Source organism: Micromesistius poutassou (genome assembly GCF_964030765.1).
Source record: "Micromesistius poutassou genome assembly, chromosome: 11".
In the NCBI taxonomy this organism is placed as follows: Eukaryota; Metazoa; Chordata; class Actinopteri; order Gadiformes; family Gadidae; genus Micromesistius; species Micromesistius poutassou.
In genome coordinates, this window is record NC_140281.1 from 760,902 (window position 1) to 823,883 (window position 62,982).

The following is a 62,982-nucleotide window of genomic DNA, read 5'->3' on the forward strand; positions in this document are numbered from 1 at the left end:
GTGAAACAATGTAAAAAAAAAAACTGTTGGTATTAACCTTCCAAAGACTTGAGCAGTCCCATCGTAGTCCTCGTCTCGCTCCTGGTGGGTCGTCAGCTTAATCTGTTCACAATACAAACACACATTAAAAGGGTGATGTTACGTTACCAAGTGTGACCAGCTGTTACGTTTTAGTGTCCACCTTGATGTACGCTGGATAAACTATAGTAGTAGCAGCTGATGTGACCTCAATTACTTCAAATTACAGCTTTGGCTAAAATTCACAGAATGAAAAATCTGAAGGAAAAACTAATGAAGACCCTCTACGATCGTTTGAAATAATTAAAAAGAACCTCCAGGTGTCAAGTGTTTGGTTATGGTTACCCTCCGGTCCACAGCCTCCGGTCCAGCCTGGTGCCCCATTCCTGGTCCAGGGGGATCTGGATACCCTCTGGTCCAGCCTGGTGCCCCATTCCTGGTCCAGGGGGATCTGGATACCCTCTGGTCCAGCCTGGTACGCCATTCCTGGTCCAGGGGGATCTGGATACCCTCTGGTCCAGCCTGGTACACCATGCCTGGTCTAGGGGATCTAGTTACCCTACATTATAATTAAGTGCGAGAAAAGCACTAGACACATCCACATAATAATAATAATAATAATAATAATAATAATAATAATAATAATAATAATAATCCACCCTGGTGACCCATACCTGGTCCAGTGGGATCTGGTCACCTGCTGGTCCTCAGCCTCTGGTCCACCCTGGTCCAGGAGATCCTGTGAAGTCAGACAGCATCTTTATAGACCCGTGCACATCACGGTCTCGAATCTAACTACTAACCCCCCCGCAGGAGCCCCTTACCTTGAGCTGGAACGACGATGGAGATCTTGGGGTGCTTTGGTCGTCTTGTTGCAAAATACAGCCAACAGACTTACCTTGAGCAGATCTAGTAGTTTGTTGCTGTTGGTTCATGTACAAATAATTGACTATACATTTCATATCCCCCCCATTTAGCAAATAATTCCCACCCATAAACAAGGCTGACAGCAGTACAAAATAACAAACTGTTCTCATGCCTTTTGTCTACTTCCTTACTACTCTCTAAAACATTGCATGCACATCGCATGAGTGTTGCCTTACTGATCAGGGTGTGATCTGAGTGACCAGAGATGCATGCTGGGATACGGTGCCATCTGACAGCCTACAGTTCTGTAGAGGTTCCCCCTCAGGAGAAACCAAGTTTTCAAAAGGCTGTTGTGACATCAGTTACATGACCTGGAACGTCCGTCAAGACCGTGACAGGGACTCCCCAAGGAGAAACGCTAAAGGGTAGGCTGTGAGGCTCCCCCTCTCGGCGACTAGAATACAACCGCTCTTACAGGAGAGAATCATGGCGCACATTTCAACGTTCCTCTTCATAGACCTTGAAGCCCCAGTGAGGCTTTCTTCACCTCTTCTGAAGAAGAGCACAACTGCAGCTCGACAGGGACGCTAGTTGGGATGTTTCCAAGATGGTTTCCGATTCAGCCCGAGAAATACTTGGATCTCAAGGCAGGAGTACAGGAGATCCAGAGGGCTTGCCAGCAGTCCATCATGTTGAGGTTAGGTAGGGAAGCCACGTTGCAGAATGTGTCATCTTCCATCGTCAGTTAGTTGGTTGGTTTCTCATCCGATTCTGTCCGTTCGGAATGCCGTTAGTCCATCATCCATTGTACCAAGTAGCCATTGTCGCTTCCCATTGTTTGCATGATTCAGTCACACTACAGTCCAAGCTGCATGACACTCAAGTCATCCTGTCCAGTGTGTAGAAGGTCGAATTGAGATCCAGATGCTAGATCGCTCCAGGCTCTTGCTGTATTGAACACCCACTTTGTTATCCTCTTTGATTTAGGCCACAGACTTGAGTCATCAGAAACATCCGACCAAATGACACTCAAGGGTGTTTCAGGAAGAGTAGCATCCTCCTATAGCTGAAAATTAAAATGTTCAGGTAATACAAGCCAAGTAGAAGTAGAAAAATTTCCCCTCACACATGTGGTGCCCAGTACCAGGTTAAAGATTGCCCCTCTCACACTTAGTGCCCCATGCCAGGGCAACGATTGCCCCTCACACACTTAGTGCCACATGCAAGGTTAAAGATCACCCCTCTCACACTTAATGCCCCGTGCAAAGTCAACAATTGCCCCGCTCACACTTAGTGCCCCATGCCAGGGCAACGATTGCCCCTCACATGAAGTAGTGCCCCATGACATGCAAAGATTGACCAGTACCAGGTTAAAGATCACACCTCTTTATTTTCAGTTATTAGATTGTGTATTTACACAAACAATGACAATACTCAAAGGAATACAAAGCCAAACGAGAGGAGAGACCAGTGGAGGGTTTGTAGGTCTTTGAGAGAGGAGACCAGTGGTGGGTTTGTAGGTCTTTGAGAGACGAGACCAGTGGAGGGTTTGACGGAGAGACCAGCGCTGGGTTTGTAGGTCTTTGAGAGACCAGTGGAGGGTTTGACGGAGAGACCAGTGCTGGGTTTGACGGAGAGACCAGTGGAGGTTTTGTAGGTCTTTGAGAGACCAGTGGTGGGTTTTTAGGTCCTTGAGAGAGGAGAGACCAGCAGAGGTTTTGACAGAGACCAGCGCTGGGTTTGTAGGTCTTTGAGACGAGACCAGTGGCGGGATTTACGGAGAGACCAGTGCTGGGTTTGTAGGTCTTTGAGAGACGAGATACCAGTGCTGGGTTTGTAGGTCTTTGCGCCCTGCCCTTCAAAGAAAAGAGAACTCTTCCCGGGGCTCCCGCCAGCTTCTCCGGGGTCGTTTGCGTTACCGCACTGGACGCCTCGCGGTGCCTATCTCCGCCTCTCCAGATTTGGGAATCTGAACCCGACTCCCTTTCGATCGACCGGGGGCGACAGAGGCCATCGCCCCGCAGAGACGAGAGACCAGTGGAGGGTTTGTAGGTCTTTGAGAGGAGAAACCAGTGGTGGGTTTGACGGAGAGACCAGTGGTGGGTTTGTAGGTCTTTGAGAGAAGAGAAACCAGTGGTGGGGTTGTAGGTCTTTAAGAAGAGACCAGTGGTGGGTTTGTAGGTACTTGAGAGCGGAAAGACCAGTGGTGGGTTTGACGGAGAGACCAGCGCTGGGTTTGTAGGTCTTTGAGAGAGGAGAGACCAGTGGAGGGTTTGACGGAGAGACCAGTGGTGGGGGGGCTAGGGCTTCAAAGCGTACGGAGGGAAACATTGGAACGTGCTCCGTGGTTCTCAGGTGCAGGAACCAGGTTGGGTTCTAGTTGCTGAGAGGGCCAGCCCTCACATCTCGCCCCCTGGTGTGTCTCCTTGAGGAGTCCCTGTCTCCATCCTGAAGGACGTTCCAGTTCATGTAACTGACATGACGACGGCCTCTTAAACACTAGGTTCCCCTGAGGGGGAACGTCTACACAATTGAAGGCCTGAAACAGTGCAGAACCCTCGCATGCATCTCTGGTCAGTCAGTCACACACCCTTATCAGTAGGACAACACACATGGGATGTGATGCAATGATGAGGAATGTAGTAGGAAAGTGGACGGATAAAGTATCTTCTAGGGACGAATGAGAGGCATGAGAACGGGGGGGGGGGGGGAAGAGAGGGCCAGAGAGGGGGCGGGGCAGGGCCTACGTGGGGCGGGGCAGGGCCTACGTGGGGCGGGGCAGGGCCTACGTGGGGCGGGGCCTGAGAACCGGTTCAAACTAAACGCTGTCAGCCCACAGCATTAAAAGAAAATGTTGTGACTTACAGTTCAGTTTCTTCTTCTTCGTGGTTCGATCATGATACTCACAGAATCTGTTTCTTCTTCTTGAGCTGTGAAGGAGAGCAACGAGATTAGTTGTACGGTGTGTGTGTGTGTGTGTGTGTGTGTGTCCAATAAATCCAAATAAGTTATTAAAATAAGTTATTTTTCCCATCTAACTACGACGGTAACAGAGTGCGGAGTCATTGTGTGACGTCATGGCCCCGCCCCCCTACGTCTTCCGCCGCCAACTCAGTCATGGAGTCATTGATAAATATCTGCAGCCGCGTCACCCGGCGAAAAATATCAATTAACTCAATTAAAAACAGCTTACGACGACATACATCCAGAACTACTATTATTCAACTTATCAAGTAGGCCTAGAGTAAAAAACAATTAAGATGAATTATAAATAGTGTCCTACTCACAGCAGGTCCGGATGTAGCGGGCCGCTTTACTTCAAAAAGTGTTCGTTAATTAACCCGACGGTCAACCTGGAAAACAAAAGGACCAGACGGATCATTAGTTACTTTTATAACTTCAACCGGACGTTTCTAACCATGTTTCGGTTAAACTACTAAAATAACGTCAATATTAACCGTGTAATGGAGACGGCTCAGCGTCTTTTTCAATCTAACCTGTTTGATGTGGTGGAGCCAACAGCTGACGGAGCGCTCGCAGCAGCAGCACAGTGAGGCTCAATGGAGACGCAGCGCGATCCCGAGACCCGCGAAATAATCAGCGAATAATCAGCGGAACTACATGCAGGTGTGCGCCGCCATAGATGACACGTGTGTGTGTGTGTGTGTGTGTGTGTGTGTGTGTGTGTGTGTGTGTGTGTGTGTGTGTGTGTGTGTGTGTGTGTGTGTGTGTGTGTGTGTGTGTGTGTGTGTGTGTGTGTGTGTGTGTTGAGCGGGGGTGGGAGTGGGTTACAAACTGTGGGTGTGTGTTTGGGTTTGTGTGTTTAAAAGGTGAACGATATGTGGATGAGTGGGAATAAATGGTATATATTATGTGGATGTGTGAGTGTGGTTTAAAACCATATGGAGTAGAGGAATACTGTTACTACCAGGAATTGTATGCTGATTGAAGTATGAAATGACACCGTATGATGGTGTATTTCCTTTTGATGAAAATAATAAAAATAATTTAAAAAAAAAAAATGCCTAATGTGTAACATAACTAATTAACTATAACTGTATTGATACAATTACTATTATAGAACATAAAAAATAGAACACAACGTACTTAACTTAAATATGCAAATTACAACATTTGGGCAAATTATGCAACTATGAAAGTCTTTATAGTTGCGTTTGTTTATTCACAAAATAGAAATGCTATAACGGCATAAAAAATAATAAAATCAATCAGCTCAGATATTTATTGTCAAAGTGATGAAGTTATCAAAACGTACAGAAATCCAAATGACACTAAATGTTTCAAATGACATTAATAAAATAATACATTATATTGTTACTTTAATATTCTTATATTGTATATTTGAACAGTGTTCCAATATATTAGTCAAACATTTACATGTATTAAATCTATATCTGTACATATTTTATACAAACAAAAACAAGGCGATGACATTATGTAGAGAACGCCGGTCATTATCGGGAAAATAAGCCCAGACAGGGCGAACTGGGACACCGACGCGAAGCGGAAGTGGCTTGCTTCGCTTGCTTTCCCTGACAGCGGTCATTAGGTGCTTTTTTTTTGTCTTTTTAAGTGGTGGGTACAAAGTGAATCTTGACGAAAACTGGTGGGTAGGCCTACTCGACCCCAGGGTAAGACGCCTATGGTTCTTAAGCATGCAGTGAAAGTATCAGAGGCTCATTGATTTTTTTTGATTTTTCTATTGGAAAAATAATACATACATTAGATATCTATATATCTTAGGGACTTATAGACTGTATCTCTGTTGCTGCAGCAGCAGAGTTTATTCTGTCTTGACACTTTATATTGATATTTTTATATTACATTCTTCCCTTAAATTATTATGTTTACAGTGATTGTTTTATATGTATTTTTTATGTATGTCGCTTTGGATAAAAGCGTCTGCCAAATACTTGAACATAAATAAACACCTGAAAGTTTTTATATCAGCTAAAACCACCAATCTGTTTCACTGGATTCAGAATAAAACCAAATTCTGTCTTACCCAACAATGTTAGTATTTCAATATTGTTACTTGAACAACTTATTCATGGTTCCAATTATACTTGTCTTATACTTTGCCTAAAATTAGACAAAATAGAACATTTCCTTACAAAGACGAATGGGGCCGGGGAACTAAATTTTAATTTAATATAAATAAAATGCAAATATATCAATAAAAATTGGGAATTATACACAAGTTAACATTCAATTCAATTTTATTTATAGAGAGCCAAGACATTACACGTCTCACGGCGCTTTACAGAGTATTGAACATTCAGAGAGAGCCCATGAGTAACAGGGGCGAAGAAAAACTCCCTAGAACTGGAGATACATATAGGAAGAAACCTCGAGCAGATCCACGACCCGAGGGCCTGACCCATCTGCCTAGGGTCAGTTACAGGGCAGTGAGGTTTGTATACATGATAAATGAATAGGTTAGTTAGGTGTAGAGAAAAGAACATGGTGTTTAGAGCCACCTGGGGTGTATGTTACAAAGAGGTGGGATGGTTACCTAACCAGTATGATAATGCATGAATCCCATTTAGTGTCAGAAAGTTCAAATAGTCTAGTGTAGGGATGAATTGTCATAGGGATTAGGAATTGTCATAGGGCAGTAGTGGATCGCTAGGCAGCGCAGGCCAGGAATCCGGTCAAGGGGACAGCAACAGGAGATGGTACGGCAGTCATAGGGATGGGACTTCAGGTGCGATGAGGGCCAAATACAAGGATGGCTGATGACTGGTAATGGTTTACCTCACAAGTGAGGTAAGGGGGAAGAGAGAGAGATATATATAGAGTGGGTTAGTATTGCTATACGTTTCATGACGGTTAGTATTAATAAGTGTATCAATGGTACTATATAGTGTTACACTATAGCGAGAAAAGGCAAGATATGTTATATATTGATAATATGATTTATCAAGTCTCAGTTCATAGCCGGATGAACACATAGTAGTTCAACAGTAATCCCAAAAATTACCCCATTCCAGTTGTCAGGTAAGTGTGGCAGGACCTTTTCCTGTTTATCACACATTTCACGAAGGTGGGCTACACAAAATTGGGTTGGAAAGCTAGACTAGCTATACTGTATAACCACTGTCCATCTGATTGTCTAGTTAGCTAACATATATTACCCTCCCCCCCCCCCCCCCCCCTACACAATCTGGACTGTGGTCCTAACTTTCACCCCTGTTGGCTTTTACAATCTTTATCTTCATCATTTATTTCAACTTAATCTTATTCAATGTTTCCCACACATAGGCCAATGTGTGGCGCTGCGCCACAGATTGAACAACGAGCGCCACAAATTGATTCCGCTTTTCTTATTTATTTTTACTTGAACGCGATTTTTAAATGTAACTCCGCCAGCCTGTAATCGCGCCCCCGTAATGCTGCCAGTCCGACATGTTCCCATTCCAACAGTCCTGTGCGCGTATGCAAATTAGCCATGTGCGCCAAACAGAAGAAGGGCCCTATCTTGCGACCGGCGCAATTGACTTTCTACACCGACGCATGTGTCGTTGCTAGTTTGCACCCGGCGCAAAGCTGATTTTCCCCCGCAGCAACCAGGCACCACTACACTTGCATGTTAAATATTATGATGTCAAAGATTATTCATACGTGTGAAACTGCATAGAAATAGCGTGTGGATTGTGGAAACATTTTTTTCCCATAGGGCTGCATGAATGAACATGAATGAAGTATAGTAGGCTATGCCATGCGTTAAAATAATAATAATAACAATAATACATTCGAGCAAAGTATATTCCAGGCTTCCAAAACAAAATCTAGTTTTAGGGTAAATGATTGGTTAAATTATTTGGGAAAGAACAGCTGATACAGCGGTAGGTTGTACTTTTAACCCCCCTTTTGACCCAGACATCGTGTACAAGCCCATTACTTTTAGGATTGATGAGTATTTGATCGTGAGAAAACATAGTTTTACCGCGAGTGAGTATTTAATAGAATGAATGAATGCGGGTGATGCTTGGTGCGCGCCCATCTGTCTAGAAGACACACGCAAATTAAACACGTAGGGCCTAAGTGAATGAGAAGGAAATCGAGTCAGTCGACCTGCGATAAGCAGCTGATTCTGAACGAACTCGTCTTCGAGATGGACGTGTTCTAACGCATTTTTAATAAATAAAAAAAATCGAAAATTAAATGGTCAGATATCTATAATATTTCGATTTAATTTTCGAAATTTTAGGTGAAGCCTAGCTTCCCTTGCAGTCGAGAAGTCGCCACTACGAAAGAATGCAATGCAACTAGCGGGATCTAAACAAACTAAGCTCCAGCGAATTACTACAATGCAGAAGTAGTGGAGAATGGCGAAATACAGCAACTCTAGCCTACTCTCAACCACAATAAAACTAATCGCTGCCCGGTGCAGCAGTGTGAACTGCCCGGTTTTTAGAACGTCTCAGCCCGTCTCGTCGCAAGGAGTCGCAAGGAGTTGCGAGTTGCAAGCAGTTGCGTCGCGAATCTTTGGTCTGAACTGGCACATTGAACTGGCACATTGCTACCTGGTCTGTGGGAAACACTGAAGTACGTAATTTTTTCATTTCATTGACAAGCAATTCAATTATGGTCATACTCTTGTTTGCTAGCGGCTACGATTTCAGTACTATTGAAGATCTTTGCTCCTTCTCAACTCTAATATTTTTTTTTCACAAAATACAAGGATGTTTAAAGGATGCATCGAGGCTCCTTTTCTAAACATAAAATAAATATAATAAACGAAAATAAAATAAATGGTTAGGAAATAAAGTTACGCAAGCGGCTCAAATTAAAGAAAAAAGCGAAAAGACGCCGATAAGTAATTGGTAACACTGCCAAAGATGACACATTTTTTTACATCTACTGTTGGGGATACAGACAGGAACAACAACGTCCAAAGCGTTGAACGTGCCGCTACAGCAGCAGCAGCCAGCTGTGAAGTGGCGCTAGGTGAAGACCTGTGAGCAGACGTCAATAAGTAGGACTGTGTCAGAAGCGTGTGATGTGGAGAACAATCTATCTTTTCTCTCTCTCTCTCTCTCTCTCTCTCTCTCTCTCTCTCTCTCTCTCTCTCTCTCTCTCTCTCTCTCTCTTGATCTTTCTCTCTCTTTAAAAAAAAAAAAAATATATATATATATATATATATATATATATATATATATATATATATATATATATATATATATATATATATATATGTTCAATGTCAAGTGCAATGCCAATTGCAACCTCACTCACTCACACATACAAAGTCAATTATTCCTCTTGGCAATATTTGCTAAGTATATGGCTGTTTGTGATGTTTTGCTAAGTATATGACTGTTTGTGGGGGTTTACTCTAACTACTTGTCTTGCTGTTATATTGATATTGATTTGATCTTAAAAATAATAATAAACAGTACTGGTTTTCCTGGCATTTTGGCAAAGACAGGTGTTATCTCAAACCTTATTCTCTGTTGGGTTCCATCGTGACTATTAGTTTATGTAGTGCTACACTTTGTGTGTTCTCTGCTTTCCATCTTCATTTTGAAGTAAAGAAGTGTATGCAGGGTTTAAAGGGGAAGAATTTTTTTCTCATCTCCAACCTTTACTTCTGCGTACATTAGCTTTACCTGCCTATCAAACCATTCAGTCGGTACATTTTTTTCCTCCGTTCTCTTTCGAAGATCAGATGAGCTGGGCCCCATACATATCTTCGTCTTGGGCCCCCAATTTGCTAAATCTGCCACTGCACTTACACACATACACACACACACACACACACAGCCTTTGTGAAAACTGCATCATATTCAAATATACCTCTTTGCATGTTTCTCTGTGAATATGTGTGTGTGAATCTGTGCTCCCTCTCCCAGGGCCTGATGGTGGAGACATGTGAGGAAGTGCTCTGTGAGGACAGGGCTTGTACATCGCGGCAAATCACTGCCACAATGTTTAGAATTTTAAAAGCCATTGAAGTTTATACATGAAATATAATGTATAGAACGTACTATCAGGAAATAAGCCCCTTCAGGGCGAATCAAGACACCTCCGCTTTGGGTCGGTGTCCGGTTCGCCCTGTCGGGGCTCATTTCCCTAATGACCGGCGTTCTATACATTATCCCTTACATATACGTATATCTTTATATATGCACCTGGTTGGAATCCATCACTGCCAAGAGCATGTAAATGCTAGAGAGAGAACAGGAGAGAAGGAGAGAAAGAGAGAGAGAAAGGGAGAAAGATAGAGAGATAGAGATAGAGTGTGTAAGTCCAGCAGTTGTCAGTCCAGCAGATCAGTGCTGCTCTACGTTCTCCACCTGGCAGCGTCTGTTCTGCTGGCGTTCAGCTGGTGCTGGACATGGATTCTCCTGCTCTGAACATTACCCTCCTAGCCTTAAACAACAGCCTTTTGTACTTATGTCCGGAGATGCTCCAAGGCAAAATCTCCTGGGCCTTCTTCAGCATACTGGTGTTTCTTTTGGGCTTCCCATTATCCTTCTGGGTTCTGTGGGACCTGGTCGACAAACACCACAGAGGAGGTCAGCCCTGGACCCCCAACACCGTGTTCACCCTGAATGTCACCCTGATGGACTTGGTGTTCCTGGCCTTCCTGCCAAGCGATGTTCTCAACGTTTTTCTGATTGAGAACGAGATTTTCTTGCATATTCTCTCGATGATTTTCAGTCTCAATTTCACGGGGCGTCCCCTGCTTATGGCTTGTATGTGCCTGGACTGCTACATGGCCGTCTACCACCCCCTCCGCTACCGCTCTCAGACACTCTCCAGCAGGGTGATTATCACCGCTGTTATCTGGCTCGCTTCCTTGGCGAACGGAGCTCCAATCATCATGAACCCAGACGTGCTGGGTGCGCCTGGTATGTGGTGGCCGGTCCTCTCCTCTGCGGTTGTCATCGTGTACTGTGACTGCTGCGTCCTGTGGACACTGAGTAGGTCCAGGACGTCCCGAGGTGAGCCACACCAGCTGAAGAAGAGAGCTCTCGACATCGTTTCCGTCAGCCTGCTTGTCATCGTCGCCAACTACCTCCCTATGATGATCGTAGTCCTCTTCGGAAAATATTTTTTTCTGAGTAAGGAGAAGTACTACTGTCTCATCATCTTCCCGGCCCTGATTCCCTTAATGTTAACGTCTGTCTTCATGCCCACCCTCTATCTGATGAAAGTGGGGAAACTCTGTTGCGTCATGCCGACATTTTGCAACAATATTTAAACCATTATCTAAGGCAATGGAGTTGATCACTACATGTGTATGAAGCAAGCGGTACTCTCTTAAATGACAAAATAATGATTTGCCTTTAAATTGGTTGCTTCATTATCTGAGGAGATAAACTTTTGGTGTCACAGCAGAAAGTTGACTTAGTGCCTTTCACTACAAGTCCCAGGACTACCCAAAATTGTACCAAGAGGAGAAACAAAAAAATAAATATGGAAAAATATCTATTCACACAATAATAGCAAATATAAAGTGTCAATATACTGTATATAAATGTGTTTTAGTTATTTGTGGCTTATTTGGTTTTGATTACAATGTTTTCCTGTATGGATATGGTGGTGGGGATGTTTGTTTATATATACGTGGTTTGCATCTAGTAATATTTTCTGTACAATGCAGGATTGGAAGCCAGGGTAATGTTAGAGATACCTGTGGTTCTGTAGTCTTTTATTTCTACCTGTATTGCTCCCTGAGGTCCTGTTAAACTGGAGGTCAAGTTATGGTCTGCAGCTGTTGGATGATTTTTCCTGTATATAAATAAAATCTTAATTTCAGAGAGAAAGGCCCTTAATAAAGTGATTCTGTGCAGTACCAATTGATCTGACGTGTCTTGACTTCAAACGGTTTAACCTCAGAATGTCACACCCACAGATTTAATGTGAGCAACGTAAAAGTTATTAAGTCAATGAGGTCGCACTCCGGTGTTCATTGTGCTCACCAGTGGTCTTTTACATGCCTATTTTGTGTGATGTGTATGAATGTCATCTCATTGAAGACCCATTTTCTGCTGCTATCAGTGTGTTATTTACACTGACCGTGTGAGGTTTGTGTGTGTGAGATGTATTCTAACTTTATCACATTAGCTATTTGTTGAACTCTTCACTTTATTTGTTTCCCCCCATTTTACATTTTTCAAATGGTGTGCATGGTTACATTGTTTACTACATTAAGACTGTTCAAATCCCTTCATTTCTTTACGACTTAAACAATGTGGCTTTACTAAAACATATATTCAAACTCACTTTGCACTACAGCCCTCACTGCATTATCTGCAGGAAATGCATTTTCTAGTCTGTATTAATATTGGTCATAATTAGAAATAGTCACATGGTTTATGACCATGTGATCATTATCTAGATAAACAGGAAAGCGCCTTCTCTCACACCTGTAGCACTGTAGCACACACAGACACATAAACAGATACACACACACATACACACACAGCTTGTCAAAACCTTCCATACAACAGTTTAGAGATGCCTTTGTGAAAACAGCATCATATTCAAATATACCTCTTTGCATGTTTCTCTGTGAATATGTGTGTGTGAACCTGTGCTCCCTCTCCCAGGGCCTGATGGTGGAGACGTGTGAGGAAGTGCTCTGTGAGGACAGGGTTTGTACATCGCGGCAAATCACTGCTGTTTAGAATTTTAAAAGCCATTGAAGTTTATGCATTAAATATAATGTATAGAACGTACTATCAGGAAATAAGCCCCTTCAGGGTGAATCAAGACACCTCCGCTTTGCGTCGGTGTCCGGTTCGCCCTGTCGGGGCTCATTTCCCTAATGACCGGCGTTCTATACCCCTTACATATACGTATATCTTTATATATGCACCTGGTTGGAATCCATCACTGCCAAGAGCATGTAAATGCTAGAGAGAGAACAGGAGAGAAGGAGAGAAAGAGAGAGAGAAAGGGAGAAGGATAGAGAGATAGAGATAGAGTGTGTAAGTCCAGCAGTTGTCAGTCCAGCAGATCAGTGCTGCTCTACGTTCTCCACCTGGCAGCGTCTGTTCTGCTGGCGTTCAGCTGGTGCTGGACATGGATTCTCCTGCTCTGAACATTACCCTCCTAGCCTTAAACAACAGCCTTTTGTACTTTTGTCCGGAGATGCTCCAAGGCTTCATCTCCTGGGCCTTCTTCAGCATACTGGTGTTTCTTTTGGGCTTCCCATTATCCTTCTGGGTTCTGTGGGACCTGGTCGACAAACACTACAGAGGAGGTCAGCCCTGGACCCCCAACACCGTGTTCACCCTGAATGTCACCCTGATGGACTTGGTGTTCCTGGCCTTCCTGCCAAGCGATGTTCTCAACGTTTTTCTGATTGAGAACGAGATTTTCATGCATATTCTCTTGATGATTTTCAGTCTCAATTTCACGGGGCGTCCCCTGCTTATGGCTTGTATGTGCCTGGACTGCTACATGGCCGTCCACCACCCCCTCCGCTACCGCTCTCAGACACTCTCCAGCAGGGTGATTATCACCGCTGTTATCTGGCTTGCTTCCTTGGCGAACGGAGCTCCAATCATCATGAACCCAGACCTGCTGGGTGCGCCTGGTATGTGGTGGCCGGTCCTCTCCTCTGCGGTTGTCATCATGTACTGTGACTGCTGCGTCCTGTGGACACTGAGTAGGTCCAGGACGTCCCGAGGTGAGCCACACCAGCTGAAGAAGAGAGCTCTCGACATCGTTTCCATCAGCCTGCTTGTCATCGTCGCCAACTACCTCCCAATGATGATCGTAGTCCTCTTCGGAAAATATTTTTTTCTGAGTGAGGAGAAGTACTACTGTCTCATCGTCTTCCCGGCCCTGATTCCCTTAATGTTAACGTCTGTCTTCATGCCCACCCTCTATCTGATGAAAGTGGGGAAACTCTGTTGCGTCATGCCGACATTTTGCAACAATATTTAAACCATTATCTAAGGCAATGGAGTTGATCACTACATGTGTATGAAGCAAGCGGTACTCTCTTAAATGACAAAATAATGATTTGCCTTTAAATTGGTTGCTTCATTATCTGAGGAGATAAACTTTTGGTGTCACAGCAGAAAGTTGACTTAGTGCCTTTCACTACAAGTCCCAGGATACCCAAAATTGTACCAAGAGGAGAAACAAAAAAATAAATATGGAAAAATATCTATTCACACAATAATAGCAAATATAAAGTGTCAATATACTGTATATAAATGTGTTTTAGTTATTTGTGGCTTATTTGGTTTTGATTACAATGTTTTCCTGTATGGATATGGTGGTGGGGATGTTTGTTTATATATACGTGGTTTGCATCTAGTAATATTTTCTGTACAATGCAGGATTGGAAGCCAGGGTAATGTTAGAGATACCTGTGGTTCTGTAGTCTTTTATTTCTACCTGTATTGCTACCTGAGGTCCTGTTAAACTGGAGGTCAAGTTATGGTCTGCAGCTGTTGGATGATTTTTCCTGTATATAAATAAAATCTTAATTTCAGAGAGAAAGGCCCTTAATATAGTGATTCTGTGCAGTACCAATTGATCTGACGTGTCTTGACTTCAAAAGGTTTAACCTCAGAATGTCACACCCACAGATTTAATGTGAGCAACGTAAACGTTATTAAGTCAATGAGGTCGCACTCCGGTGTTCATTGTGCTCACCAGTGGTCTTTTACATGCCTATTTTGTGTGATGTGTATGAATGTCATCTCATTGAAGACCCATTTTCTGCTGCTATCAGTGTGTTATTTACACTGACCGTGTGAGGTTTGTGTGTGTGAGATGTATTCTAACTTTATCACATTAGCTATTTGTTGAACTCTTCACTTTATTTGTTTCCCCCCATTTTACATTTTTCAAATGGTGTGCATGTTTACATTGTTTACTACATTAAGACTGTTCAAATCCCTTCATTTCTTTACGACTTAAACAATGTGGCTTTACTAAAACATATATTCAAACTCACTTTGCACTACAGCCCTCACTGCATTATCTGCAGGAAATGCATTTTCTAGTCTGTATTAATATTGGTCATAATTAGAAATAGTCACATGGTTTATGACCATGTGATCATTATCTAGATCAGGGTTTCTCAACGGGGGCGGCAGCGCCCCCTGGGGGGCGTTCGTAGAACCTAGGGGGGCGCTGGGAACGAACACGGGGGCGTCACAACTTCGCTTGTGTAGTGGTCATTATTTTGAACTTTTTAAACATGGTTTTCAAATATTTTCGGTGCAAAAATAGGATAACTGAAATAAAAAAGCATATCTTCATATGGGTTTCTAACCCTTCTATCATCTCATCTACTTTTTACTTTATGCTCAGTACCGTCATGATCGCCATAGTAACGGCATAAACAAATCCACCTCATCGCAGCAGCGTGGTGCTTTCCGAAACTATTTCGCCCTCCCCTGACTTCCACTGGTTGGTTTGCGGGACATGCAAAGCAAGCGGTGGATGGGGCATTACACTAAGCAACATGAATCTCATCCATATTACATAGTAAGGCAACACAAGACGTGAATAAAGCTAACTCCGCTTAGCATGCTAATTGTAAACAATAGAACGTGCGCACTACATGTAGACCACCGCACCGTCTCTCATTACGTCTGCGAACCGATAAACACTTACTTTCATAAGGTACGCACACCAACCAGCACATACTCATTTAACACTGATGTTACAGGCGCTTAACTTGTATAGTAACAAACTACTATTACTATTTGGCCGCAAACTTAAACGTGCTACTCTCAGAACGAAGCGGATAAAGGCTGCACATGCGCAGCGTTGCTAGGCAACGTGACGTAAACAAAGGGAGTCTTTCGTACACATATTGAACCCAAGTTCGCGGGTTAACAGTTCAATAACCATTAAAAATGTACACAAGCACTGTTACGTACTAAACTTCAATAGCTTAATAATAAAACCTTCTAATAAAACTCTGAATACACATTTTCTTGTCCAGAAGACACCAAAACGGCACAGAAGTTTTTTTATTCAAGCAATGTAGCACGAGTTGGAGTGGAGTTGGTAATGGATATAGCCTACCCACGGGTGTCGCAATTAAAAAAAAAAAAAAAAATTAACAATAATAATGGGGGGGGGGGGGGGGCGCCAGAGGATCAGGGTAAGGTAAGGGGGGCGTTTGCTCAAAAAAGGTTGAGAAACACTGATCTAGATAAACAGGAAAGCGCCTTCTCTCACACCTGTAGCACTGTAGCACACACAGACACATAAACAGATACACACACATACACACACAGCTTGTCAAAATCTTCCATACAACAGTTTAGAGATGCCTTTGTAAAAACAGCATCATATTCAAATATACCTCTTTGCATGTTTCTCTGTGAATATGTGTGTGTGAACCTGTGCTCCCTCTCCCAGGGCCTGATGGTGGAGACGTGTGAGGAAGTGCTCTGTGAGGACAGGGTTTGTACATCGCGGCAAATCACTGCCACAATGTTTAGAATTTTAAAAGCCATTGAAGTTTATACATGAAATATAATGTATAGAACGTACTATCAGGAAATAAGCCCCTTCAGGGCGAATCAAGACACCTCCGCTTTGCGTCGGTGTCCGGTACGCCCTGTCGGGGCTCATTTCCCTAATGACCGGCGTTCTATACCCCTTACATATACGTATATCTTTATATATGCACCTGGTTGGAATCCATCACTGCCAAGAGCATGTAAATGCTAGAGAGAGAACAGGAGAGAAGGAGAGAAAGAGAGAGAGAAAGGGAGAAAGATAGAGAGATAGAGATAGAGTGTGTAAGTCCAGCAGTTGTCAGTCCAGCAGATCAGTGCTGCTCTACGTTCTCCACCTGGCAGCGTCTGTTCTGCTGGCGTTCAGCTGGTGCTGGACATGGATTCTCCTGCTCTGAACGTTACCCTCCTAGCCTTAAACAACAGCCTTTTGTACTGTCCGGAGATGCTCCAAGGCTTCATCTCCTGGGCCTTCTTCAGCATACTGGTGTTTCTTTTGGGCTTCCCATTATCCTTCTGGGTTCTGTGGGACCTGGTCGACAAACACCACAGAGGAGGTCAGCCCTGGACCCCCAACACCGTGTTCACCCTGAATGTCACCCTGATGGACTTGGTGTTCCTGGCCTTCCTGCCGGTCGGTGTTCTCAACTTTCTTTTTATTGCCAACAGGATTCTCATGAAGTTCATCTTCGTGACGTTCAGTCTCAATTTCATGGGGCGTCCCCTGCTTATGGCTTGTATGTGCCTGGACTGTTACATGGCCGTCCACCACCCCCTCCGCTACCGCTCTCAGACACTCTCCAGCAGGGTGATAATCACCGCTGTTATCTGGCTCGCTTCCTTGGTGTACGGAGCTCAAATCATCATGAACCCAGACCTGCTGAGTGCGCCTGGTATGTGGTGGCCGGTCCTCTCCTCTGCGGTTGTCATCATGTACTGTGACTGCTGCGTCCTGTGGACACTGAGTAGGTCCAGGACGTCCCGAGGTGAGCCACACCAGCTGAAGAAGAGAGCTCTCGACATCGTTTCCGTCAGCCTGCTTGTCATCGTCGCCAACTACCTCCCTATGATGATCGTAGTCCTCTTCGGAAAATATTTTTTTCTGAGTGAGGAGAAGTACTACTGTCTCATCAGCTACCTGGCCCTGATTCCCTTAATGTTAATGTCTGTCTTCATGCCCACCCTCTATCTGATGAAAGTGGGGAAACTCTGTTGCGTCATGCCGACATTTTGCAACAATATTTAAACCATTATCTAAGGCAATGGAGTTGATCACTACATGTGTATGAAGGCAAGGCAAGGCAAGGCAACTTTATTTATATAGCACTTTTCATACACAAGGCAGACTCAAAGTGCTTCACATATAAACATTGTCATACAATAAAAGAAAATAATAGATAAGTAAAAAGTAAAATGAAGCAAGCGGTACTCTCTTAAATTACAAAATAATGATTTGCCTTTAAATTGGTTGCTTCATTATCTGAGGAGATAAACTTTTGGTGTCACAGCAGAAAGTTGACTTAGTGCCTTTCACTACAAGTCCCAGGATACCCAAAATTGTACCAAGAGGAGAAACAAAAAAATAAATATGGAAAAATATCTATTCACACAATAATAGCAAATATAAAGTGTCAAAAAAATTATATATATATATGTATGTGTGTGTGTGTGTGTGTGTTAGTTATTTGTGGCTTATTTGGATTTGATTACAATATTTTTTCTGTATGGATGTGGTGGTGGGGATGTTTGTTATATACGTGGTTTGCATCATGTAATGTTTTCTGTACAATATATATGATATGAATAAAATCTTAATTTTAGAGAAAAAAGCCCTTAATAAAATGATTCCATGCAATACCAATTTATCTGATGTGTCTTGACTTCAAAAGGTTCAACCTCAGAATGTCACACTCACAGAGTTAATATGTAATGGATAATGTAAAGAACGCCAATCATTATCGGGAAAATGAAGGGGCTTATTTTCGATAATGACCAGCAACGTTCTATACATTATCCCACTTATTACACGGCTACTTGCCAAAACGCAAAAATAACTTTATTTGTTACCAGCATTCGTAGTGTTGATTAGCAGAGAAATAGTCCACCTCAGCAACTGAATACGCTGGAGTTGATTAGTTACCCGACTACTTGCGGAGTGATACCAAAGACGTGAATCTGAGGCAAAAAATCCACTTTCCTTGACAGCGGCCATTATATGCTTAGCAACGGTCAATTATCGAAAGATAATTCACCGCCGGAAGTTGGGAAGGCCCATGCAAGTGAACGGAGCGTTCCACAGCATTGAGAAGAGCCGTGTAATACGTAAGGGATAATGTATAGAACGCCGGTCATTATCGGGAAATAAGCCCCGACAGGGCGAACCAGACACCGACGCGATGCGGAGGTGTCTTGCTTCACCCTTGCTTCTTCACCCCTTATTTTAGATAATGACTGGCGACGTTCTATACATTATCCCACTTATTACACGGCTCCTTACCAAAACGAAAAAATAACTTCACACGGTGTGTCTTTTTATAATTACCATTCGTAGTGTTGATCAGCAGAGAAATAGTCCGCCAAAGACGTTGACGTCGCTTAGCAACCGAATCCGCTGGGGTTGATAAATTACCGGACTACTTGCGGAGTGATACGAAAGACGTGGAAAAAAATCCACTCTCCTTGACAAAAAGAGCCGTGTAATAAGTATATGTATATATATATATATATATATATATATATATATATATATATATATATATATATATATATATATATATATATATATATATATAAATATATATATATATATATTTAAACTGGATTATACTGGTTTGGCGTTGAATTGGTACCTTTCACTACAAGTCCCAGGATGCACCTCTTTGTGGTCCGGGTTGGGTTGGCACACCTTTCACTCAAACTACCATGATGCACCGCTCCTCCCTTATGTCAATCGGCTCGCCTGTCGAGGAACACAAACTCCTGCATTTGACTTTTAATTCGGATCAATGAATACCGTGTTCCAGATAGCGAATCGGGTTATCCGTTAACCCTGACAGAAGCCGTGTCGCTGTTTGAGGTGTGTAATGACAAAGTTATGTAGCTCGCATGGTGAGTAGTTATCACTGCTAACTAGCAAGTTAACGTAAACAATCATGACGAGAGACATTGAAACGAAGGTAAAAGAAACGAGTTTGGGTGACTTGGATACAGCTTTAAGAGGTTTCCTCTTGTCCTCTGTCTAAACACCGAGGTTAACCCAGTCTCTGCTACTGTCAGACTAAACGGTACAGGTGAGCTTGTTGGTGTTAGCGGACTAACGGTTAGTTATGGTTGGCTTATTGGTTCATATACGGTTCATCTTGTGTTTGACGTTTGGTGATCAAGTGGTTTGTCGTGGCGTATTTATAAATGTGTATCTTTAGCATTACTGCAGGAAGTGTCATGTGACGTGCATTTGATCCTGTACTACTGGGTTGAGGAAGTACATGTTCTGTCTTCTGTACTTCCCTTGAAAATGTCGTTAAAGCAGCAACATTTCCCTCACATGACTGCATTACACAGAGTACACACACACACTGTGTGTGTGTGTGTGTGTGTGTGTGTGTGTGTGTGTGTGTGTGTGTGTGTGTGTGTGTATAATGTTTAGTAGCGAACGGAAAAAACATGTTTTGCACATACGACATACTCAGATAAGACAGATAAGTCCGGTTATTTTAGATGATTACCATCTGTGCAAACGTTTCCCTATAAGAATCTTGTTCACCCATTGTCTCACTGAATGTATCCTTGGTAACTTTGCTGCCTGTACTTTCCCATGATCGTGCTCTAATATTAAATCAAATATTTCGCTGGCCGACGTGTCCCAAAAAGACGCTCTTCATCAAGTGAGTTCTTCATATCTTCCAGTGGGCTGCGGGGGACTGGTATCTCTCATGAGGTGCCATGCTGGCCACACAGACTCCAGACCTGCCCGCAGAAGGCCAGGACATCAGACAGGTAAACACACAACTCTTCAGGCTGAACCACAGCTTAACCACACACAGACTTGTGACACTAGTCGGACAACACACTGTCACACTCCGTGTCTTTGTCTAAGGACAGTGGAGGTTTGTAACAACAGATGACGGGGTGATAGAGAAGCCAGCGATGCCAGCGAGGGAGGCAGTGGCTCAGTGGGTTTGATGAAGGAGTGTCGACCAGGAGGATTTCTGTTTTGCTGTTGTTTAGTCAGAGCAAGCTGTCTGTCATCCCAGGTAATGTTCTCATCGAGGCAGGCATTTGGGCGGGTGGAGGCAGCAGGTCGGTTGGGGGTGGATTTGAGAAATACCTCTGTATCATCAGTTGTGAAAGGAGGTATTGTGGCGACAGATGATATGGCCCAGATGGATGACATATATGAGGAAGAGAACGAGACCCAGGCTTTGAGGGTCACCGCGTATGACCGGAGATGGGCTAGCGGCCGATGCTACATGGCTGGGTTGTGCGTGTGTCATGCTAGTGCTGTCTGCTACTGCTGTATGCTAGTGTAGTGATAGTTGGTAGCACTGTATGCTAGTAGTATGCTAGTGATATATGCCATTGTTGCCAGTTGCCGTATGCTAGTGTAATGGTAGTTGGCAGCGCTAGTTGCTAGTTGCCCTATGCTAATGTAGCATTAGTTGGTATGGCTGTATGCTGCTAGTATGCCTGTGCTATATGCTATAGTTGCTGTGTGCTAATGTGACGGGTGTCTCTGCTGTACAGCTGATCAAGGAGAAGCTAGCCCTGTCCCTCAAGGCGCTGCAGAAGCGCTACGTGGCGTCGGACACGGTGGTGACCAGCGAGGACAGCGATGCTAACCTGCTGTGCTGCGCACTGGAGGCCGTCTTCATCCACCGCCTCAAGAACAAGTATGTCCGCTGTGAGGCGGGGGGGCGGGGACGCAAGGACCACAGGCCCCTCCCCCAACCCTCCTTCTGGAACCTCCTGAAGACCGTCACTCATTGGTGAGTTGGACCTCTATCCTGACCTCTAATTTAACCTAATCTGCAGTAACCCCCCTTAACCTCTAATTTAACCCTGACCTAAACTACCGTAACCCCTCCTAAACTCTAACTTAACTCTAACTTGACCGCACCTTTAACCTGACCTAACCTCGTTAGGGGCAGCATATTCTAGTAGTTGGAGTGTTTGGCTGCCAGGCGAAAGGTACTGGGTTCAATCTCCGGCATCCACAGTCTACTTTTAGGCATCCTACGTTTCCAAAGAAAGGTTCCTTGGATAAAGGAAAATACATGTGTGGCGGCATTAGCTCAGGAGGTAGAGCGGGTTGGCTGGTAACCGCAAGGTTGCTGGTTCGATCCCCGGCTCCTCCTAGCTGAGTGTCGTGGCAGCTCAGAGAGCAAGACGGCCGTCCTGACGAGCCGGCTGTTGCCCTGCGTGGTTGACTCCACCGTGAATGTGTGCATGAATGGGTGAATGTCAGTCAACACTATAAAGCGCTTTGCATAAAAGTGCTACATAATCAGAATCAGAAATGTAAATTAGGACCATTTACCATTTACATGTATTTAAACGTAGCGTAACGGGGTCTTCACATGCCTTCCCCCAGGGATGTCATCACAGAGCTGGAGAAGCTGAGCTTCGTGGGCACCGAGGTGGGCCGTGGCCGGGCGTGGCTCCGCCTGGCGCTGAACCACGGCCTGCTGGAGTGCTACCTGGCCTCGTTGTTCCGGGAGGGCTCAGAGCTTCCGGCCTTCTACCAGCCCAGCGCCCTGCTGCTGCACCCGGAGGACCGGGAGGTGCTGCTCAGCTACATCCAGGGCCTCGCCTCCCTCTCCTTCAGCCTCTCGTACAAGTCGGCCGTCCTCAACCAGTGGACGACCACGCCCCTCGCCCTGGCTGGCCTCTGCCCCGCCTCCCAGGCCGACGCCCTCCTCCTCAACCACAGGCCCCACCCCGCCACGCCCAGGAGCAAGGAATCATGGGATACGGCGTCTCAGTCCTCGGGTTCGTCTGAGGTAGGGGAGCCTCAGAAAGGGATCCAGGAGGTATCTGTAAGAGACCAGGGACCTCAAGGGGACCAGGGACCTCCTCCAGGGGACCAGGGGGGTCCCGGGTTGAAGCAGCCCACCCTACACTCCTCTACGATCAGCCTGGAGACGTGTGGGTCGTCCTCCCAGCTGTCCTCCAGCATCAGCTCTGACAGCCTCCTCCAGGGACAGGAGCTCGACCTGGACCTGACCTACAGCCGGAGGACCCCCAGAGAGTAGGTCTCCATAGCCTATCACCATCACTAGTAGGCCTACAATGTCTATTACAACCACTAGTAGACCTACACTGTCTATCACCATCACTAGTAGGACTACACTGTCTATTACCATCACTAGTAGGCCTACAATGTCTATTACAACCACTAGTAGACCTACACTGTCTATCACCATCACTAGTAGGACTACACTGTCTATTACCATCACTAGTAGGACTACACTGTCTATTACCATCACTAGTAGGACTATACTGTCTATTACAACCACTAGTAGACCTACACTGTCTATTACTATCACTAGTAGGACTATACTGTCTATTACCATCACTAGTAGGACTACACTGTCTACTACCATCACTAGTAGGACTATACTGTCTATTACCATCACTAGTAGGCCTACAATGTCTATTACAACCACTAGTAGACCTACACTGTCTATCACCATCACTAGTAGGACTACACTGTCTATTACCATCACTAGTAGGACTATACTGTCTATTACAACCACTAGTAGACCTACACTGTCTATCACCATCACTAGTAGGACTACACTGTCTATTACCATCACTAGTAGGCCTACAATGTCTATTACAACCACTAGTAGACCTACACTGTCTATCACCATCACTAGTAGGACTACACTGTCTATTACCATCACTAGTAGGACTACACTGTCTATTACCATCACTAGTAGGACTACACTGTCTATTACAACCACTAGTAGACCTACACTGTCTATCACCATCACTAGTAGGACTACACTGTCTATTACCATCACTAGTAGGACTACACTGTCTATTACCATCACTAGTAGGACTACACTGTCTATTACTATCACTAGTAGGACTACACTGTCTATTACCATCACTAGTAGGACTACACTGTCTATTACTATCACTAGTAGGACTATACTGTCTATTACCATCACTAGTAGGACTACACTGTCTATTACCATCACTAGTAGGTCTACACTGTCTATTACAACCACTAGTAGGTCTACACTGTCTGTTACCATCACTAGTAGGTCTCCATAGCCTATTAATATCACTGGTAGGATTACACTTGTCTATTACAAGATAATCATAAGATAATCCTTTATTAGTCCCACAGTGGGGAAATTTGTAACCACTAGTAGGTCTCAATAGTCTGCTAGTATCACTTGTAGGACTACACTGCCTATTAGTACAACTAGTCAGACATCAGAGCCTATTAACGCACTAGGAGGGTTTCAATTAGCCACCAAGAGTATTATATTATCTCTAGTCTAGATCACTAGTAGGATCATCGAGAGTATTATTACCACTTTAGGAAGAAACTTTATACAGTAAATTAAAAAAATTATAAAAAAAAAAAAAAAATTCCAATGAGTTACAATAATAAATATTGTAAATCATTACTCCGTGTGTGTGTGCGTGTGCGTGTGCGTATGCGTGTGCGTGTGTGTGTGTGTGTGTGTGTGCGTGTGCGTGCGCGCGCGCAGTGTCGTGTTGGACCTCCGGGAGGGCGGCGGTCCGGACAGCCAGGACTCCACCAGGGAGGACTCCTTTGTGTCCAGCGCCGGCCGGGACCACTGCTCCGGGACCAGCACCTCGGGGGGGGGTTCCAGTGAGTCCGACGGCGAGACCAGGAGCCCTGGCCCCTCCTCCCAGGGCCACGGAGACCACCCAACCCAGGAGAACCACAAGGACCACAAGCACCACCAGACCCAAACAACCCAGGAGATCCAGAAGCTCCTCAATAACTCCACTCAGAACCTTCCCATCCAGAACCCCCCTTCAGAACAGAACAAGGACAGACCGACAGACCGCAACCAGACCCCGCCGACCCCAGATCATCCGATCCAGGAGGTCCACGACTTGGACTCCTCCCTCACAGCTGGAGCCGAACCGCTCCCAGCTCCACGCATCCCTGCGGCGGTGCCCATCACCGTGAGCAGGCCGGTGGGGTCGGACGCGGACGATTCGACAGGGGGTTCCGTGACGATGCAGAAGGAACAGAAGGGAGAGGCCTATGGGGAGGAGAACCCAAAGCTGCTGACGGACAAAGGTCTCCGCCCCCGCTCGGCTAGCATCCTCAGCAGGAGGCAGTCATCAGACTCTTTGTCGGTACGTTCCTCTGGTCCGACACGGTTCCAACAACCGTCACGTCATGACACGTGATGTGATCACCGTATTTTCTGGGTTTAGTTGTTCCTCTTAAATGCGTCCCTGTGATTCAGATTAATTACTGCGAATAACTAACTTACTTCTTGTTGTTGTGTTCCCTCTTTCATTGCCGTCTAGACATGAAAACCACGAGATAAATAAGTTTGATTTGATAACTAACGCTCTTTGGTGACATCATGAACCGCCAGTGAACTCAGTGGTCAGTGGTCAGAAGACTGCTGTCTAACCAGATCAGCGTGTTTTAATCAATCCCCTCGCAGCATTCCCGCTCCTGGATCTCAGACGACGACATCTACAAGCCCCACCTGGGGGAGGAGTCGGACACGGAGGAGGACCGCGCTTCGGGACCGCCAGCCAATGAGGCTCCGCCCACCGGGGAACCCCCCGCCAGCGTGGTCCACCGCAGGCAGGCCGGTAATCCATCTCCTAGAACCGTTAGGACATGATTTATTACCCCCATCCCATCCCTAATGGGCATGGTTAGGTTAGAGTTTGTTGGTTGGTTAGTTTGAGATGGTTAGGTTAGAGTTTGTTGGTTAGGGTTAAGCCCAAAGTATACTACTCCGTATCCGTAATCCGTAATCCGACTCCGTAACTAACTACGGAGACCCGTCGAGCATTCGCAGTCCTCCGTCGGGATGTCGGATACGCGATGCAATTCGCCGCCCGATCGATCTTATTATGCTGACTAGTAACCATGTAAATAGTGTTGAAATGAATCTTCCAAAGCTTTTCAAATCTTATTTGGTGCTTTATTAGTCCTTAATGTGCAAAGTAAATAAGGTGCAAAGTCAAACCGGGGAAAGGGATTCCGGAAATGATTTTGTTAGAGGACCAATCACAGCCCTTGCCGTCTCCGTCCGTCTCCGTTGCCCCGACGGATAGTTAAAATATATTGGATGTGCACGTAGAGCTTCTCCGTAGCTCTACGTGCACATCCAATATATTTTCGGGTCTCCGACAGGCTCTCCGTCGACGCAGAGGGCTCGCCGTGTCTACGTACAGCACTTTACGGAGTAGTATAAATCCACCTTTAGTCGGAGGTGGTTAGGGTTAGTTTGACATGGTGAGGGTTAGTAGGAAATGGGTTACGGGTAGTTGGACACGGGTTCCTCACATTTCTCACTTTCCCGAACCGTTAGTTGCACGTCTTTCAGCATCGCTCCTAAACCCATCTCCCATGATGCACCAGGGCTGTCCAACCCGTTCCGCGGGCTGCTGAAGCTGGGCCACCTGGAGCGGCGCGGGGGGATGGGCATCTGGAAGGACTACTACTGCGAGCTGTCGCCCTTCGAGTTCCGCCTCTACCTGGACAACGACGAGCGCACCTGCGCCGAGAACTGCTCCCTGCTGCGCTGCGAGGAGGCGCGCCACTCGTCCCCCACGGACGGCCGCTTCCAGCTCTCCTTCCCCCGGAAGCGGCTGTACCTGCGGGCGGCGGACCGCGGCGAGGCCGAGGACTGGGTGGACCGCATCGTGGAGGCCGCCAAGAAGTGCCAGCCCGCCAGTCGCCACGACGACCAGTGGGAGGAGCTCCAGTTCGCGGACGACAAGGACAAAGAGGAGAACGCCCACCACCCCGCCGGCTCCTCGTCGTCCTCCTCCTCCTCCTCCCCCGCCAGCCCCCTGCGTCCCCCTCCCTCCTTATCGGGCGGGGAGAAGGCGGCCGCAGACACCAGGGGCGGGCCCGCCGCCGCCGCCGGTCCTCCTCCCACGGAGGAGCTGGACTGGAGGCGGGGGGGCGACGACCCCGAGCCCGACGCCATCAAGGAGGCGGTGCTGTACTCCTACTCCTCCTCCTCCTCCTCCTCCTCCAGGGGCCCCGGGGCCCGCGGGAGCGTCTGGGAGCCGCTGGTGTTCTCCCTGTCGCTGGAGCGCCTGCTGGGCTTCGGGGTGCAGGGGGAGGGCCAGAAGGGGCGGGTCCGGCTCAGCCTGCCGGTGGAGGGGATCCGGGACGTGGTGCCGGACGTGTCGCTGGGGGGGCCCGAGTTCTTCAAGCTGCTGACGAGCGCCGGTCAGATGCTGCGGCTGCGGGCCCAGACCCCCGAGGAGGCCCAGTCCTGGAGGGTGCTGATCCGCGGCGCGCTGGACTCCTACCTGGAGAGCGGGGAGGAGGCGGGGGAGGCGACGGGGACGGGGTTGGGGGGCAACGTGCGGCGGCTGGTCCAGCATGCGCTGAAGGAGGACGGGGCGATGCTGGAGCAGATGTTCAGCGTGCCCGCACACACCGGCCTGGACACTCAGGGCTTCACCTGTGCAGGTGAGTGGGCCAATCAGCGTGTTTGTTTTTGTGATTTTTAAGTGTCTTTAAGTGTCTTTTTTCTGTGTGTGTATTTGAATGTGTTTATTTCTGTGTGTGTGTGTGTGTGTGTGTGTGTGTGTGTGTGTGTGTGTGTGTGTGTGTGTGTGTGTGTGTGTGTGTGTGTGTGTGTGTGTGTGTGTGTGTGTGTGTGTGTGTGTGTGTGTGTGTGTCTATGTGCAGGTTGTCCCAGGCAGATCGGTCTGTCGCTGGCTAAAGCGCGGCTGTGCGACTTCTCCGGCCGGTACTATTGTGAGTCCTGTCACCACGGTGACCTGAGCATCATCCCCTCTCGCATGGTCCACAACTGGGACCTCACTCCCAGACAGGTGAGGCGGCCAGGGCTGAGGGGGTGGGGGGGGGGGGGGGGTGTGTGTGTGTGTGTGTGTGTGGTCTCCTGTGTCTTTCTTGATGTGTGCACGTGTTGCTTTGTCCACCTCTAAAGTTGACCTGTGTACGTTGCAGGTGTGCCGGCGGGTCCTCAAGCTCCTGGGCCAGGTGGAAGACGAACCGCTCCTCAACCTGGAGCAGCTGAACCCGGGGCTGCTGGGCCACGCCCGGCCCATGGCCCAGGTGCACCAGCTGAGGCTGGCGCTGTGTTCGCTGGGAGACTACCTGTCGGCCTGCCGCAGCGGAGCCCGCAAGACCCTCCTGGCCAGGTACCCATGACAATCACACACTCGGCCAGGTACCCGTGACAATCACACACCTGGCCAGGTACCCATGACATCACACACCTGGCCAGGTACCCATGACATCACTCACCTGGCCAGGTAGCAATGACATCACTCACCTGGCCAGGTAGCAATGACGTCACTCACCTGGCCAGGTAGCAATGACGTCACTAACCTGGCCACGTAGCCATGACGTCACACACTTGGCCAGGTACCCATGACATCACACACCTGGCCAGGTACCCATGACATCGCTCACCTGGCCAGGTAGCAATGACATCACTTACCTGGCCACGTAGCCATGACGTCACTTACCTGGCCACGTAGCCATGACATCACTAACCTGGCCACGTAGCCATGACATCACTCACCTGGCCCCGTAGCTCTGATGTCATTGTCATGACACCTTTAAAAGAAAAACAATACACCACCTAAACATGCATTCAGCTTATTTCTCGTAACTAAGGGCAGAAATGAATGGAAGACATGGTTGTCCTATAATATTAAAGGCGATAACGAGGTTAACGAGGTGGACCTGTCATCGTTTTAAATGGGTTTCTCTGTATGCTTCTGTGTATTTATGGTCTGGCGTTCAGGATGGAGGCACGCAGTTACCTGCTGGAGTCCAGTCAGCTCTACAGTGTGAGGGACCTCCGCCAGGTACCACGACTCACCTGTCCTCACCTGTCCTCACCTGTCCTCTACTGGCCTCACCTGATAGATCTGCCTGCCTTTGATGATCTGGTGTATTTGTGGATGATGTCACCCCTCACCCATCTCTGCCACCTCATCCGGACACCATCTTGTGTCTGTGTCTGTGTGTGTGTGTGTGTTGTGTGTTGTGTGTGTGTTGTGTGTTGTGTGTGTGTGTAGATAGCCGAGGGCCAGTACGCGGCCTACCTGTCGTCGCTGGTCCAGGTGTGCTCGGAGCACGTGCACCAGTGTGACCTCTGCTCCCAGCGAGGCTTCATCTGCCAGATCTGCCACGCCGATGACATCATCTTCCCCTTCCAGCTGGACAGCACCAGCAGGTTAGACGACCGTACAGCCCCAAATGTCAATCTTCTTCTCATGTTAACAGAGTTACTGTCAGGGTGTGATAGTGATGTCACGGTGGGATAGTATTAATGTTGTGATAGTGATGTCACGGTGGGATAGTATTAATGTTGTGATAGTGATGTCACAGTGGGATAGTATTAATGTTGTGATAGTGATGTCACGGTGGGATAGTATTAATGTTGTGATAGTGATGTCACGGTGGGATAGTGATGTCATGGTGTGATGGTGATGTCACGGTGGGATAGTATTAATGTTGTGATAGTGATGTCACGGTGGGATAGTGATGTCATGGTGTGATGGTGATGTCACGGTGGGATAGTATTAATGTTGTGATAGTGATGTCACAGTTGGATGGTGATGTCACGGTGTGATGGTGATGTCAAGGTGGGACAGTGATGTCACGGTGGGATAGTATTAATGTTGTGATAGTGATGTCATGGTGTGATGGTGATGTCACGGTGGGATAGTGATGTCACGGTGGGATAGTGATGTCATGTTCTGTTAGTGATCATGTGTTATCATGGCGTGATAGTATTAATGTTGTGATAGTGATATCACGGTGTGATAGTATTGATGTTGTGATAGCGATGTCATGTCGTGATGTCTTGTTTTGACAGTAATAATGTTGTGATAGTGATGTCATGTTGTGACAGTGACGGTGACGTAACCCGTGTTCCAGGTGTGGCGAGTGCAAGGCTGTGTTCCACGCCACCTGTAAACTGGGCTCCTCCTCCTGCCCTCGCTGCCTCCGCTTCAGGAAGTACCTGGAGAGAGACCTCCAGGACTGACCCCCCCCCCCCCCCCCCCCCCCCACCCCTCACCTGGACCCACACGGCGTCCAGGGTCGGGGCTGAACCAGGCCTGTACCTGACCTGGGCAGACCCAACCAGAGACAGACGGCCGAGCCTGGAACGCCCCCCCAACCCGGTTCCGACGGAGTAGAGCGAAGCAGAATGATGATTCAGATCAATTATTTATTTCTTACGTGGGAAACCTCAAGTGCAATTCTGAAGACTGGAAGCAATTCGGAAGTCAGGCGGTGCACGTGAAGAGCTCTCTTCGCCATCACCACACCACTACACACTAGCTAGGCAACGTTTAAGCGGTACCGCACTGTAACTATGCTATAGCACACATAGCACACTGCCGTAGCACACTGTAGCTACATTGTGCTATGTTGAAGCCATGCCACACCTTAGCTACACTTTGCTGCAGCCAGGCTATGCTACACTGTAGCTACATTGTGCTACAGTATGTTGAAGCCATACTACACCTTAACTACACTTTGCTGTAGCCAGGCTATGCTACACTGTAGCTACATTGTGCTATGTTGAAGCCATGCCACACCTTAGCTACACTTTGCTGTAGCCAGGCTATGCTACACTGTAGCTATGCAGTGCTTTGTTTAAGCCATACCACACTGCGGCTACCCTATGCATAAGCCACACCACAATGTAGCCATGCGAGGCTGTGGGACAGCTTCACCACCCCATGGGTAATGCCACACCGGGGGGGGCCAGCTTTATCAACCTTTGGGCTACGTCTCAGTGGGGCTTGGTGCTGTTTGCGGTGGTCCAGGGTACTAGACCGCTCCCGCACTCTTCCATAGCTTCTAACCACCAGAGAGCCCGTGGAGAACGCAAGGTCGGTGCCAAGGACATTTTGAAATGCTAACCCAACGTTTCCTCATCACCATTGTTGCTCTTAAGTTTGAAAGACAATTCCAGTTCTGGCTCATGAACACAGAGGTGTGGTCCTGGAGCTCAGACTGGTGACATTCTTCTGAGTGACATTGTGCCTTCCTTATTATCTGGACCATCGCTCCCGTTCACACCACACACACACCAGACGGCATTTGTGTGGTGTGAACGGAGGTCATCGTTCTGTCTTTTCTGTTTATAATCTCTTAAATCATCTCCATGTGGTCTTAATGAAAGTATTCTGAACATCATGTGTTGAATGTATATGGATTCAAACAGAATATAACAAGGATTTTGTGATTTTAAAAAAGATTTGAAACTCAAAACTAGGTCTGGCAGAACGACTGGTAGCTATTTTGTACTGCTGCATGACTGTTAATAGTACTGTTAAAGTCTTCTTAAAGGGACGCTGGGGGTCCCTTGCACACGGCTTTCATTCATGCCATCTATGATAATAAAATGCAGAAAATCTAATGTTTAACCTCTGTATGACATTAAAGCGTCATACATTACACAAACATTAAAGCGTAGCGAGGTGTTGTTTGACCAGCATCATCCCGTAGGCATGCGGAGAGAACCTGGTATAACCGTGGGGCTTGAATCTTAACTCTGCCAAAACAACTAGGCTCAGGATGTTAATTTTTTTTTTTTAATCAATCTCATCCCATTTATATTGTTGCTTACTTGTAAATGGTTCTCAAGTCAAATAAAACGTTGGGAGGTTGGATTTCGGTGTTTGTACTTTGTGTTTATGAATTGATTGTACAGTAGGTACAAAATGCTGTTCGCTTTTAACATAGTTCCTGGATGTTTTTTCTCAAAGGCCGCAAACAAATTAGTTGACAAATAATAGTGAAAATTTGTGATAATTTCGCGGTTTAATATAAATGTCGCCACCTAGTGTTGAAATTGTGAATGGGAACTAGAATTGTATATATACAAAATATATGTCGACGTTTGTTTACGTTTTTGTGTCCTTTTAATCTCATGGAAATACCTCAATATGCACGATGGAAAATGTAAACGCCGCAGTGTCGAAGTCATACGTCATACAATAACTATTTCTCCACCCATTCACGGCACGCGCCTCCATCACACCTGCGCGTCAATTGCATGGGCCACGTGACGACATCTGAACTCTACATCCAATCACACCGCGTTGTCAATAATGACGTCGTGCGGGATAACACGGTGATAGGCGGTGGTGGCGCAGATGTCACCTGTGTGAGTCTTTATAATGACAGGTATGAAGCGAGAGCGCCCATCGTCACTAAACTGAACTGAATTTTAAGTAGGAGGAGGAGAAGAAGAATGTAATTCCTCTAATCCCGTCCAACACGCTTGTTCACGTTCTTGCCCCGTGGACGGCAACCGGGTCAGCAGGCTACTGCGACTCTCGTACAAACACAGTAAACATCTCCTGAGCTCCGCAGCTGTTCCAAACTCCAGCCCGCCTACAGACAGCAGGCTGGGACCAGGACCTCCAGACTCCAGCCCGTCCAGGGACAGCAGGCGGGGACCAGTTCCACTCCAGCCCGTCCAGAGACAGCAGGCTGGGACCAGCTCCAGCTCACTGAGCGGTACCTCCACGATGGAACGGCTGTACGAGTCCGAGAGCCGCCTGGAGAGGAGCAACCACACGGCGTTCATAGACGCCAACATCCTCTACGTGTGGGGAGGCTACCAGGTAATCATGGATATCTTGCTTTGTGGGGAAGATATGCGACCCTGAACCGGTAAAGTCTTAGGAAGGGTGCAGCTAAACATACTCCCCAGCTGTTTAGTGATGCTTTGTTTATGTCAGAGTTATGACTGCCTCTGACATAAACAGTTATCTTATCAAGATTCTTCAACTCTTACATTTAGATGTTTAGTAGATTATTCTATGAAAAAAGGAGATGGATTGTATTACAAGTGTTGCTGAGAACAGGTCTCGACTGGGAAAAATAAAAAAGAGAAACCGTGACAGATAGGGGCGGCGGCGGCGGTAGTATGACTATTACAGCTCCGGGGCCCACACTCGTGTCCAACATTACTGTGGGCCGATCGGGAAACTAGTTGGGGCCAGTGTACTGTGCGGCCGCTGGACGCGCTCAGCTATGTCTGTGTACGGCCGCGGTAAACTCAAAAACACACATGATCTTAACCACCAGCCGGTTTGACCTGTTATTGGGTCGGGGCCGTCAGACAAAAAAATGCAAATATATGCATAGTTCAATTAGATCAAAAGCGTCTAGTAAAAAGTGAGAAGTAAAGATGGTTGCGTCTTTGGCCCTCCGGGTAAGTGGCCAGTCCAGCCCTGGCTGAGATCAAAGCATAGTCCTATGCTATGTAGCCTATAAATAAAAATCGGAGTAGCTACTTAATTGGGAGAGCTGCATGGCAGAAGCTCCGTTCGGTGACCAAATATAATGATGCATAATGTTATGTTGAGACCCACCACAGGTGTTTGTTCAGCTGTGTATTCTAGTGTATTATCAGGCTTGTGTTTACTTTTTTGATCAGGTGAGCAGATCTGATCGCAAAACATGGCATTGAAACAAGTATACAGAAATGGGTCGGTTAAATATGTTTAATACTCCTGTTGGCTCCTCGCGTTGTCAGATGGCGGCAGGGGCAGACTTGATCCTGCCTTCTGAGGAGATCTGGGAGTGTGATCTGGACAGCGGAGAGTGGTGAGGTGATCATAATTCAACGTTCGCCCTACAAGCTCAGACTGCCAAGTGTTAACACTTGGTGGTCAGGGTAGAGGCTGGGGTGTTTGTAGGTATATGGGTAGGTTAGTGGGGTGAGTCCCTGCATGCTCACTGCCATGCATTGTATAGGGATTAATACATATACAGGCTTAGTGGAGTGCCTTTCCATTTGGCTGTACGGTAAAAGGGCTGTATTGACATGGGAAACGAGCACTATGACTATGAGAAGAACTACTGATTTACAATGAAAATATACAGATATAACATGCTATGAAGTGAAGTGGAGAGAAAAATAAATGACAAAGTACCAAGGAAGTCGAATAGGAAATGTTATCTGTATACATTTGTCGCTCTCGCTCTCTCTCTCTCGCTCAGGGTGTGCAGGGCGATCGGGGGCGACGCCCCCCCAGAGTTGTCCGGGCCGTGCGGTACTTTCCTCAAAGGCTCGCTGTACGTCTTCGCCGGCTGCGACCCCGTGGGCTACACCAACCAGGTGAGGCTCTGCAACCCGATGACCTCGCCTGGCCAGTGGCCATTATCCCCGGGCCGTAGGCTTGACATCAGACCCTGACCCAACGTGTGATGGATGGTCCGAGCGCTGGGTGAATGGAGACGGTTGAACCGGGAATGTGTTGTTTGTCGCACCTAGTGTTTGTTTGTGTGGGTCCCTTTAGGGTTGCGGTTACCATTTTCTGTGGTGTTGTGTTGTGTGTAGTTTTTCAGTGTGGATTTGACGGAGGAATGCTATACCTGGAGGAGGAAAACGGACACCAAAGGAACAACGCCTTCGCCACGCAACAAACATTCCTGCTGGGTCCACAAAGACAGGTCTGAACGTCGCGTTATGGAAGTTTAGGGGACCTAAACCTCTCGCTCGTGACTCTGCCAGTGCGCGTATATGTGTGTGTGTGTGTGTGTGCGGTTTCTTTGCATCCCATAATAAAGGGTTGTTTCCATGGCGACAGGCTGATTTACTTCGGGGGCTACGGCTGCAAGACCATCCAGGAGGTGAGGAGCGCGTCGGCACAGAGCTTCGTCGTGGAGGAAACGTCCTGGGTAAACAAACACACCTCCGCCGCCTCTTCGGCAGGGCAACGGTGGAACCGCCCTGGATTCTGCCAGTTGAGGCCGTTGGATGGGTGGCTGTTGGATGAGCCATCATGTGCAAGTTAAAGGTCCCGTGACACGCCACCAGGTGTGAGTGTGATTAGCCGTCACGAGCCGTTTTGGAAAATGGATAGATCAGTCTACCAGCTGCCTACCCGGAGGACTGTAGCAAACGTTAGCTCATCTATCCGTCGCACATCTAGGTGGACACGCCCACCTGTGATGTCATAAGGGGCAGATTTCCAAAACGGCTTGTGACGGCTAATCACACTCACACCTGGTGGCGCGTCATGGGACCTTTTTAATGGAAAATATATTGCATGAAAGTCAGCTACATAAAACGCACATGCCAGGCGATATAAATGTGCATAGAACATGTACACAAAGATATGCATGCCTTTTTTTAAAAGTGGTTCATGAAATCACAATATTTTCTATGGGTTGCTTGGCAACCGGGGTAACTGTTTTGCCCTCAGTCGGCGACCGGGACAACACATTTCCGGTGTTGGGGCTGGAACAACGAAGTGAACGTCTTTGACACGCAAACAAACAGCTGGAGCATGCCAGAGACGCAGGTATGCCTCGTACACGCCCCGGTGCAGTCTGCCGTCTCCTCAAATGCCACACGGTACTTGAGCGTGAGATGCCTCTGCCTCCCCCACCCCCCTTTTTGCACAATTCATGCAAATTATCCCTGTCAACAGCGAAGGAGTTGGTCATCCTGACCTAGACTGGGTTAGCCCCCCGCCCGTTCTGCCGGCGATTTTGAGTTCGCCCTGCAGAAGGGTCTGGAGAAGAAGAGCAATACATTTCTTTCTAGTTTCGATAACGTTTTTGCGGGAGCCAATCACCAAGCTGGCTTTCCCCCCCCCCCCCCCCCCCCGGCACACTATTGGCTGGTTTAACACAATGACGACAGGGAAGCGACGGCAAGCAGCCAATTGCGCACAGAGTCAATTTAACTCAACGCCCGTTGATCACTGAAGAAAACGACAGCAGCCTCCCCAGACCAACGTGCAATCTACGATTTGAGCTTGGGTCTGGCAATAGCCAGGCTAATCCTGACCCACAGGTTGAGCAACACTGCATTAACCTTTGACCTCTGTCCTCGGTCCTTGTTTCCTCCCCCAGGGTCCAGCCCCCTCCCCCAGGGGCTGCCACGCCAGTGCTGTCCTGGGGAACAGAGGCTTTGTGTGTGGAGGGCTGGTGAGTCATTGGTTGGAGGGGAGATGGGTTATTACGGGGTTATCGATGGGGGGGGGGCCTCGGGTCACACATGCCCCCCCTCCCCAGATTGACCCCCCTCCACTGAATCTGGCCGTCGATGGGGTTTGATCAAAAATCCGAACCTCCACCGCCCTACGCACAAAAGTGTTACAGCCACCCTAGGGTATTCGGGGGGCGGGGGGGGGTGCATTCCAACTAAATGAGTCCACACCACTGCTGATGTGTCGGAATGTGTCTTGACTTTACTGACGAAGGTGTGTTTGATTGACAGGACTCTAAGGATATCGACATGTACTGTCTGGACCTGGACACCTGGACGTGGACATGCTAGTAACTCCCGCCCCCCTCCCCCACCCCCCCCCCCCCCCCCCTTGTCTCTCACTGACCAATCACGTCAGCTTCATGGGTGGGGACCGCTGAAAGCTGACGCTCTGTCTGTGTCTCGCTCCACCCAGTGACCTCTGCTCAGCGCGCCTGCCCATCGGTCGCTCCATGCACACGCTCACGCCGACGTCCGACCACACCCTCCTCCTGTACGGAGGCTACGGGGCCAACGAGGTGGGCGTCGACCCGTCCCGAGGCCGCAGTAAGTCTGGTGGCTTTAAATGTTTTCCAAGCGAGATTCTATGTCGATTCGATTTGATTTGTGTGGTCGCACTCACACACACACCGGGCCGTCTGCAGAGTGGGGGATCCCTCCTTCCAGGGATGGGCAGGAGTGCAGTGGGTGCCATAATAGTTAAATGTGATATCACCAAACTTTTTAAATACTCTATTCTGATTGGTCAATTACGGCATTCTATGGTCTGTTCATTCTGAACAGCAGACCGTTTCTACGTACTATTTTTTTTTTTTGCAACAGAAGAATGTGTCAGACTTTTTTTGTTGTTGCCGCAATTAAATCATTTTTAAATCAATAAAAATTTGGGTGTGGCCAAATTATAAATTTCTTTAGAAAATGCTGTGAAATAAGGAGAATAACGTACAGCGAGCCATGAACTTGTGTGTTTTTTCCTCAGGTGACGCCTGGCAGTTCGACACGCTGACAAAGGAGTGGCTGGAGAGAGTGGATCATCCTCACCACGACAAGCCCAGGTAACCGAGGGGGACCACACCGGGAAAACACCGGTCATGGGTGAACTAGTTAGTTAGTTAGTTAGTTTATTTGTTGTCCCCTTAGGGAAAAAATTTTTTCACAGTTTCCTTGCGTTATTTCTCATCTCGTTTCTTCGTCATAGCCACATGAAGAACGTACATAAACGACACTTTTGCATTTGACATGGATGATGACAACAGACGTACATTGGGGCTGGGGTACAGGGGGATGCATGCATTGTCTGTGGGGGTTTTGGTTTGTTGAGTAACGGGACGGCTGAGGGGATTGGGCTCCTGCTGAAATGCGCTTTGTTGCATCTTATGCTTCTGTACCTCCGACCAGAGGGCAGGAGGTACAGGAAGTAGCGGTGGAGTGGCTGAGTGATGTCCTGGTACACGCTACACGTGAACCTCCTAAGATGCCGCAATTTGATTGGTTCACTATCTCGGGATGTTGCGCAATGTCCCGAGATTGAGATCTCAAACTTGTGATATTGTTTGAGCACGTGTGACGGTCGTCACGCTAAAAAGTGTTATCTTGTTTATTTTTGGAGTGTTCACGTGTAGTGTATATATACTAGGGATGGGTCAGAATATTTGATTATTCGATTATTCGTTCCTGAGGGTCAAAGTAAATTTTTTACATTTGGACCGTTAACATTTTTTTCCCATTCAAATAAACAAGAATTAACGGACGGAACTAATGTTGGTTCTGTAGCACTATTACAACACAAACACTGATCACTGTTAAAGTTTGTTTTTTTGCGTTTAAGATATTAAGTGATTTCTTGCCGATGATCCATGGCTGCCTTTGTGAATGTCGGCACACATCGAATAATCGATTATTCGTTCATACCACCCACTGATTATTCGACCATGAAAAATTTTAGTTATTCACATCCCTAATATATATTAAAACAATTATTCACCTCAGGCTCCACCTCACCTCATTCCCCACTATTCACTTCGCCTTCGGCGAATAATTGTTAATTATTGCACGAGTGACGCGTGTGATGGCTGTGCTGTTTAGTTCTTGTACATTGGGGGTGGGCAGACCTATTATTTTGGTGGCAGTATTGGTTAGGGTTAACTCATTTCCCCACAAGCTCATGCAGGAAAACCAATCAAACCAATCAGCTGACATGACTCGTGTCTGTGGCCCCGTCCTCCCCAGGGTGTGGCACTCTGCGTGTCGCGGCGAGGGCGGCCAGGTGGTCGTGTTCGGAGGAAGTAGCGACTTCTGCTTCCAGATGGATTCTGTACGTCGTCATCAGAACCCCTGGTTCTCATCTACTCCACAGATACAGCTGTGTTCTTTTTCAATCAATTCATTTCCACAAAACACATTGCCCTACTTTGACCTAAACAGGTTTTTAGGTTTCTGTCGGTACGGTGTGATGGCAGAAAGTACGAATTTGAATGTAAAAACTACAAAATGAATACGGAACGTGTGAACCTTGGGTCCGAATGCCATCGGTCGGGTTTGACCGACAGTGTAATTGAACGCTTGTTTGTGTCAGGTGGCGGTTCTGCGGTCTGCACGGCAACAACACTGCCAGGACGTGTTTGTCTTCCAGAATCAGCCATCCTCCCTGAGCAGGTAGGCACACACTGACCTCCCCCCCCCCCCCCACCCACTAACACTCCGACCATTTTAAACGTATTTATGCGTTAAATTATATTTCAACGAGATTAATACAAATTGACGCATTAACGCATTGTTTATTTTTATTTATTTTTTTACATTTTGATTTTTAAAGGTTTTGCCCACAGAATGTCAACATTCATGTCAGAATTTTTTTGTTCCACTTACTTTACATTCAATTACACTTGCAGTAAGTGACTGCCTGTTTACAATTCCCAAATCTGTAGTGCTACTTATTTGAAATTAACTACACTTGTAGTAACTGTTGGTTTACAGTTGTACTAATTAACTGCCTGTTTCACATTCAACCACTCCCTCAAGGTCACTTGGTCTAGTTTTTGCTTATTAAGTACATTTGGTATGAATGATAATGTGTCATTCCATTTGGCAATCTCATTAAACTTAAATTGGAGTGGATTTAAAATAGAATTTAAAAAGTGTGATTAATTGCGAGTTAACTCACCAATACTATGCGATTAATCACGATTAAAACTTTTAATCTTTGCCCAGCCCTAGTATTTATACTTGTCTGTCAGGGATTATCGATTTCATATGCATGGTCACGCTTGTGGTTAAAATGCAGCGGCCATCGCCTGTGGCAACATGGAAGGAAAATCATTTGTTTTCCATCCCCTTGTAGACTGAGCGAGGACGCCGTAGCGAGGAACCAAACCCTCTTAACACAGCAGCTGTCATGGCTGCCCCGCCGAACGCACAAGGAGATCTGTAAAAGACTAGCCTTCTTCTCCAGCCAGCAGCCGGGGGCCACAACAAGGCACCCAGGGGCCACAACAAGGCACCCAGGGGCCAACATGTGGCCACAGCTAGGGGCCACCGCTTGAGGACTTTACGAAGCCTGCCTGAAATGAGGGAATCTTTTTTTTTTTTTAATTCTAGTAGTCTTTGTTGTTTTTTTTGTAATTTGAATTTGTGTATATGTGATTTAAATGTTCGAAAAAATATTTTAATGTTCGTGATTGTACAGTTAATAATGGTCTTTATATTTTAAATGATTTAATAAACATTTTTTTTAAAGCCATTTCTGTCTGCGTTGCTTTAGTGGTGGTCATGGATACGGACTAATGGTTATGTACTCAATCATGAATTAAAGGGATCTTGAAACAAAACTAATTTGGTTTGTGTACAGTGTCAAAGAAGTACTGATAAAACATAATTGGAGTGTAGTGCATCTAAAGTCACATTAGATGAAACACTGCTCCACCTGCTAAATCTGATTCTTAACGGGGGGCAGGTGTACTTTAGGCTGTTCAAGAGGTGGTACCAAGATTATGGCTTCATTATAGCTACAAAAACGACTTGAAGAAATGTTAAGATTGGTTATGATTTTTGCTTGGCAATAAATGGGCCTTTTTTTCTGTGAAACTATGTTTGACTTGGGGGGTGTGTGTGTGTGTGTGTGTGTGTGTGTGTGTGTGTGTGTGTGTGTGTGTGTGTGTGTGTGTGTGTGTGTGTGTGTGTGTGTGTGTGTGTGTGTGTGTGTGTGTGTGTGTGTGTGTGTGTGTGTGTGTGTGTGTGTGGGTTAGTGGGGTACAGATGACTGAAATGTTCGTCCAACGTAAGGCCCCAAATGGCAAAATAGTCCCAAAGTGTCCGCTAGGCGGCAGCACCGCGACCACCACCCTCCCCGTCCACACCAGATCAGCGGCGGATCCGGAGCGCACTTCCTTTTTCATTCGCCAGTGTCCCTACGCGGCCCTGCACGCTTCCAGTTGCGGCCGTCAATCGCAAACCTGGATTATAAAACGTACAAAACCGACCTCGTACACCACAGAACTATTTCCACAAGGACGTAGGTGAGTCCCCGGCAACCCGTGGCTGTGTTTCTGGGTATCGGGTGCCGTGTGTTGGGGCGGTTCGCCCCCGGTGATACGGCGAGGCCCCGGTTCCCCCCCCCCCGTGGTGGCGGTGGTAGCGGCATGCTAGCGCCTGCTAGCTCCGCGCCACATCATCCTCCTCCAGGTCCGGCCGGTGTCGTGCACAGCACACACAGCTGATTAAACAGCCTAGATACGAGGCCAATACTGAAGTACTGCTGCCCACACATCAAGCCCGTGGCTCTGAGCGGAGTAGGACGACGTCGTAGTCCGGTGAAGCAGCTGTCAGTGCGGACGGGGGTTAGCCGGCATGTTAGCATGTTGTTAGCGTGAGATGCTGGCTAGCGATAGCGTGTTGTTAGCAATGTGGAGATGGGGAGATAGAGATAGTGTTGAAGCGGTCAGTAGTATATATATATATATCAATCGAGTTACATATCAAAGCAACAATAACGTTGACTTATTGTTGATTACTGTTGATTGAGTTTCAGTGTGCTAAGTGAACACATAAAAGTAATCCATACGGTGTCCGCCCGGTCCTCCAGATCAGCACCCCCCTGGAGACATGTCGCGGTTCTTCGCCACCGGCTCCGACAGCGAGTCGGAGGAGTCCTCGTCTGCGGACGAGATCACCCCCAAAGCGTCCGGACCGAACTTCAGGCAGTGAGTACCCGTGTTTTTCCCAAGCGGTGTCATACAATTCAGACGGTCGGGCGGTTGCCCGGCCTCCTCCCCAATCCAGACCTGGACCTGTCTACCGGAATATGTGTCCTACAAGACTCTGACACATTGGCCAGTATCTGACATGCCAGACCTGGTTGGTAATGGGATTGATCTCAACTGTCTGTCTCCCACCCCTCCAGGTCGCTGTTGCTTAGCGATGACGAGGAGGACACCAAGAGGGTTGTCCGCAGTGCCAAGGACAAGAGGTGAGTGGATCGTAATTAACTTGTAAACCTGTAAACTCCCATCAGCTGGGAAACGCTGCCATAATAAACAATGGAAGGTGCTCTACATCCATCCATACCGAAACAATTGATTGGATGTTTGCGTTAACTCAGAACTTCCATTCATAAAAGATGACCTTGTGTTGGGGCTGCTCGATTATGGAAAAAATCATAATCACGATTATTTTGGTCAATATTGAAATCTCGATTATTCAAACGATTATTCTTAGTAAATGAGAACTTCGAAATTTCCCCTTAAAAATATACACAGAATGGTCAAATAGAAAATAAAGTCCAGATATGAATCCAGCTGTTCTGCAATTTCTATAAAAAAAAAAAATTGTTTTTTTAATCGTTTCAACTCGATGATATTAGTTTGGTGATCGTTTCACTCTGAAATCGAAATCGCGATCAAAATTCGATTAATCGCCCAACCCTACCTCGTGTTGCTATGTAAGAGTTTATAACCCATTACACTAGGTTGAATCGGTGACTGGGTGTATTGACGTGTGGTTGTGTTACTGTGGCCAGGTTCGAGGAGCTGACCAACCTGATCAAGACCATCCGGAACGCCATGAAGATCCGAGACATGGCCAAGTGTCTGGAGGAGTTTGATCAGCTGTGTCGAGCGTTCCTCAAAAGTAAAACTATAGTGGACAAGGAGGGCGTCCCCCCCTTCTACATCCGCCTCCTGGCCGACCTCGAGGACTACCTTAACCAGGTTAGTTAGCTAGAGGATGACCTCAAACCAGGCTAGTTAACACTTAACAAGGTTAACGAGAGGACCACCTCAACCATGGTAGATTAACTAGATAACCTAACCCTTTTAGTTGGCCTCAACCAGATTAGTGGCTGAAACCGTTTTGCGGATGTTTTAAGCATTTTGGCCTTTTTCATCCTTATTGGTCTTTGTGTCATGGTGTCACTTCCTTCCAGCTATGGGAGGACAAGGAGGGCAAGAAGAAGATGAACAAGAACAACGCCAAGTCCCTGAGCTCCCTGCGCCAGAAGATCCGCAAGTACAACCGAGACTACGAGACGGAGATCGCCGCCTACAAGGAGGTACAGGAACTAGTACTACTACTAGTACTACAGCCTGATGCTCTGCTGGCTGGTTGATAGACACTCAACCCCCCTCTCTCTCTCTCGCTCTCGCTCCTAGAATCCCCAGGAGTCTGCCGATGAGGAAGAGGAGAAGGAGGCGGAGGAATCGGGTGAGTTTCATGTTTACGTACTTTTAATTTTCATGTGTTCATTAATAAAGGTGTTGACCGAGAAGTTTTCATCGAAAGGTTTTCCTTTATTCATGTTTATCAGATGCAAAGTATATTCATAATAGAAACGTGTGTAGCCCTTATTCTGATGGGGTGTTCACTGTGTGACGACTGCTTCCTGTGCTCCAGGCTCTTCTTCGGGTAGTAGTGATGATGAGGAGGAGGGAGAAGAGGCCATGACGGCCAAGAACTTCCTGAAGAAGGAGGCTGTACCCGAGGCCAACAAGTTCCTTAAGGGGGCCAAGGGATCTGGGGTGAGGACACACATGCACGCACACACGCATGCACATTCACAAACATGCACATACCCACAAACATGTATGATGTACACTAATACCGACCTCTCCCTCAGGATGAGTCTTCGTCGAGTGACGATGAGGACGATGAAGACTGGGGTGAGGACACGGCGGACAGCGGCAGTTCGAGCTCCGAAGACGGAGAGGGAAAGAGCTCCTCACTCGCCTGCCGCTTCCTCAAGAAGTGAGTCTGATTACTAGAACCTGCGTGCTGACCGAATGTAAACAGACCTATCAGACTGACGCGGGGGGGGAGGAGGCTGTGGTAACCGTGGTGTGTGTGTGTGTTAACCCTGCCCTCTAGGACCCAGGAGGGAGAGAAGGGCATGGACAAGAAGCGGGAGCAGAGGAAGAAGAAGCAGAAGAAGGAGCGCCTAGAGGAGGAGGCCGAGGGCGAGGCCGGAGAGGAGGAGGAAGGCGGCTGGGAGAAAGTCAAGGGCGGCGTTCCTCTGGTAAAGGTGCGGAGACTACCCTCTGTAGTGATATAACATGTTTAGTGGGGGTGTAACGATGCACAAAAGTCACGATTTGGTACGTACCTCGGTTTTTGAAGTCATGGTTCGGTATGTTTTTCGGTACAGCAGTTTTTATTATTATTTTTTTTATTAAACAATTGGATTTTGATTTGATATATTAAATTGTATCAAACAAATGCCTTACACAAATGAAAAGACATCAAATACAATTGAGGATAAAAACACAATGAAGTCCAGGACTTATTTCCATTGTGTTCCTCAACACAAAACATCAGGACAAGACTAGACACTCACAGAGTGTGTGAAAATCAATAAAAACATTTTTTTTTCGGTACATAGCGAAATGAAACGCGCATCGAACCGTTAGACCCGTACGGAAAAATTTCGGTATGAATGAGTATCGTTATACCCCTAATGTTAAGACATGTTTTAGACACGCTTAATTGAATGGACACGAACGGATGTGTGTGAAGAAATTAACACCTCTTTTAGAACAACGTTGTCAATATCTTCTCAAATTCGAAACGGATGAAGCAGTGTTTCTAACATTTGTGTATCAACTAAAGTTTATGTTTTCAGTCTTGTAATTCTGACATACAATATAAAAACACGAGATGACAGAAGTACTGGTAAAGTCTAGACGTATCGTAGGATGAGGATTTCCTGTCTCAACGCTTCTGCCTGTTTGGCAGGAACAGCCCAAGATGTTCGCCAAGGGAACCGAGATCAACACGACCGTGGTGGTGAAGAAGCTCAACGAGATCCTGCAGGCCCGAGGAAAGAAGGGAACCGACAGGTAAACCCCGCTCCGGACTGGTAGACCCCTGGTTCTGGTGGTCCCCCCTCGTTCTAACCCTGGTTCTCCTGGTTCCAGAGCGGCCCAGATCGAGCTGCTCCACCTTCTGGCTGGTATCTCAGGAGAGCACAACCTGGGCCAGGGCATCCTGGTCAAGATAAAGTTCAACATCATCGCCTCCCTCTACGACTACAACCCCAACCTGGCCGCGTTCATGAAGGTAACTCTACGGGGCGCACAGCCAGGGAGCTCCGTGGAGCTGTGGTGGTGGTGGTGGTGGTGGTGCAAGCGGTTGTGCTCGCGCCGGTGTCTTCATGGACGTTCTTCTCCCTCCCTGCAGGCGGACATGTGGAAGAAGTGCTTGGAGTGCATCGATGAGCTGCTGGACATCCTGTTTGAGAACAGCAACATCTTCATCGGGGAGAACATCGCCGAGGACAGCGAGAACCTGGCCATCTCTGAGTCACAGGTACCAATCATTGCAGCTTGCTGACCTGTTATATGATGTAACCAATCAGAGCTGTTGATTTAAGTGAATTGTAAATCAATGTAATGAGCCAATCGGATCAGGTCGTTTAGTAACCTGGAATATTATCTCTACCAGGAATATATATCTATATTATCTCTATCAGAAAATGTCGTTTTTAGCAAACCTGGAAATAATTACTAGGGGTGGGAATCTCTTGGCACCTCACGATTCGAATCCGATTCCGAGGTCATCGATTCCGAGGTCAACGATTCGATTCTAAAGCGATTATCGATGCGTCTCAATGCAAAAAAAAAAAGTTTGTTGTTACGAGTTTGCTACTCAGTTTGCTATCACTTCCTACTTTTGTGATGTTCATTAAAGACAATCAACAGATGAATTACCTTGTCTAATATTTTATATTAGATAAAGTCGGTTCTCTGCGCAGAGAACCCGCAGGCAGAAAGTCGTTTTCTGTAGTGCTCCGCAGCAGGCGAACAGAATGTTGCAGCAGGTGAACTAATTTAATAAAAATAAATAAATAATTTATTTCAGATTATTAACCTATCAGGATCGAGACGGAATCGTTGTAGAGAGAATCGCGATGCAACGAAGAATCGATTATATTTCCCACCCCTAATAACGACACACTTGTGTTCCAGCCCTAATAATGAACCACTTGTGTTCCAGCCCTAATAACGAACCACTTGTGTTCCAGCCCTTCAGGGTGAGAGGGTGTATCCTGACTCTGGTGGAGCGGATGGACGAGGAGTTCACCAAGATCATGCAGAACACAGACCCCCATTCCCAAGGTGTGACCAACGCACTCCCACTCACTCCATACTCCCTGTCCCCCACCCCCCCCCAGTCACTCTGAAACACACTCTGCATTAGTGAGTAGCACCCTGTTTTAGCAGTTTCAGCCTACACCTTTCAAAAAATATACAATCTAAGCAGTCGTGACTATCGTTAAGGTGTCCGTTTTTAACTGTAAAAAGGGATTTTGTGCTCTACCCTGTAATCCTCACACTGAAGATGACTGAATGATTGATAGATAGATAGGAAATGTATTAATCCCTCTGGAAGGTTCCCTCAGGAAATGGCACTTCCAGCAGCAGCATACACCAAGTTACAAATAGACTAAGTAAAACGTAATAAAAGTATAAACGTGCAAAAGTACAAAATGCTACATACTCATTGCAAAATGCTAAAAAAAAATATTAACAATTAAAAATAAATATATATGCGGGGAAACGACATAGGAGAAGTATAGTGAGCGACTGTGTGAACGTGTTTTGCGTGCGCAGAGTACGTGGACAACCTGAAGGACGAAGGTCACGTGTGCGGCATTATCGACCGCCTGCTGTCCTACCTGGAGACCAAGGGCAGCACGGAGGAGGTGTGCCGGATCTACCTGCGCCGCATCATGCACACCTACTACAAGTTCGACTACAAGGCCCACCGCCGCAGCCTGGGCCTGGTGGCAGAGACCAAGGTGAGGGGGCGGGGCTCCACACACACACACACACACACACACACACACACACACACACACACACACACACACACACACACACACACACACACACTTACATTTATGGCGTTTAGCAGACGCTTTTATCCAAAGCGACTTACAATAAGTACATTTTTCATAAGAAGTGAAACAATATGTCGCCGTCGGTACAGTAAAGACGTTCATGGAACCAAGTGCAAGTACTGACAGTCGCCAGGCTGACCCCATTCCCCCGTATACAGCAGTGATAGCCAGCTACTGCAGATGCTACACAACTAAGTACATGCTACACAACATGCATGCACAACACAATTAAGTACATGCTACACAATTAAGTACAATGAATTAACACAACCTGTATTAAGTGCGTTCATCAAGTGCCAGGACGTACAACAAACAGTAGTGCAACAGACAAATAAGGGACTGAATGGCTGTGTAGAGTCTAGGTGAACTCTAACCCTAACCCTGAACAGGTGGGTTTTGTTGCCAGTTGTCATTTATTGTCGTTAATATATCTTGTATCTTATGGTTGTTTTAATGGGTTTTGCACTTTGATCTTTGTTAGGTAGCAAATGCAAATGCACAGTATTCTGGAATCTCCCGGTTAGTTTTTGATTTCCAACGACGCTTCGATCGGGTGCTCCTCTGTACAGTCAGGGTATCAAACCCACCAGGTAACAGATGAACGGTTGTTATTGGCTCAACCCGGGCTAGTCTGCTGGTGATCCGAGAGGGAGACCAGATCTCCACCACCGTTATTTTAAACGCTCTGAATCTTCTGACTCTAAACGGGAACACTGGGGGACCGGGTGTGACCTACGACCTTGCTTTCCGAAGTCTGAGCAGGACCAGGAGGAGAGCGAGGGCGAGGACAGCGCTTTCATCATGGACCGCCTCTGCAAGTTCATCTACGCCAAGGACCGCACGGACCGCATCAGGACCTGCGCCATCCTCTGCCACATCTACCACCACGCGCTGCACTCCCGCTGGTACCAGGCCCGCGACCTCATGCTCATGAGCCACCTGCAGGACAACATCCAGCACGCCGACCCGCCCGTACAGGTGAGACCAGACCGGCCGCTACAGGTCATTCTAGCTGGTTGCCTGGGCAGGTAACCAGGTTCGCTCACACCTGTAAGTGTTGTGGTTTACCTTTTTACATCTGCACAGGTAAGACCATACTAACCTCTACAGGTTAGTCTAGCGGATTAACTGTGCTGGTAACCAGCTTAGCTCACACCTGTAAAGGTATACCACTACACTTAACACATGCACAGGTTAGACCATACTAACCACTACAGTACTACTACTAACTGTACAGGTAAATTATGGTTGAACTGTGGGTCTGGTCTACACCGGTTACCGATGCAGGTTAACTGTACAGGTTAACGATTGCTCATCTTTACAGGTTTAGCACTACACGCACACCTGTACAGGTGACCTACGACACTCACGCCTGTACAGGTAACCTATGACACTGACACCTACCTGTACACGTAACTTACTAAACTCACGCCTGTACAGGTGAACAAGCCTTAACCTGTACAGGTAACTTACGACACTCACACCTGTACAGGTGAACAAGGCTTAACCTGTACAGGTAACTTACGACACTCACACCTGTACAGGTGAACAAGCTTTATTAACCTGTGTGCTTTCCCCATCCAGATCCTGTACAATAGAACCATGGTGCAGCTGGGGATCTGCGCCTTCCGTCAGGGCATGATCAAGGACGCGCACAACGCCCTGCTGGACATCCAGTCGTCCGGCCGCGCCAAGGAGCTGCTGGGCCAGGGCCTGCTGATGAGGAACATGCAGGAGAGGAACGCCGAGCAGGAGAAGATCGAGAAGAGGAGACAGGTGGGAGTCACCGCACGCACGCACGCACGCACGCACGCACTGCTGCCTGTTGATTTGACCAACCAAACTAAGGCCTTGTTCTAATTGCTTCACTAGTTCTCCTAATTCAGTATATAGTACGCTATTTAAGTTCATGGGGGAATTCAGAAGGTTTGTGTGTCCAACGACGATGAAAACCGCTGTGCGTCAAATGGGACATGATGCGGGAATTATCAGTGCATATCAGTTGTACACATCTTTCACGGTGCATTACGGGTATTAAACAGTGAACTATTTACGTCACCAGATCCGTACAGTAAAGTGTACTACAGCACAAAAAAAAATGATAACTTCGTGCTTTCAGGTGCCATTCCACATGCACATCAACCTGGAGCTGCTGGAGTGCGTGTACCTGGTGTCCGCCATGCTGCTGGAGATCCCCTACATGGCCGCGCACGAGTTCGACGCCCGGCGACGCATGATCAGCAAACAGTTCCACCACCAGCTCCGAGTGGGAGAGAGACAGCCACTGCTCGGTAAGCCACTCCACCACCGGCGCTTTAACCGCGTTGTGCTGCTAAACGTCACACAACAAGAGTCCTTTCCACTGCGGGACCACGCACCTTTTCTACTCCTGAAACCCCCCCTGCCTCCCCTGGTCCTGGTCCTTGCCGCCTGTGGGCCTTGCCGCCTGTGGTCCTTGCCGCCTGTGGTCCTTGCCGCCTGTGGGCCTTTGCCGCCTGTGGGCCTTTGCCGCCTGTGGGCCTAACCTTGACCTCTCCCCTCCCAGGCCCCCCAGAGAGCATGAGGGAGCACGTGGTGGCCGCCAGTAAGGCCATGAAGATGGGCGACTGGCGCACCTGCCACTCGTTCATCATCAACGAGAAGATGAACAGCAAGGTGTGGGACCTGTTCCCCGAGACCCAGTGTGTCAGGGAGATGCTCGTCAGGTAGGAGAACTACCACCCACCCCCCCCCCCCCCCCCCCCTTCTAGTAGCAGCACACATTACTACAGTCCACCTTATTCCGTGACCTTCTTATATCCCATGATTCATAGCGGCCCCGCCAGTTTTCCATTTCCGGTCGAGTGCTGTTTACATAGCGGCCAGCACATGTGCACCAGCACCGCTAGCGCATGTCTTGAAGGCTACGGCAATAGTTTTAAAAGTTATATATTATTACATTAGGGTCAAAATGGCAAGTGGAGCCCAAACTCATCCTCTCACTACAGTAGTACCACCAGCTACGTATTCTCTCTTCTAACCGGAAATGGGAAACAGGACTGGTCGTCATGGCGGCGCGCATTGTTTAGCCCGGAATAATGTGGATAGCGGGCTGCTGCAGAAGAAGCTGCTTTAAAGTGTTTGTCTGTCTGTCTGTTTGTGTGTTTGTTGTGCAGGAAGATCCAGGAGGAGTCGTTGAGGACTTACCTGTTCACGTACAGCAGCGTGTACGACTCCATCAGGTAACCCCGCGGCCCCGTCTGAGCTCACCTGCTTCATGGTCACCTGCCGCCCTGTCGTCACGGTGTCGAACGGTGTTGTGTGTCCGGTTGTTTGACGGTTGTTTGTGTGTGTGTTGTGTTTCAGCATGGGCACTCTGTCTGAGATGTTTGAGCTGGAGCTGGCCATGGTCCACAGCATCATCAGCAAGATGATCATCAACGAGGAGCTCATGGTAACTGGTTCACACGGCCCCATCCATCCTGCTTGTGTTCCCAATCGCTCAAGATCATAGAGTGTAGATAGAAATGTATATGTAGATCATATAATGTGTATATATCCGACAAAGACCATCTTCGTTATCACTACTTGATTCTCGACAAAGTGTGTGTGTGTGTGTGTGTGTGTGTGTGTGTGTGTGTGTGTGTGTGTGTGTGTGTGTGTGTGTGTGTGTGTGTGTGTGTGTGTGTGTGTGTGTGTGTGTGTGTGTGTGTGTGTGTGTGTGTGTGTGTCAAAGGCCTTGATAGAATATTTTATATAGTGCTTTTTTTGACTCAAAGACGCTTTACAGTGAAGGGGGGGAGACCTCACTAACCACCACCAGCTTCTTCACTAAATATCTGGGTAGCGTTTCAGAAACTAGATATGGGTAGTAGGGGTGTAACGATTCACGATTCGATACGTACCTCGGTTTTTAAGTCACGGTTCGGTATGTTTTTTCGGTACAGCAGTTTTTATTATTTTATTTTTTATTAAACAGTTGGATTTTGATTTGATTTATTAAATTGTATCAAACAAATGCCTTACACAAAAGACATCAAATACAGTTGAGGATAAAAACACAATAAAGTCCAGGACTTATTTCCATTGTGGTCCTCAACACAAAACATCAGGACAAGACAAGGCACTCACAGAGTGTGATAAACAATAAAAACTATAAAAATGAAACATGCATCGAACCGTTAGACCCATACCGAAAAAAAATTGGGTACGAATGAGTGTATCGTTCCACCCCTAACGGGTAGGTCTCCATCACGTCTGATCCGTGTCGTGTGCGCCCCCCCCCCCCCCCCCAGGCGTCTCTGGACCAGCCCACCCAGACGGTGGTGATGCACCGCACGGAGCCCACCTCCCTGCAGAACATGGCCCTGCAGCTGGCCGAGAAGCTCGGCGGCCTGGTGGAGAACAACGAACGCGTGTTCGACCTGAAGCAGGGCGTGTACGGAGGCTACTTCAACAGAGGTGAGGCCACTAAAACCCGACGCAGGACCAAAACGGGTTCACGACTGCGTGGTCATTTCGTTGCATTGAACCATTACTAAACCTTAACACACAACGACCCTGACCAAAGATGCAAGGCCCACAAGCGTAAAGCTTTCGGCCTGGATGATGAATAATTCCACACACATTAATATCAGGATACACACCGGGCTCACCATTCAACACACGGCAGTCACCGTCTTGCATGAATACTGGTTCATAAGAATCCCACGAGCGTTTGCTTTATTTGACTTGTGTTATGAAATGGAGTATAGTAAATGGGAGTAGTACATTGTATGGAACAATGAACCAATAATAAAGCAAATTATAAATGTTAATTAAATGGGTAACCATCGTCAGGATTATGTATCGGAGCCCACACCCAATGTCTGGGCACTAGTCTAGTCTAGCCTCAAGCACCTCGGAATCCACTGCTACTGTGACTCTAAAGACTGTATCGATGTGACTCGTGTTTCAGACCAGAAAGGCTCCTACCAACAGAAGCAAGGAGGCTACCAGAGAGGTACGTGAAGACAGTCTGTTAAACCAGATGCCAAAGAACAAGTGTATGAACCAGCTCGACTGCTGATTTAGCGGCCAGCTCTGCTACTGATTTAGTGGCTAATGGAACACTGAATGGTGGATTTGTATGAGTTGATTGTCAGGAGGATTGTGACTTGGCTCCTGAATGTTGGTGTGTGATATTGGGAGTGTGTGACTGCTTGGTGTTTAACTTTGAACTTTTTTCCTTTTTTTTTTTTTTTTCAGAAAACAGAGGTGGTTACCAGCAGAGGCAAGGTGGTTACCGTGGAGGTACTTATGAACCGATTGCTTCTCCCACACCGCCTCACACACCCGCTGGGCTCACACCTCTATGCTAAGCTATCTCTCCATGCTGATCACAAGCCACACCTCCTTCCTCGTGACATCGCCTACTCTTCCTCACCTCGTAGTCTCGTAGTTAACCTCGCATCTGATGTTTTTCTTCTTGCACTAAATACACACCCACACAAATATATATACACACATATATATATGTGTACATATACATATATATACACGCACGCACGCATGCACGCGCACACAAGCATCCGGCCAGCTGTAAACGCCAGGCTTGTTGCCTAGCAACAGCAGGTTTGACTTGAGTCAAGGGCTGGGCGATTAATCAAATTCAAACCGACATCGCGATGTAATAACACGATATGCAAATCGCAAAGGCTGCATTTATTTTAAAAAAAAATCTATTTCGTGTTTTGTTTTTGTTTTTTTACTGTTACTTACTGGAGATCAGTAAGATTCATATTTATTTTTTTTACAATTCAATAGTTAAATTAAGATGTTATAATGTCAATTCATCTCAACACATCGGCCTGGCCTAAAAGAAAGAGCAGTTTATATGGTGACTGCTTCCAATGTTGTGTTGGTCGTACTACAGAATGATTTATTGATTGTTTAGTGAATAATACAGAACATAAAAAAAAAATAGTCAAATACTAAATCGCAATCGCAATATTGGTTGAAATAATCGCAATGAGATTATTTCCCCAAATCGTTCAGCCTGACTGGAGTCTAACCTCTGCTGCTCCTCCTCCTCTCTCCTCTTCCTCTCTCCTCCCTCTCCAACAGACGGCCAGAGGGGAGGCTACCAGGGCGGCCGGCAGGGCGGCTACCAGGGCGGCTACCAGGGGGGCAACCAGGGCGGCTACCAGGGAGGGAACCGCGACGGCAACCAGGGCGGCTACCAGGGCGGCTACAAGGGAGGGTACCAGGGCAACCGCGACGGCAACCAGGGAGGGAACCGCGACGGCAACCAGGGCGGGTACCAGGGCGGCTACAAGGGAGGCTACCAGGGCGGCTACCAGGGAGGCTATCAACGCGGGGGCGGCGGCGGCGGCGGCTACAGGAACCAGAACCGGGACCAGAGCAACTACTAGACCTCCAGCATCCTGAATTCAGACCGCCTGAACACCCATACTCTTCCTCTCCATGGCTCCTTTTCTACACTGGCAGGCCTTTATTATGTGATGACGGTGTTTTGAAGTACGGCCACCAAATCACAGTGGACTATTCCTATTGGTTAATAAATAAACTGTCTCAACTCAACTCACTTGTGCCGTGTGTCCTTGAAAGCCGTTTTGTACAGTGCGTTACCCTCACGGCCGCTAGGGGTCAGTATAGCGCCCCTGTTGGTTCGCCAAAGAGCGTTTAGCTGCGCTGATCTCAAGTGACGCGTCAGTGGGTTCATTCGGGTATGGGTGGATAGCCTTGATAAATTCGGAAGTGCCTCAGCAAATGAAGTAAACTCGCAGATTCTTCTGGTGAACAGGGATGTTGGAGGGAGAAAAGATGGCAGCATACGCACCATTTACTTTGTGGAAAAACAGGTGTATCTAATTAATATAATTACTGAACAACACTTGGCAGTGAGCTGAGTAAGTCGTTATAGTTGCTGAAATGATCCGTCCAATTCCTGTTAGTTATTTAGCATGTTTGCTACTGATGGGGCTATCCATATGTGCAAGGGTAATTCATGCTTACTCACAGGAGATTCTTCAAATAAAAAAGTGTTTATTTTTAAATCAAGTCAAAGAGGTTTCATCTGTACAGTAGGGTAAGCAACCGTGTCACATGTCCCCATTACCCGAGGTGCTAATGGTCCTGATGGTTTACTGATGACGCGGTGCTGAACGAGAGGAAGTGTTGCATATCCCACCTCGGTCCCTTCTCTCCGTTTGGCAGGTACATGTTATTTTAAAAGTGAATCATTTTCCGTGTTGACAAAGGACTTTAAAGTTGAAGATGTGCTGAAGAAATCAGCTCCAGGCTAACAAATGTTGGGTACCGTAAAAGATAACGCAGCAAGCTCCCGTTGCGACCAAATATTCCTTATTAAAACCAATGAATTGTAATCACCCCGACACGACATATCTTCATCATCATTACACTATTTTACATCACTGAGTGTGTCACTGTTTGTATCCAAACGGACTAATACATCAAAATGAAGGACGCTTAGTCAGAGGAATACATTTAACATACATTTAATGACTACAACGTTTCAAGACATCCCAAATGGTCTCTCCTTCACTCCTCCGCACTAACAGATGTTAGTGCCCCCCCCCCCCCACTCTAGCATCCCCCCCTCTAGCCTCTCCCCAGGCGCATCCTCCGGTGTAACTCGAGCCGCAGGAGGTCCCTCTCCTTGCGGATCCCCTGCAGCACGGTGCGGTTCTCCTGGGCCCTGCGCACCAGGTAGGGCATGGTGTCCTCCACGGAGCCGTACGGTACCGACTTGTACACCGCGTAGCCCTGCTCGGCTGGGGGTCAGACCGGGGTCAGGCGGGGGGGGTGGGGTCAAGGGGAAGGAAGAATACATTGATTATTGATTATTATTGATTGACATTTTAGTTCATATATTCTGTGTTGAAATTGTAAATAATTATACTTGAGGAAAATACTTTTTTTTTTTGAGAATTGTGGGTGAGGGTTAGCATCCCATTTGGGGTGAATGGGATGCAGAGGGAATTTGGTGGAGGAGGAGGTGATGAGAGGGTGATGTTTTGGATGGCGAGTGGGTGAAGCGGTGAGGCCCTTACCCAGTGTGAGGGAGACGTGGTCACACATCCCCAGCAGCTGACCGAAGCACACGGAGCCGCCGTCTTTATCTATTCCCAGCTCTTCTATCCTGTCAGCCAATCACACGACAGCCAATTCATTCCCAGTGGAAACCAAGGCACTGCTGTCTTTATGGTGCCTTCACGTGCTATGGAAATGATGGTAAATACCAAAAAGCCGACGTGAAAATTGCACATGAACGCCCCCCTCACTCACGTCGTCATTTCCACCGGAGAGCTCGTGGAATATTTTTGATACACTGAGCTGCCGAGATGAGATGACCTTTGACCTTTTCAACAGTAAACAGGTCAGGATCCGTGGGGTCCGCCGTGTTTCATTTCACCACGACAACAAAAGCACTTGAACACAACGCCCTCGTAATTTCCAGTTCACAAATGGTCAAGGATCGTCTTCTCCCATAGCACGTGAAGGCAGCAACAGATCAGTCTTTTTTTTGGAGTTACCTGATATGCATATGGGGTCGCGGGCGTTAACTACCTTTTATAATCTAGAGATATTTTATGATTTCTCGATGAAGAATAGTTTAAATGGTTTGATAGATGTCATGTATGTATTAACCAACTGACTTTAGGGACTGAAGGTTGGGAAGCAGATTCACAAAAATGAAAGCAGTTGATATTTAAACAAAAAAAATCCACAAATAAGTCCGGTAACCAAAAAAAAAGCATCAGACATCCCAGTGGTTTTCAGTGATGCTCATTTAGCATCACGCTAACCCCTGGGTTCGTCATTCTGCTCACCTCTGGACGGTGCGGCGGACGGACTCCTCGTTGTGCGTGGCGATGATGACGCGGTACCGCCGGGGATTCTGGGAGATGAGGTCCATCAGGAGTTCCATGGCGCCGTTGTAGCTGAGGGACGGAAAGAGGAAGAGGCGCTAGCATTTGTAAGCTAGCTACCCCAAGCTCGTAGGCCAAACACACTGGCTAGGCTGGGCTCTGAAAGGCTAACACAGGGGTTTAATATATTTTATTTTACATATATTTTATCCAAATATATGTATAATATTTGATTTGTTATTGAGAGAGAGAGAGAGAGAGAGAGAGAGAGAGAGAGAGAGAGAGAGAGAGAGAGACTTGGCACCTGTGGTTCGTGTTGTCCCAGCTGTCGTGGACCGGGTCCGGGCGCTCCTCTTTCTCCGCCTGCTTCCTCTCCTTGTCCATGTAGGCTCCTCTCACCAGCTTCACCCCCACACTGAAGCCCTCCCTCAGGGACACGTCCAGCACCTCCTGCAGGAGGCCGCGGGACTCCTGGCGCGCACACACACACACACACACACACACACACACACACACACACACACACACACACACACACACACACACACACACACACTCACATAGCTCTACAGCTGTATGTGTTGTATTTTGTGTGTTGGGGGGGGGGTGGGCGGTCGGCTGACCTTCAGGTAACACTGGTACGTGTTCCAGATCCAGACGCCGCCCTGGTTGAACTTCTTCATCATCGCCATGGTGACCAGGGAGAGGGCGGGGTTCATGTAGGTGTACTCCGCGTCCACCAGCACTCGCACCTTGTTGACGCTCCCCTGGGGGGCGTCGGGACATCACCGACATGATGACATCACCGACATCATGACATCATCGAAATCGCCGACATGATGACATCATCGACGTCACCGACATGATCATATCATCGACATGATGACATCACCGACACCGTGACATCACCGACATGATGACATCACCGACACGTGACATCACCGACATGATGACATCACCGACATCATCGTCACATCATGACATCGACATGATGACATCATCGACATCATGACATCACCGACATGGTGACATTATCGACATCGTGACATCACCGACATCATGACATCATCGAAATCGCAGACATGATGACATCATCGACATGATGAACACGGATGTGTGGGGAGAGACGGGGTGGCGTACCTCCGCTATTGTGTTGAGCCTCCTCAAGCCACAGAGCAGGTGGGCGTTCTCCCGCTCATCCAAACCGGGGAACCTGATTGGCTGAGAAGAGACCAGGCGACGTGCTTCTGTTGCTCGTGATCATATAAGGTATCACCGCTTCTACTTCCTCCCGACCATATACAGACAATGGGGGCTTGGTTTAAAGGCGCCATGACATGTCACCAGGTGTGGTGTGATTAGTCGTTATGAGCCGTTTTGGAAATCTGCCCCTTATGACATCACAGGTGGGCGTGTCCACCTAGATGTGTGACGGACAGATGAGCAACATTTGCTACAGTCCACTGGGTATGCAGCTGGTGGACTGATCTATCCAGCAACACATCTAGGTGGACACGCCCACTTTCTGCCCCTTATGATGTCATAAGGGGCAGATTTCCAAAACGGCTTGTAACGGCTAATCACACTCAAACCTGGTGGCATGTCATGGCACCTTTAAGATGATGAGTGTTTACCTCTCCGTTGAGACCTCTGAGCAGGACTTCAAGGTCCCCTGATGTCTGGTGTTTAAGCAGCTCTGTGAGTTTCACCTGAAAACAAGCAGAGAATTAGTAGAAAAACATGCAGATAAAAGCAACGTTAAGACAACAGTGTGTAAAGACAGAGTTATCTCCGAAAGAGGTTCTGATTGGGCAGCAGTTAGGGTTCCTGAGGTTCTGATTGGTCGTGACTCACACAGAGCTCTGGGCTGAGCAGGGCGGTGATCTTCAGTTGCATCATGGGATCTGTAGTCCAGGCGTTGCTGTGCGACAGTCTCACACACTCTAACATGGATGCCATGTTCTCCTCATACCTCTGCTCCCTGTGGAGAGATGAGATATTACACCTGACGCACGCACGCACACGGACACGCACACACACACACAGCAGTAGTAGAGGGTCCAGCTCCAGTCCCAGCCAGGTTACCAAAGTAAAAGTCCTGCACTTGATATTCCAGGGAGGGCTTTAACTTTGGTGTTCCGCGTGTAACAGCTTTGTTACCCAGTGCTCTCCCCTAGGTCCTCCTCTATTGGCACCGCCAGCATGGGTCGCAACCCCAGGTCGGCCATCTTCTCCATGGAGCGGGAGATCTCCCCCTCGCTCTCCCCCGCCACAAACTGAGCGTAGACGAACGGGCGGAGCAGCAGAGACAGGCCACGCCTCCCCAACACCCGCCTCGCCACCGACAGCAGCTGAGGGAGACGCAGACGCAGACAGAGAGTGAGAGAGAGAGAGAGTGATGGAGAGTAGGGCTGAACGATTAATCAAATTCAAATTGAAATGGCGATGTGATAGAACGCGATATGCAAATCGCGAAGGCTGCAATTCCAAAAAAAAAAGAAATTTAGATTTTTTTTTTTTTTTGTGATTTGTTACCGTTACTGACTGGAGATCGGTAAGGTTTATATTTAATTTTCTTTTAAAATTCAATAGTAAAATAAAGATGTTATATCAATTCATCTCAACACATCGGCCTGGCCTAAAGGAAAGAGCAGTTTATATGTTGACTGCTTTCAACGTTGAGTCGGTCATACTAAAGAATGATTTATTGCTTCTTTTTTTTTCCGGACCTTGTCACAGTTGTTGACGAGGAGCGGGATGGAGCAGAACCTGAAGACGGCCAGGGCCCGGAGCAGCTCCTTGGTGCTCTTCACTCTGAAGGCCCCTGGGTCCTCGAAGCTCAGGGGCCCGGGGTCCGTCCTGGGCCCCTGGGCAGAGGAGGAGGAGGAGGCCCCTGTACTGAGGAACCTCAGGGGGAGCAGACGCCGGACTGTCGTCTTCATCGTCATCATCATCATCACCGGTGCTGGAGCCCTGAGAGTGACAGCGGGTCTGATTGGTCGAAATGCTTGCTGGTGAGGCTGGTGAGTGGGCTTCAGTCTATCAATATCAACCGTTATTTATTAACGGGGGGAAAAACACATTGAGAAGCAACATTCTCCTTTAAAAGAGTGCCTTGATTACAGTGGCGGGGAAAAATGCGTCAGTCACGGTAGGATGTATGCTCATATACGTACATCCGACCCTATGTGCATTCAAACACACTCACCCCCTCACTCATACAGACACACGCACACTTAGGCCCTGTCCCAATTCTCCCCCTTCCCCTATAGATTTGAGCCCTAACCCTAAGTTTGGCGCGTTCCCGCGAAGGGGTAGGGTGTCCCAATACTTAAGGGAGCAAAGGGGGAGTGCTGTTTTTCCCCTTAAAATCAACCCTTGAACGCTTAGCCAGCTCGGGAGCTGACTTGCAGCTAAGGGCACTCAAAGCAAGTGTTCTTGTAAAGGGGAGAGAAATGGGACTGGGCCTTACTGTCAGACTCGCTCACTCACTCACTCACTCACTCACTCACTCACTCACTCACTCACTCACTCAAAAAGACAGACAGTAGTTGCTCAGCTAGAGTTCATCGACAGCAGTGAGCGAGAGTTCTTACCCGTTCAGTTTGAGTGAGTGGCGGCGAGGTGATCTTCCGGACCAGAGCGCGTGGGTCCAGGTGAGATGGTAGGAGCGGGATCGTGGGGTCTGTGTGCGGGAGGGCTGGTGCTGGTGGTGGACGTTCTTTGCGTTAGCCTGGTTTAATCAGTGTCCAGTGCTCAACAAACAACCAGCTCCACCACAGGCTGGCTTCAGTGCAGTGGTCTTACAGTCAGTGCCAGAGTCATTTCCAGTCAGCTAACCCCTAAACAGATAATAAGCTCGGCTTTATAAAATGATTATTAAATCTAAAATACGTTTTATTTTTTTCCGTATTCTTTAATTGACACACTATCTGTAAGCGAACCGAAGGTTTTAAATTAAAAAGTTTAAATTTCTCGGGTTGACTTGAGTGTTTATCTGCTGGACTTTGAGAAGCACCAGGACCAATCATTAACCTCTGCTCCTGTTTTATCTGGAGTGCAGTCAGGCCACAGCTGGACAGAGCTCCACCGTTCCCAGCCGACGGCCTGCTGGGAGCCTTGGTCTGATGGTTATAGGGAACAGTTGGTAAGTGTGATGAGGGTCATGTGTAAAGGTGGTTATGAATTGGTTCTGGACGTACGACGTGATCCATACTCTTCTGATCGTATTTTGTGCACTTGATCACTGGGCCACCTTTTTTCTTTTTCTCTTTGTTTACATTGCACCTTTGTTTACATTGCATTTCTGGAACTTGGCCACTTTACCTGGAACTTAGCTACTTTATAATTACAATTCTGGAACTTAGCCACTTTAGAATTAAAATTCTGGAACTTAGCCACTTTATACTTTATAATTTACAATTGACACTTTATACTTAACACTTTTAAAATAATTTATAACTTGTATTGTATATTGTTCATACCGTCTATTTTGTTTGCCCTATTTGTTGTGTTTTGTTCTGTTTGTCTTGTCTCCTCCTTACTTTAGCATTTTCCCTTAGCGTCTACTTTTGTTGTATTAGTACTTTGTATTTTTATTGTATTTTATTTATTTGTATCTTGTGTTTTTCTACTGCTGCTGGGCTATTGCAACAAACGCATTTCCCCTACGGGGGATTAATAGAGTCGCATCGTATCGTATCGTGATGTATAGAAAGACAAACATACTTTTCAAACATTTTTATTTCTCATCCTACCGTGAGCTTTGTAAAAAAAAAAAACATACAATAAAACATCTATTTACACATTTGTATACAATTTATGACATCATCACCATGTATTCATGACGTCATCCGTCAGCCTGTATTAACGACATCAATCATCGGGCTTTCCTCATGACATCGTCAGTCTGTATTAATGAAACCGTCGGCCTGTATCACGAGGCGTGTTTCACATCGTCTGCATTTGAGCGCATGCACGCACGAGACGATGAGAAGATCCGCCGCAACTCTCCAGAAACACGTCGAGTTCCCACCACGTCAAGTCGGAACACAGGCGCACGTCTCGTAGTTTGAACAAGCATCGTTTGGGAGAGGCCACGCCTCTTTGAAAGGAGTTATGTTGTAATTTCTCACGTGGGAAATTCCACGTGGTGATTCCAACCAACCAGGGCGACGTTGTGATATGTGGAGGGGAGTGTCTTATGTCCACATTTATTTGAGACCATGTGCACAGAAAAGCAGACGGAGGGAGCTCCCGCAAGTTTTTAAAGTCATGCGACACGTCGCATGGGGAAGTTATCACCAGCATTTCTGACGTTTTTCATCCCAGAATGCATTATGCTATGTGAGGCAACGCAACGCACGCTTGATCTGAAACGAAATCGCCGGCCTGTAGTCATGACATCATGAGTCTGTAGTCATGACATCACGAGTCTGTAGTCATGACATCACGAGTCTGTAGTCATGCCAGCGACTGCGACGCGTGCCGAAGCTAAAAGTCCTAAAAGCGCTATCAAACGTCCAGAGTCAACTCGTCAACGGTGAGTGACACGATGTCTCCATCCTCGCCGATCCCCCCCCCGACCCCCCCCCCCCCCCCCGGGGATCTGGTCTGCACGTGCTCAGTAGGCGGCACGGGCGCCCATGTCCAGGTAGGACCCCTGGGGCGGCTGGGGCTGTCTGTAGACGTGCCTGAGGGGAACCGGCAGGGAGGAGCGCGGGTCGGGACACAGACGGAGCGGGTAGGAGGGGAAGGAGGAGTAGAGGCCGGCGCCCGGCGGCACCACGGAGGAGAGCGCCGGGTGGTGGTGCAGCATCACCTCCGGCAGGTAGGGGCCGCCGGGGAGGAGCTCGGCAGGGGAGGAGGAGAAGAAGGGGGAGGGGCTCTGACCCTGGCCAGACAGGGAGGAGGCGGGGGGAGGGAGGTGGGAGGAGGGGAAGCCCAGGGCGGCGGGGGGGGGAGGGAGGTGGGAGGAGAAGCAGGAGTTGCTCTGGAAGGAGGGGTGGTTGAAGGAGGAGGCGGAGGAGGAGGAGGAGGAGGGGAAGCCGTGTGTGAAGGAGGAGAGCTGCGATTGGTTGAGGGGGAAGGAGGAGAGCTGCGATTGGTTGAGGGGGAAGGAGGAGAGCTGCGATTGGTTGAGGGGAGGAGCGGCGGGGTAGGAGAACTGGGACTGATTCAGAGGAGGGGCTTGGGCCAAGGACAGCTGGGACTGGTTCAGGGTGGGGTAGGAGAGCTGCGATTGGTTCAGAGGGAAGGAGGACAGCTGCAACTGGTTCGGCGGTAAAGACATCTGTGGTTGGCTCAGGGGCGGGTAGGAGAACTGGGATTGGTTGAGGGTCGGAGCAGGGAGGAAGGGAGGGGCCTGGGTCTGGTTGAGGGTGGGGGTGGACGCCGACGAGCTGTGGAGCTGTGATTGGTTGAGAGGGGGGGCGGGGCTGTAGGAGGCGACCTGGGGCTGGCTGAGCGGGGGGAAGGGGAAGGCGGGTGGCGGCGCCCGGCGGGGCGACCCCCCCCGAGGGGGGCGGAGCCGTAGGGTCGTGGGTGGGCGTGGCCTCTTGCGGAGGGTAGCTGAAGCCAGCGGGGGGGGAGGCGGCGTGGTCCTGGGCGGGGGCGTAGGAGGCGTCGAGGGGCGTCTGGGGCGTGAAGCCCCGGGCATCGCCCGGCGTCAGGGAGGGGGGGTAGGCCGGGGGGGACGTGGGGAGCAGGGGGGGGAGGGGGGAGGAGGTGGCCGAGGGAGGGGGGGTGAGGTCTGGGTAGGAGGCCAGGAGGCAGGGGTACCCCCCGGGAGAGATGGTGGCGTCGGAGCCGACAGGGAGCGAGGTGTAGGAGGAGGAGGAGGAGGAGGAGGAGGAGGAGGGAGGAGGAGGAGGCCCGGCGGACAGGAACTCCGGCTCATACGAGGAGTCAGACCTGGAGACGGAAAAAAAACCACAGTTTGAGCCGTTAATGCCGGCTGCACGGCTCACGACGTACGCTAGCTGTACTGCTAACGCGCAGCTAGCTTCGTGCTAACACGTAGCTAGCTGTACCTTCAAAGGTTCCCGTGGCGCGCCACCAGGTGTGAGTGTGATTAGCCGCTACGAGCCGTTTTGGAAATCTGCCTCTTGTGACATCACAGGTGGGCGTGTCCACCTAGATGTGTTGCTGGATAGATCAGTCTACCAGCTGCCTACCCGGTGTGACCGTAGCAAACGTTTGCTCATCTGTCCGTCACACATCTAGGTGGACACGTCCACCTGTGATGTCATAAGGGGCAGATTTCCAAAACGGCTAATCACACTCACACCTGGTGGCGTGTCATGGGACCTTTAAGACACGGCTAGCTGTATCGCTAACTCACAGATAGCTTTAGGACTAATAACCACTGCATCGCCCAGGTGGGAAGTACACATGTTGTTATTAATTATCGCCGTTGATCACATACCTGTCGATCATCTGGTCCGAGGCGTGACTTCCTGCGGTGTCCTGCATCTGATTGGCCAGGCTGGCGGTGATGTCGTTGATGTCGTTGATGTGTGAGGCGATGAAGGACTGGCCCAGGTCTAGGTGCTGCTCCGGGACCTGGGGCGGGTCCTCGTCTCTGAACCCACAGGAGGACTCCTGCAGCTGGGGCAGCGTGGCCAGAACCAGCCCCTGCAGGTCCCTGGGGGCCTCACGGGGCCCCGAGCCGTCTGAGAGACACACCGCAGAGAGTCAGTACTACTGCCTTAATACAGAGTTATTATAGAGATAGTACTACTGCCTTAATACAGAGTTATTATAGAGATAGTACTACTGCCTTAATACAGAGTTATTATAGAGATAGTACAACACAGCACAGAGTTATTATAGAGATAGTACAACACACCGCAGAGAGTCAGTACTACTGCCTTAATACAGAGTTATTATAGAGTTAGTACTACTGCCTTAATACAGAGTTATTATAGAGCTAGTACTACTGCCTTAATACAGAGTTATTATAGAGATAGTACTACTGCCTTAATACAGAGTTATTATAGAGTCAGTACTACTGCCTTAATACAGAGTTATTATAGAGTCAGTACTACTGCCTTAATACAGAGTTATTATAGAGTCAGTACTACTGCCTTAATACAGAGTTATTATAGAGATAGTACTACTGCCTTAATACAGAGTTATTATAGAGT

The 62,982-nt window shown here is 47.7% G+C and overlaps 4 protein-coding genes across 9 annotated transcripts; 3 read left to right on the plus strand and 1 right to left on the minus strand.

Moving 5' to 3' along the window:
• Positions 1-19,306: 19,306 nt before the first annotated feature.
• plekhm1 (pleckstrin homology domain containing, family M (with RUN domain) member 1) lies at positions 19,307-31,232 on the plus strand. Of its 3 annotated transcripts, none has more exons than XM_084475493.1 (12): positions 19,307-19,437; positions 20,268-20,357; positions 21,105-21,346; positions 21,952-22,608; positions 24,089-24,713; positions 25,034-25,187; positions 25,966-27,033; positions 27,256-27,401; positions 27,538-27,731; positions 28,343-28,406; positions 28,620-28,777; positions 29,485-31,232. In XM_084475493.1, the coding sequence occupies exons 2-12, from the start codon at positions 20,304-20,306 to the stop codon at positions 29,591-29,593; spliced, it is 3,471 nt and encodes a 1,156-aa protein (XP_084331619.1). In that variant the 5' UTR covers positions 19,307-19,437; positions 20,268-20,303; the 3' UTR covers positions 29,594-31,232. The 3 variants fall into 3 exon arrangements, with proteins under 3 accessions (XP_084331619.1, XP_084331620.1, XP_084331621.1); XM_084475494.1 differs by having other exon boundaries at positions 19,354-19,469; XM_084475495.1 differs by lacking the exon at positions 19,307-19,437 and adding an exon at positions 19,631-19,651.
• Positions 31,233-32,096: 864 nt separating this feature from the next.
• LOC311355837 (kelch domain-containing protein 1-like) lies at positions 32,097-39,117 on the plus strand (the record flags this gene model as incomplete). Its single annotated transcript, XM_084475661.1, has 13 exons — positions 32,097-32,192; positions 33,110-33,180; positions 33,577-33,694; positions 33,917-34,029; positions 34,167-34,257; positions 34,785-34,883; positions 35,440-35,514; positions 35,807-35,865; positions 35,991-36,121; positions 36,555-36,630; positions 37,805-37,889; positions 38,151-38,230; positions 38,916-39,117. 13 exons carry the CDS (start codon positions 32,097-32,099, stop codon positions 39,115-39,117), a joined length of 1,296 nt encoding a protein of 431 aa, XP_084331787.1.
• An 844-nt stretch (positions 39,118-39,961) lies between these two features.
• On the plus strand, positions 39,962-52,523 carry eif3c (eukaryotic translation initiation factor 3, subunit C). 2 transcript variants are annotated; one of them, XM_084475064.1, is made up of 24 exons: positions 39,962-40,089; positions 40,656-40,773; positions 40,974-41,039; positions 41,589-41,778; positions 41,994-42,119; positions 42,220-42,271; positions 42,461-42,585; positions 42,684-42,811; positions 42,932-43,085; positions 43,802-43,899; positions 43,978-44,119; positions 44,240-44,368; positions 45,084-45,177; positions 45,673-45,860; positions 46,716-46,940; positions 47,547-47,738; positions 48,082-48,253; positions 48,508-48,667; positions 49,118-49,183; positions 49,308-49,395; positions 50,237-50,402; positions 50,899-50,943; positions 51,189-51,233; positions 52,047-52,523. In XM_084475064.1, the coding sequence occupies exons 2-24, from the start codon at positions 40,676-40,678 to the stop codon at positions 52,352-52,354; spliced, it is 3,057 nt and encodes a 1,018-aa protein (XP_084331190.1). In that variant the 5' UTR covers positions 39,962-40,089; positions 40,656-40,675; the 3' UTR covers positions 52,355-52,523. The 2 variants fall into 2 exon arrangements, with proteins under 2 accessions (XP_084331190.1, XP_084331191.1); XM_084475065.1 differs by having other exon boundaries at positions 42,932-43,079.
• A 480-nt stretch (positions 52,524-53,003) lies between these two features.
• Positions 53,004-58,830, minus strand: prodh2 (proline dehydrogenase 2). 3 transcript variants are annotated; one of them, XR_014637402.1, is made up of 12 exons: positions 58,432-58,830; positions 57,565-57,808; positions 56,996-57,186; positions 56,690-56,816; positions 56,470-56,544; positions 55,976-56,056; positions 55,459-55,602; positions 55,140-55,306; positions 54,797-54,907; positions 54,252-54,324; positions 54,017-54,105; positions 53,598-53,737 (listed from the first exon to the last, which is right to left on the minus strand). XR_014637402.1 is itself a non-coding variant. In XM_084474984.1 (11 exons), exons 2-11 carry the CDS (start codon positions 57,790-57,792, stop codon positions 53,565-53,567), a joined length of 1,386 nt encoding a protein of 461 aa, XP_084331110.1. In that variant the 5' UTR covers positions 57,793-57,808; positions 58,432-58,828; the 3' UTR covers positions 53,004-53,564. The 3 variants fall into 3 exon arrangements, 2 of the variants coding, with proteins under 2 accessions (XP_084331110.1, XP_084331111.1); XM_084474984.1 differs by lacking the exon at positions 54,252-54,324 and having other exon boundaries at positions 53,004-53,737; positions 58,432-58,828; XM_084474985.1 differs by lacking the exons at positions 53,598-53,737; positions 54,252-54,324 and having other exon boundaries at positions 54,060-54,183; positions 58,432-58,827.
• Positions 58,831-62,982: the final 4,152 nt, after the last annotated feature.

Coding starts and splice junctions, on each gene's coding strand:
- plekhm1 (XM_084475493.1), top strand. CDS start 20,304: ATGCTGGCCACACAGACTCCAGACCTGCCCGCAGAAGGCCAGGACATC. Junction 28,407..28,619: donor GTGTGAGGGACCTCCGCCAG/GTACCACGACTC, acceptor GTGTGTGTGTAG/ATAGCCGAGGGCCAGTACGC. Junction 28,778..29,484: donor CAGCTGGACAGCACCAGCAG/GTTAGACGACCG, acceptor CCCGTGTTCCAG/GTGTGGCGAGTGCAAGGCTG.
- eif3c (XM_084475064.1), top strand. CDS start 40,676: ATGTCGCGGTTCTTCGCCACCGGCTCCGACAGCGAGTCGGAGGAGTCC. Junction 42,586..42,683: donor AGGGGGCCAAGGGATCTGGG/GTGAGGACACAC, acceptor CCTCTCCCTCAG/GATGAGTCTTCGTCGAGTGA. Junction 45,178..45,672: donor CACAGACCCCCATTCCCAAG/GTGTGACCAACG, acceptor TTGCGTGCGCAG/AGTACGTGGACAACCTGAAG.
- prodh2 (XM_084474984.1), bottom strand. CDS start 57,792: ATGATGATGATGACGATGAAGACGACAGTCCGGCGTCTGCTCCCCCTG. Junction 54,106..54,796: donor GTCCGCCGCACCGTCCAGAG/GTGAGCAGAATG, acceptor ATTGGCTGACAG/GATAGAAGAGCTGGGAATAG. Junction 53,738..54,016: donor CCACGTCTCCCTCACACTGG/GTAAGGGCCTCA, acceptor TCTGACCCCCAG/CCGAGCAGGGCTACGCGGTG.